This window comes from Poecilia latipinna, unplaced genomic scaffold, assembly GCF_001443285.1.
Source record: "Poecilia latipinna isolate Pla-1442-1.1 unplaced genomic scaffold, P_latipinna-1.0 Scaffold390, whole genome shotgun sequence".
NCBI classification, from domain to species: Eukaryota; Metazoa; Chordata; class Actinopteri; order Cyprinodontiformes; family Poeciliidae; genus Poecilia; species Poecilia latipinna.
The window spans coordinates 316484-367286 of record NW_015113006.1 but is presented as its reverse complement, the minus strand read 5'-3'; the positions used below and the strand labels follow the sequence as shown (position 1 = coordinate 367286).

At 36.3% G+C, this 50803-nt stretch overlaps 3 protein-coding genes across 5 annotated transcripts in view; 2 read left to right on the top strand and 1 right to left on the bottom strand.

Annotated features, from left to right (window-relative positions):
* Positions 1-6374: 6374 nt before the first annotated feature.
* On the bottom strand, positions 6375-17887 carry LOC106950302 (chondroitin sulfate synthase 2-like). The gene is made up of 4 exons (XM_015037063.1): positions 17286-17887; positions 13101-13665; positions 9570-9752; positions 6375-8596 (listed from the first exon to the last, which is right to left on the bottom strand). The coding sequence occupies exons 1-4, from the start codon at positions 17573-17575 to the stop codon at positions 7334-7336; spliced, it is 2301 nt and encodes a 766-aa protein (XP_014892549.1). The 5' UTR covers positions 17576-17887; the 3' UTR covers positions 6375-7333.
* Positions 17888-22524: 4637 nt separating this feature from the next.
* pdxkb (pyridoxal (pyridoxine, vitamin B6) kinase b) lies at positions 22525-33316 on the top strand. Its single transcript, XM_015037062.1, has 11 exons — positions 22525-22779; positions 24337-24391; positions 28875-28979; positions 29844-29927; positions 30011-30045; positions 30167-30252; positions 30336-30381; positions 30973-31084; positions 31787-31923; positions 32014-32080; positions 32239-33316. Exons 1-11 carry the CDS (start codon positions 22699-22701, stop codon positions 32373-32375), a joined length of 945 nt encoding a protein of 314 aa, XP_014892548.1. The 5' UTR covers positions 22525-22698; the 3' UTR covers positions 32376-33316.
* A 4036-nt stretch (positions 33317-37352) lies between these two features.
* Positions 37353-50803, top strand: part of agpat3 (1-acylglycerol-3-phosphate O-acyltransferase 3) — a 22623-nt gene continuing 9172 nt past the window's right edge. The window contains exons 1-2 of one of the 3 annotated variants that reach the window (XM_015037061.1): positions 37353-37604; positions 50578-50635. The gene's annotated coding sequence lies outside the window, so the exon portion shown is untranslated. Of the gene's footprint in view, positions 37605-43019; positions 43468-50577; positions 50636-50803 lie in introns of those variants that run through there. The other 2 variants (XM_015037057.1, XM_015037060.1) reach the window with 2 other exon arrangements.

Sequence of the window (50803 nt, the reverse complement as noted above, 5' to 3'; positions counted from 1 at the left end):
GTTGTGCCAGAATGTGAACGGATAAAACCCGTTCACAAGCTGTTAAAATGTCAACGAATTCTTTAAATGAAATAATGATATTTAACATCTTTTCAGTCCCTCCAGAATTTCATTATTGTTTGTGGGACTAATTTGGGAATATATGCTATATTCGAGTTTGACACATGTGCTCTAGTAAAAGTAAAAGTACGGGTTGAAGTTTTGAAATGTATTTAGTACCAAAACTAAGAGTGACTTTCAATAAATCTAAAATAGTAAAAACGTCCTAGTCGTGCAAAATACTAGCCATAACAAAATGTTTTGTCACAAATGTCATAAAAAATGCTCACAATATGCTCTGTTTGCATAGAAATAAAAATAAACTTATACATTCTAGTTTTTCTTCAAACCACATCTCCATCAGGATCATTTATTTTGCACAAAACAGTGAATTTGTTACTAATCGTTAATTGATCCAACAACATGGAAGGATTTTTTTAAAACAAGGCTGCAGATGGGGAATGTTTTACGTCTGAATGTGTTCCTGTTGTTTGCGATGTTACTCAGGTTAAAGCCTCCATTTTGTTTTTCTTCTTCTTCTGCTTTGCTTTGGCTGGATCCAACTGAATGGTGAATTACCAACACTTTTTGTGTGAGGTGGATTTTTTCCCTCATAATTAAAGTAGAAAGTACAGATGGGGAGTAAAAGTAAAAATTACTCAAAATAAAGTACAGATACCTGAAAAAAAGTACTTTTTTTACTCTATAACTCTGTGCGTATGACAAAAAGACACGTTTGTCGCTTCCCAACAGGCTGCTCTCATTTCTGGGATTCCTCAAACTCTTTATCAGAGATCCTGTCCTTCATTTTTTGGATCTTTTCTCCATGGCATCACGCTTGTATTTGCTTAGTACATTATGAGTAAAACCCAAATATTCCAACTGGCCACAGTTTGAAATATCTGCCTTTTTTTTCTTTTTTGTCAACCAAATATTTCTAAGCTGAAGCCTGAAGGGGAAAAGCGTGTAAGATGGCGGTGATGCAAGCTTCTGTCTGGATTTCAGTGGGAGAAATTTCATCTCGTTTCCGACAGAAATGGAAATGGACCATCCCAGAGAGGGAGCACAGAGAGCATACATGTTGTATATAAGTCTTACGATGATGTGAATATTCCTCTGTTAGAACAGATTTTATAAATGTCAAATATGGTAAATACAAAAACTATTAAAGTTTAGATTAAAAAAAACTAAATGTGTCTCAAAGTCCAGACGTCACTTCAGTTTGTGGTGTCAGTTTTTTTTACTACTTATCCATAAACCTGTGGAAATAAGCAATACATTAATTAATCTGAGATAAATTAAAACAAGATAAATAATTTCCAGTTGCATGATTTATCGTTTTTCTTTCTTTTTACTAAAATTGGATGGGAAAAGTCTTCAGTCTGATGCTTTGGTTTCAACTATCCCTCTTTTGAAGGACAATTTTGTTCATAATTTTATTTGTTGTTTATGATGTTTTATTTATTTAAAATGTTTTCCAGTTCCAGTATTAAATGTTCATTATAATTTAAAGTTTATTTATCTTTAAAAATGTGTTCTTGCATTTTTAACCCAGTACCAATACTGGAAAATGGTTCCAATAATATCCAATGTTCCAATATTATCGTTTATCGCAATAACGTCTGGGACAAGTTATTAAAACCTCTAAAATGTAAAATATGTTCTACAATCTGACCAGTTTTGTTTCAGTGCCATCCAAGTGAACAAAAATAAAATAAAAAACATATATAGAAAGTTTTACAGTGCCAGTCGACTTTGAGACTGCTTGCCCACGAGGTAGGAGAAAGTCCTGGGACTCGGCGTAAAACGAAGTACAAAATAATGACTTACAATTAAAACCTTGCTGCTCTGTAGTTATGTGGTTTTACAGCATGCCTAAGGGTAGTGCACATAGACCCTCGAAATAACTGAAGCTGTAATTAAGGTCGCAACATTTTTTCCCTGTTTTTAACCCAACCCACACATCAGGAGAATGTCAGATCTGACAGAACTGGCCTGCTCAGGACAGAGGATTAGAAAAAATATGACATTTTTATGTCAAATAAAACTGGGGATTCTCAAATGTTGTCCAGTTGCAGTTTTCATCTTTGCAACCAGCAGTCACCGGCGGAGTGCAAACCTGGAGGAAGCACGTACTTGTGCTGACACCTAAAGGACAAAATGAAATCTGTGGGTAGAACGCAAAAAATGAAAATCTACACACATACAGCTCTGGAAAAAATTAAGAGACAACTTAAAATGATCGGTTTCTCTGATTTTACTTTTTATAGGTATATGTTTGAGTAAAATGAATATTGTTATTTTATTCTATGAACTACTGACAACATGTCTCTGATATTGCAAGCAAATATTTAGTATTTATTTGCAGAAAAAGAGAAATGGTCAAAATAACGAAAAAGATGCAGTGCTTTTAGACCTCAAATAATGCAAAGAAAACAATACTAATGTTTTAACTCAGGAAGAGTTCAGAAATCAGTATTTGGTGAAATAGCCATGAGGTTTTCAATGGGGTTCAGTGCAGTGGGCTCTTAATTATTTCCAGAGCAGCAATCCCCCGATTCAAATCCGGGTCACGGCACCAGGTGTAACCCGGCTGTGTTCGTCTCAGGTCCAGTAGGTCGACTTCACGACAGACACATTCAGGTTCTCTGTATTTATTCTAACAAAAGAGGAAATCAAGTTGGTGGTTAACATCAGTCCAGCAGCTTCTGCCCCTCAGTTACAAACAGCAACTGAAAAAAGGGGGAGGAGCCATCAGTTACCGGTTGCTACGGTAACCACCAACTGCCAAGAGCAAACGCCAATAAATGTCTGGAGAAACAACTTGTTGACTAAACAAAATAAATAAAAAAAATACATTTTGATAAACTTCACATTTATAATATTGTTAAAACAAAACCCTATTACATATAAATATATATATATATATATATATATATATAAACTAATATTTTATCTTTATTTTCATGTTTTCTACAGAAATATGTTAAAATAAATCTTTTTCAGAAAAATATGCCATTTTTACAGCTCTTATTTTGAATTTTGACACACAAACACACAAATATTTAAAATTATTTATTTAGAAAAATTACAATGATTCACAGTTTATTGAGAATTACAGCACTCAATTACACGTCATGTGCATTAACCAAAATGTACCGCTTTGGTTTAAAAAGTACCAATGTGTCTGAAAACAGTACAAACCAGTGAATGGGGTGCAAAGGGAAAACTTCAGCTCCTTGTGGAAATAAATGTGGAATGAACTCAACATATTAAAATGACTTTAGGACCACAAAAAACGGTAAAATAAAACATAACTTGCTGTAGAAAGATGTTTAAAAATGGAGTGTACAAAGAATGTCATGAATGCAGAAAATACTGTTATTTAGGTGATGTGACAGATAAATAAATCATTAAAAATACCTAAGGAGCTTTCGTCCAGCCACACAGGACAATTAATCCGACGCCTCACTTGATTCTAGACCAGCGGTGTCAAACTCATTTTCGATTTGGGCCAAATCAAGATTATAAATCCTCTTAAAGGGCCAATTGTGCCAGAATGTATTGACAAAACCCGTTCACGAACTGTTAAAATATCAATAAATTCTTAAAATTAAATAAAATGGAACATCTTTACAGTCCCTCCTGGATTTTACGATTGTTTTGTGATTTTTTGCAATAAAAATCAAAGTGTTTGTGGTACTAATTTGGAAATATTTGCACTTATTTATGACGGTAAATGTGACTTTTTATTACTCACTGTACAGATCACGGACTATAAGCTGACATTAATTAAGACCGAGACAGCTGTTTAGTATAAGTAAGAACGTTTTAGAATAAATTACCACTTAAATATTAGTGCAAAAAAAGTGTGGGGATTTGTTGATTTTGCATGAATTTCCACAATAATTTGCAAAAAACGGAGGGACTGATTGACATAATTTGGCAGTAAACAGATAAAAACTGCATTGACTTGATTGATAAAATAATATTTAAGCACATTTAGCATTTAGTCTAGGATTTACAGGGCCACATAAAAAGCTGTGGTGGATCGGATTTGGCCCCCGGGCCTCGAGTTTGACACTTGTGATCCAGACCTTTCATGCTGACAGAAAGGCAAGAAAACAGCACATTTCAGTAACTTCATATTTTAATCTCAACCTCATTATTTCACAGTGATTTCTCTGGAAGACTCTTCAGGAAAACATTCACACCAAGTTATAAGATGTATATAAAAAAATCAACATAAAAATGAACTTAATGATCTGTGTTCACACTGTGAATAAAACAGAAAAGAAACGCGGCGGACCACCACGGCGGCTGTAGTGTCTCCAACATATATATTAAATCCAATTACAGTTAAATAAAAGGACTCGCCTCGGTTTTATGTATTTCAAAGCAAATGTGATGAAAAAGTGTCTACAGCGAGCAAAATACATTAAAAGGGCCTGTCAGCGAAATTACAGTGTATTTACTCTGCCTCAAACAGAAGGTACGAGTCATGAACAGTACTGTGATATACACACCGCTGCACTTGAAGAAACAAAAATGTCTTTGAAATTTAAAATCCCGTCGCCTAAAAGCTGCCTGTCCAGCTGTGTTATCTGTAATATTGCACATTTTAATGTACTAATAAATAACTGCTGTCCAGCACTAATACATCCATTACTGCTCAGAGACAGAAGAAACCTCCTACTGCATTTCACAACATCTGGAGTTCAAGCACACCATATTTAGCAAAAAATAAAAAATCATCCAAAGCACTTTGGAACAGCTAAACCTTCTCCAATTTTTGCTTCTGTTGATGTAGAAAAATATTTCTAATGTAATTAAAATATATCCCGACATCCAGACAGTAACAACGTCATTATTCGTAGGGCTTGTTTGTTTTGTACCATTAAAAAAAATGTAAGTCAAGTCTTCATAAATCAAACCCAACAGATGCTTTCCAGAGAGCTCCTCCTGGCTTCGAGGCACACGTTACGTTCAGCCTGCAGATGGTCGAGTTCATGGTATGTCCAAGATCGCAATAAAAACTCAACCGAGACCCCACTTCAGTCTCCCAGCTGTGGCAGGCGTTATAAACACACAGAAAGCTCCACTCTCCCAGCCATACGAGTTCAACAAATACCACTTTTTATATATATATACATATATATATAAAACAAGACAGCCAACATATGAAACGTCTTTGTCAAGGCACGTTATACAAACACACTTCTGTGAATACTCAAACCAGTTAAGTATCAAAAGTGCAATAACTGGGGCACACAAGCAGTGGTGCAATGTACCGTTGGAAATAAAATAAAACATTAACTTCCAATTTAATGATACGGATTAAATCAAAGGGCATCCTCAAAAAGCAAACCAGTCACTGCTCATAAGTCAAACCCCTCTGAGAAGCAGCAATGAAATCTTTTAATTACAAACCGCTTATTGTTTTTGGTTAATTGGTTTCCAAACCCAACATACCTACTGCATTAGCTCACTCTATCCAAACGAAAAGCATTTCATTCATCAGAATGTAACACAACCAAGATGCACATTCCAAAAAGCATTATTTCCCCTTGAACGTTTTAATGCAACCACAAACCGTTTTATTTGAGGGATAAAGTAGAGAATAAGTACATGGTTTATAAAATGTAAAAAAATAAAATCTGGTGTTAATAAAACCTTAAAAAATACCAAAATACTAAATACTAAAAGCGAAATGCATTACGGTGGAAGCATCATGCTGTGGGGACACTTTACAGTTAAACCAGGTAGAGGATACAAAATATTTTAAAAATCAACTTTTTTTTAGCTTTTTATTATGTTTTAATGTCGTAACATGATATAGGGGAAGTGTCAGGAAGAGTAAGCGTTTCTTAAAAAGACAGAGACCCAATTTCAAGGTGTAATATTTCATATGCTGCATTTTTAATAACTGAAGGTAACATAATTACTTGATGGTGTTATAAAAATGTGTGGAAAATACGTTTTACCGCCCCTTTAAAACTAACTATTAATGAATCTAGTAAAATGTAGAAGCATCATGCATAACCTTCACAGTTATACAGTACACTCCATGTAATATTCTACAAATCTAAATAAAACATATCAAAGTTTGTAGTTGCAATGTGAGAAAAATGCAAAAAAAAAGTTCAAGGGGTGCTAATACTTTTAAAAGACATGTTTGTTAGCTTTCTCAGCTAATCTAAGCTAATGTTCCCAAAAGGAAACTACCTCCTTCTAATTGTGACCAATTAACATAATTACTCCTAACTAGGCATGGGCCGGTCTTCTCACAGCATCTGAAAAATATTTAAAGGAAAAAAAATATGTAACATTATTGCATTTCTTTAATTCCTACTGAGATAAAATATTATAGTTTGTTGTGAACTGCAATATTGAATTTAACATAAAAATTTAATGAATAAATATTGGGGTAATTTTCAAGTAACCTTGCCACTTATGCCTTTCTGCTCCAGTAGTCAGGTTGAATATTTCACTCTGTCCCAAACACATTTCCATCGAATAAACGACATTGGATTGGGTGTAAACAATGTTAAAATATGGATAAATAGAGTGAAAATATGTCAACACAAACATATCTACTGATACCTAAAGATGGGCAGCAAAGACTTAATTTAAGAATCTGTTTGGGCCAAATTTAGTTGAATAGCCTAAAAAAATTTCTAATTTTAATACATTTTTCAATTCAGTCCTAAAAAGTCAATGTATGTCCAATGTTTGCCGACTAAAGATGGTTGCCAACTGTATTTATGAGTAAGTGTGTTTGGTGGAGATACTTTACTTTCCAAATCTAAATTTGTTCTTATAGGCTCAAGAGAAAAGAAGTGGTCTTCTTTCAGCCACCCGACTGGCAGTGTGCAGCAACTAGTTTTGTTAGATTTCAATGGAAGAAATTTAAACTGGACGTACAGCAGCCGGCCCATGCCTACCCCTGAGTATTCTCAGTCTTTGGTAGCGATTTCCACCTGAATGCTGAGGAGACGACACAAACTCCTCAAAGCTACCGCAAAGCCACGAGTCTCTGGTTTCTATGCCTCCCCTAGTGGTCAAAACTGCTTATTGCAATTTTTATATTTGTCAGCATAGCTAACACGTTTGGTTTCATTATAAACCTCTGTTGCATCCGTTTATCAAAACTAGCTAAAAAAGACAAAGCTGACAAACAGCCTTTAGGGAGAACCGTTGGGTTGGACTTAAAGCTGGTGGAAGACTTGTTGCTTTTTTCAACTGACTCCAACATCTTCAGTCCGTTTTACGAAAATAAAGCAGGTGAAATGCTTCAAGTACTGTTTCCTTGTTCTTGCTCGAAAAGCAGCATGGCGAGTTGCGATCGGGACCCGAGGCCCTCCATGTTGCTCTGAATACACCGGTGGTAGATGTCTTCGCTGAGTTTGGGGTTGCAGGACTGGTAGCGGTACTGCTGGTGCAGCGCTGGCTCAACAGCTCTGAATACGTGCAGACCGGAATACTTCACAAAAATGTCATAAATGTCCAGGCTTTCAAGGATGTCCTCGTTCTCCTGGACGTCCGCCACCATGCGGGATCGCGTCGCCATGTAGTCGGAGTTGTAAAAGCACGCCTCGTCGAATGACCTGCGGTCAAAATGTCCGGCGTCCTTCACCAGGTCGACTGTGGCTGGGGGCGGCTGGTTGTGATAGGAAACATCGGGGTTGTACTCCTGGAAGTGGATGGGGAAGAAGACCTGCCAGTTGTTTATGGAGTTCATGCGGCAGCGGTTGAGAAACTCGGCGTTGATGTTCGTGTTGACGTGCGCCAGGAAGAACAAAGTGTCCACCGGGTGCTTTTTGGAGATGATGTCCATGAACTTAATCTGGGACGGTATCTCCGTCTTGACGCTGATCCAGGGGATTTTCACCGTGGGGTATTTTCGTTCGTAAACATTTATCTGATTCTTCGCGTCGATAAATATGTCGTTGTGGTTCACGTGTTGAGCTTCCTCTGGGTCGTAAATGAACAGAAATGTGAGGATGGCGTTTTCGCTCGTCTCAAAGGCGTTGGAGGCAAAGACTTCCAGGAAATGGTTGATGTAGCTGCGGTCTTCTGCAGTCAGAGGTATAATGATGTGGACCCTGGTCGCTTCGGTGACGTAGGGCATGGGAATGATCTCTATGAGGCTCAGGGGTCGCACCAGGTGGACTCTCTTGGTGATGGAGCGGCTGTGACCCTTCTGATTGACGACCTCCAGCTGAAGGTCTAAGGTGTACTCCATGCCCCTGGTGGGGTCGAAGCGTCTGTATCCGTTAATCAGCTGCTGCTTCTTCAGATGTAAAGTGGGCATGTACTTTTTGTTCAGCTCCTCTATGGCTGTGTCTATGACCTCAGCCACATCCAGTTTATCGATACCCCGCAACTCACACTTAGGAGCGCCGTCGATGCACGAGTAAATCTCCTCCTCTGTGAAGTACTCCCATTTCAGAACTTCAAACCGAGATTTAGCCTCAAAAGGCGGATTGACCCCGACTGGCCACTGGGCGCTTCGGTTGCCTTCAAAAGCGAGAACGCTGACATTTTTTATCTCCGCCTGCGGACACACAAGATAATACCATTGAAAAATATGTCTATTTTAATTATGGCTGAAACGATTAATCGATTATTGAAATAATTGCCATCGAATTTAGAAATTGATTAATTGCTAACTAATTAATGTGCAATTTCTGAAAAAAACAACAAAGCCAAAACTGTGCAAAATGTCACTGCTTCACCTTCTTACAGTCTGTAGTAAGGAAGTAAATTCATGGAAAGTTGATTGGAAAGAAAAAGCAAAAGAAAAATCTGCTCAATGAAGGATTTTGTAAGTTTCAGAGTTACATTTAAAAATATTAAGTTTCTCATAAGTTGAGTTGCAAATAAAGGATTATCAAACATAATAAACAAACGAAACATGATGTTTTGGGTTTTTTTTAAGCAAAACACTTTTTAGTTCTCCTTTCAGATGAAAGTAAAGATTGGGTTTCATTTGGAAATCTAAAAATGAACATGGCATCACAGTGTTTGAAATGAGCACAAAACTATTAAATGGAGCGTCGCTTAAACAAGGTAACATATCAAAAAATAAAAAAGACCTCAGACCTTTTCATCAGGTTCACATTTCTGTATTAATACTATTTTTTGCTTCTCTTATGTAGAATTGTAATTTTTTTGAGAAACTGCATTTTGGGCTGACATTAGTGAAAAGTCATAATCGGGGCTGCAACTAGCAACTACTTCTGTTAATCGATTAATTTATCAATTATTCTGATGACTAGTTGAATAAAAAATGGCACAGTCTAATCACGATTAATCGTTTCAGCCCTAGTCATAAAAAATAAACACTTGAAATGCATCAATCTGTATGCAGTGAATCAGATTCATGTCTGAACTGAAATAAAGGATCTTTTTGCTGATATTCTAGTCAGATCTTCTGTTTTTGCGTTTTGCGGGGGGAATAATGATAAGACGAGATTGAATTTCCGACTGACTCGCAGGTGATTTGTGACTCTTGGCAATCTGCTTACCTGCAGCTTAGCAATCTCATTGTAAGTCTTCTGCAACTCAATCTCGGAGAAGTATCGGTGCAGCCGGTACATTTGTTCGGGGTCAGACACGGGATGAACAGTCAGGGCTCTCTTGAACTTCTCATTCTGCTCTTTATTTGGGTCCGAGTTTTTTCCGAGCTCGTAATGGTGGTACTCGAGTCCCTGCAAAGAAGACAAACAAAGAGCACTCTTCATGAGATGTGATGGCATGACAGAAATACGCCGAAAGCCGTTCCAGGCCTGGTTGTTATGGAGCGTTACTTCCTTTCAAACATTTCGTGCCAACTAGACAGCATATCAGGCTCATCTCCACGGGAAAGTTTGCTCAGTGAGCTGAAGCTTCACAGTGATGCTAAAAAGAAAAACTGACTTTCACTGCGGGGCTAGCAACCATGTTTGCTCTTTGACAAATTCACAGGAACTTCGAAATAAAACAAAAGACGTGGCTGAGGACATAATCAGCTGAAAAACCCCCTGAAAAGAATCTGATGAAGCCATTAAGAGAAGAAAGAACGGAGGAAGCGCTTAGCTAAGCAGCGAGGCCGCTCTATTACCAGTGTTTGCCAACAGCTTACAGCCTGTAGCCCAACACTTAGTGAAGCATTGTCCGTGCCTAATTGGCATCAGCGTTCCCTTTGTACAGGAAAAAAAATGATGTCTGGCTCTGTGTTCAAGCTGTTTTCTCAACTATTCCAGGCCTGTTAACTTCCCCCTGCCTGCTTGTCTCCATTATCTAAAGGGCTAAGTTGAGTGCTGCTGGCTCGGGGCTCTTCTGATAGCCCAGTTACTCCCTCTCAATTGTGCAACAAGATGACTTGCAGCTTGGCCAGCAGCCAAGCAGGAAAAATGGGAATAAAAAGCATTTACATATCAGTTGGGTGAGTCAAAAAAAAACAAATTCACTTAAGTTACAACATGCTCTGGTAAATTATTTGCCTCCTTATAAGCTGCTTTTTTATTCCTACATATTTAAGATCATCAAACAAAACCACAAATACCTTCAAGCATTTGGAATATCTTCCAATTAGTCTTCTCTGCAGATTTTTTAAAATTCCTCCATACTGAAGGGTTTTCACAACATATTCATCTGATTTAGGTACAGACTTTGACTAGACCACTCCAACACTATATATTTTTAATCTTTGAGCCATTCAGAGGTAGATCTGCTGGTTTACGTTTAGATTACTGCCTTTCTGGTCTTCAAGGTCATGAACTAAAGGACATTAGGGCTGCAACCAACTATGATTATAGTAATCAATTATTCTGATGATTAATCGAATAGAAAAAAAGTGGCACATTCTGCAGATTTGTTATTTAACTACTTAAGCATTTTTTGAAAATACATTTAAAAGATGCAAATATTTAAATTACTTTTTCATGTAAAAAAAAAAAAAGAAAATTCCTTTTTTTAAGTGTACACCTGGTCACTTATGGCAAAAGATGTAAAAAACAAAACATTATCTACTAATCTGTGGACTATCTTTGGATTAATAGATGGATACCAAAAGGAGTTTAATAGGAAATGTTTTATTTTAACTTTTTTTTTTTTTGCAGAATTTGAATCAGGTGAAGCTAAAACTGAGTAGTTTTAGATACAAGAAGTTTACAGATAAAGAAGGGTTTTAACTTAGATGCAAAATGTTTTTGTAGAGTTTTGGCTCTGACTGTGTTATGTTTTTCAGCAAAAATAACACATTGTTTGACTTTGTATCGTCCAGTTAACGATTAATCGATTACTAAATTAGTTGATTATTATTTCCGTAATCGATTAATCACATTTAAGTCGATTAATCGTTGGAGCCCTGAAGGATGCTACTCTTCAGGATTTTCTGACTCAGAGCAGAATTTGTGATTAGACCGTTATGAAGCCGTTTTTCATGAATGCTTGAGGAGTCCCAGAGTTTTGGCACCTTAATGGAGAAACTAGCCTACTTCATGCGTTCACACAGGTTCTACTGAAACGATGTGGATGAAAAATGTACACTGAACAAAATAAATGTGTTTAGTCACTTAATTCAAGATTTACCAAGGGATGCAATTACTTTCTGGTTGGTTTCAATAGTCTTTTTCCCAAATAAACTGAATCAATTACAAACTGAACTTTGTATTTACTCAGGTTATCTTTGAAACTAGTGTGACAAAAAAAGCAAAAACTAAAAAATATTTAACTAATTATTTGCAGTGCACTGTATTTGTTTGTAAATAAAACATTAAAACTAGAATAACTGAAGCAAACTGTGCTGAAAGACAAACAAAAAACATCCCTGCAAGCCCTGGGACAAAGCCTGTTTGACCTTAAATGCTAATGACATTATAGGAGCAGAGCATGTTGACCCACAGGGGATTTTCACACCATTGAACCTAAGCTAACCTCTCAGCTGTGTCCCCTGTGCCTGTTTACCTGCCCCGTAATGCCCCAGGTGCAGCGGGGAGTTAAAGGGCACGAGCCCTCTCCTCTGTAATATGAATACCATCTCTTTGCTAGCGCCGTAATTACAGATCTATAGAGCTGTCTGTCAGTGCTAGTGCAAAGTAATGATTTCTGCAGGGACGGTTATGTTTTCCTTGTGAGGAGCAGAACCCCCCGCTGCAGCCAGCTGTCCCAGATGACTCTTCTTTGTTTTTACAGCTTAACATTCGTTTAAACTACAGACTGCTTCCTTTCATCTGCTCTCATGTAAAAAAAAACATCTTTTATACCTTCATGTTCGTGTTGAAAGCAAGGAGTTCGCAAATTTTTCCCCAAAAAGCATTAACCTCTGACCAGGACCCTGTTTTCAAACCAGGGTATATATAAAGAAACAAACATTTTGACGGTTTTTTACTATTCCATAATTATTATATTCATTTAGCATAAATGCTAACCTCATACCTTCTGATTTTAGATGTAGCAGAAAATTTTGCATCTGTTACCTGATAATTAAATTTGTCAACACAATTCCCTCTTTCTTATATTTTATATTAATCACATCAAATTTTAATTTATTCCCACAGAGGGGCTGCTGGAGGCTTCATTTGGTCTTTCTCTTTTTAGAAATTTTAGTTTAGTTTAATATGCTTTATGCATATTTTCTATTATAATACATGTTACATGGCTTTCACGTTTTTCACTGCCTTTCTTTCTTCTTTTTTCAGGATAATTTTCAATGACTTCTTGTCAATCAAGATACTTGAATAAGAAGTTTATATGCTTGTAAAAATGTCCCTGTTTCTACAATTAAGTTCAATTTCTTGCTTGTTATGCTGGCTTGAGGAGAAAAGCATCTTGATTAATTTAAATTTCATTTCAGAATTTACATTTAAAAATCAATCATTTTAACTTTTTACATTTTTTTTAAGTTATCAAAAACAGAAAACCAATATTATGTTGAAGAAACTTATGGGATTTAACTTTCTTTTATTTTTGCATGTTTTTCTCATTTTCTCTCCGACTTTCTAAGGCCCCCACAGCGCCCTCTGGTGGTCCCCCCTTTGAGAAAAGAAAAGAAGAGTGAGTTTAAGTCAACTTGCCTCATATTCACTGACACAGTTGGTGCTGGTGTAATCGATGATGCATCTTCCGAGCCACTCATCTGGCCTGGAGCTCAGGATGTCGTTCCTGCAGTTTTCCAGAAAGGGTTGAAGCCGCAGGAGCAAGCTGCGTGACAGGAGGTACCCAAACCCCCCGTAGCAGTACTTCCCTTCCATCTCCCCTCCGATGAACTCTTCAGGACTGCCCATGTACAGCTCTCGATCCACGCTCAGGTGCTCCACCAGCTCTCTGATCCGGTCGGCTTCGGTGTAGGCGTCGTCTTGAACGAAGTAGAACCAGTCGTACTCGTTGACGTAGTGGTCTAAGACATACCTGATGGTCTGAAACATGTTCCAGATCAGCCTCTCATCTCCGTGGGAGACCACAAACATGCCGTGGGGGACTTTGCGGTTGCGGGAGCCGGTGAAGAAGACCACGATGTCCAGGTGGTGGCTGATGGTGCGGTTCACCGCCACACCGAGGGTGTTGATGGTGTTTTTGGAGGTCAGGACTCCAACGATCAGGCGCTCCCGCATGCCAAGCTCCGTGCTTATGTACTTAGCCCTGAGAAACAAGGCGGAGAACGACTGGATCAATACAGCGGTTTGATAGTTTGACTGATTTTTGTTATTTATTTAGGGAGTCATCACAATACTTCAAAACGCTCCAACATTTTAAACAACTTGACTGAAAATGTTCAGCCAGAAGGTAGCGCTGGACGATATGGCTAAAAAAATACACCACAATATAAATGTTTCATGTAGATAATTATTGATCAGTATTTTGTTTTAAATATATGAAATACTGACAAAATGGTGATACCTTTCCACTTTGATCCACAGTTCTCACTCCACGTCGGTGTGGTTTATTTTTAAAAAGCTACGAGAAACAGTGGGAAAAACCTTTAACTGCTGCTGCGCAAGTTACTCAAGTTGTTGCTAGGTAACCAAAGAATGAGTGAGTTGCTAGGTAACCAAAGAATGAGTGAGTTGCTAGGTAACCAAAGAGGGCGTGAGTTAGTTCATTCCACCAATCTTCCGGCTGTGAAAGGTTTAGCGGTTAAAGTCTTTCTTTTGCCTACATCCCCCAGAATTCTGTGCAGTTCTGAATCAGAGTTCAGAGAATATTTTATATATTGAATATTCTATCAGACATATCGATATAGATATGTCTGATAGGATACATCAGACATATCTATGTCTGATAGAACATTCAATGTATAATTGAATATATTGCAACATATGTTGTTACTGATTTATTGTCGAACCTTAGCAGAAGCACAACACTTATATTTACACCTGACCTATAGATCAAAATAAACTAAACTTCATAAATAATTACAATATAAAACCCAAAACATTTCACTTCTTGTACATAAAAACAATAAACAGAAAAATAAAAGGAAAGAAAATCATCCAAAACTAAAACAGAAAGTAAGGACATTAAAATAATTTTTAAAAAAGAGAGAGGAGTAAAGAAAACGTGGTTTTATTTGCAAACTTTTCTAAAATTATGCCAAATAAACATTGTACCTAACATTATCAAAAAGTGTGATCATAAATATGTTGCACTATTTTAGCAACAATAGGATTAATTGTTGTTTTTTGGATTTAAAAATCAGATAATGCTCTGCATTTTTATTTTAAAATTTCTCATTTACACCTTGAAACTGTGGCATCCTCATACCAGCCGATTCCTAAAGTACCTAAAATACAACAGAAGGCAACAGGACAGCTGGCTGCATGAACTCTTACATTCAGTTTATTAAAACCAGATCAGCGGGATGAGTGTTTTCACAAGCTTCGGCTGAAGCCCTAGACATGTCAATCGTTGTGACACACATGGAAACACTAGCAAAGGAAATTACTGCTTCTTTAGAAATTTAAACTTGTAAGAACTCGCAAAGCGATTCATCATAACCAGCAGCGCAGCCAAACTTTATTTCCTTTTTTAACCCACATGGCATCTTTGAGGACCCAGTTTAGAGTCATGCCCATTTGATGATTCATCTAATAATAGAGCAACATTATCTGCAAATAGTAGCATTTAGAAGAGTTCACAACTTAAATGGAAAACTGGTCTACTTCTACTGCTTGCATGAACAAGCCATTATCCATAATGGCTTTCATCAGATGTATGACAAACACAACTATAAAATAAAATTACTTTAGGTTCGGTTTCCATCTTTTTAAAGTTGTTAGGTAAAGCAACTAAATCATGAGTATTTCTGGACTTTTTCTGGTATAACTTGAGAGCCGTCCATAAAGTTGTAATCACCAGGGCTTGTTTCATTTCAATTTTTAGTAATTTTCAATGTTCAACTCTTGGTCTTCTGAAAGAAAAACTTGGTTTTATGACTCCAATAAACAATATTGATCAGCAGTAGGAAACATTAGAGTTATTCTGGTTTGATCAGGGGCCACAGTTTATCATATTACAGTTGGAATAATATGTGCAATATGAGCCTTTTATAGCCGTTTATTTCCATAATTCACAGTTTTAAAAAAACTAAACTAATCTAAGTAGCTGAACATAAAAGACTTTTCAAGATAGCAATGTTCAGGCATGAAGGGGCATCATTAGATGCCACTACCTATTATTCTGTAAAGAATCAGCCTATAAATTAAAGGAATTTACACAATTACATCTTTAATTTTAGCAAAACCTTCTCCTAAACCTAAAAACTATTTCAAGGGACTGAAATAAAATTCAGCCACTTTTGGGAGTGAGGGTTAACGTTCAAACAAGGTCTCTATCCACAGGTTCATGGAAATGTTTGCCTGCTTATGCAGAAAATGTAAGTTAGACATCCTTCAGTGTGTGGGCATACAGTGGCACCTTGTCAGCCTCAGCTTCAGTCCTCAAGCCTGGCTAGTATTAATAAGCATCTACAAATGTCTGACGGTTTGCTTCATATTTTAATTAGATTTAGGACAGATAACATAAACTGTCTTGTAATAGTTACTACTAGTGGTGGAGGCGAGCAGAAGGAACCTGGTGGTGTGGAAGTGGCCAGTATAATTTAGGAACCGTTTTCAAACACATTTGACACTAGCTGATAAGATAATTGATACCAAAATAAAAAAAGGTTGCACTCTTTATCTTGAGAATTCAACTAGAGGGTTTGCTTTGCAGAAGGATTCGAACAGAAACAACACATTTGTCAGCTTAAAAGTTGAAAATATATTGCTGAAGCGCCGACAAAACTGTGTTTGACATACGTGAAGACCAGCAGATTTTTTTAAAAAGCAACTAAACACATGTTGATTTATTATTCTGCTGTTAATTTGTTTAACTTTTGTAACTTAACTCTGTTGTTTTGTCAGAAAAAAAATGCACGTTGATTATTCTTCTCTTGGGTCAGAATATTTTGTGCTTCTTCTACTTTAAAATATCAGATTCTACAGTAACAATCACCACTATGTAACAAAATAAATAACCTGATATTTATTCCAACTGTGAAAACTGCAGAACAGTCCTCAGATATCATTTGTTGAGCAACTCCTGGCAGCATCACTGTTTTTGAAGTAGCTTTTTTTTAACTTTGTTGGATCACAACCTCTAAAATTTTAATGCTTTTATAACTTTTATAACATTGTAGCTCTCCTGTTTTTACCCTAAACTCAAAACCACAAGAACTAAAGTTGTTTTGTTTCAGTAGTTAAAAATGTTCTTCAACACACCCTCAAAACAACTTTGCACAAAAAATAAGGGATGATCAGAATCCATTTTGTTGTGAATTTTTTTAGCTTACAGGCTCAGAAACATCTCCTCCTATTTTGTCTTTCTAAAATATGAAAAAATGACTTCACTGACACTGCTGTTTAAAGTGGTTAACAATAAAACCTTATTATGAATATTTACTGTGTGGTGAGACCAAGTTAATAATGGCCATTTTAATCCCACTTTTTATGGAAACAAAGTTAAAAATCATCTGTTTTGGCACTGGCATCCATATGGCCACCTCTTCTAAAACTTTCTAGGGTCGCCCCTGGTTATTACTAGCCTGTTGTTACCTTAATTCTCCTATAATTACAGGCCAGACTTGGACACCTGTACATCTGCACCATGTGGGGTCTGACATGATTTATCAACTAGTCCTCGTATTAAGTAAATTACAGCCCACTGTAAAATTACTTGAAGCGTGTATGAAAATCCAGAATGAACTGTGACCCTGAACTGACCTGAAAACTTTCTTTGGAGCACTCGGCTGGACTTGTTTGTATGGGACTATTCTTGGCTCGAAATCCTCTTCGAACTCCACATCGTTGCCAGTGGAAATGGAGCTGGGCTTTCGGGCTCCTTTGAGGAGTCCATCCTGACCCGAAGCCACATCCTCGCCCTCCTTCCCCTCCAGGGGACACGCTTCTTCCGTCCAGCTCACGCTCAACAAACTCAACGTGAAGCCCAATGAAATGCCGATTACCACCGGGCCGAGCGACCGCAGGACAGAAATAAACACTGAAAATCTCATTTTAAACGTCGGCTCTCCCTCCGCTCCTGCCTGCTAGTCCCGCTTCGGTCGCTTCCAGAGGCCGTTCTAACGGGGCTTCTGGGACGGGACAGCTCGGTAGTTCATCAAGTCTGAAGAGACTCAGCTGTATCAAAGTGAGTTTTTTTTTAGAAAAGATGCAGCTTCTTCCTTAAATTCTACGCAGGACTGTTACGTGTCAGTGTCTGCTACCTGGCTCCTCCTCCCCGGCTTGGTGTAAGCATCACGAGGCGGGGCTCCCGGCTGCGCGGGGCGGAGGGATATCACAGTGATGAGCCGGCTGAAGACAGGTAACGGTCAGGAAAATGAAGAAACATCATCCGCTTGGCAGTTGGTTCCCACCAACTGACATGGTTGTCGTTTCCGGTTGGCTGATAGTGACCGAAGTAATTACCTTAATATTTCTTAGTGTTAGCTTTCCAACCAATGCTTAAACAAAGTGTTTTCCCTGTCAAACTCATAAAACACGCAATATCATCTTAAATATGTATAAGTTTTACACATTTTCTCAAGACACTTCTAGGTTTAGTCCGTTTTATGTGACTAGAATATTAAGTAGTGCAGAACTCAAGTAAGAGTAAAAATATATTCGGTTAAAAAAAAGCACTGAGTAATTGATCAAAACATCATTTAATATTTAACATTTTGTTAAATATATTTTACATTTAAAATGTAAAGTGTTGAAATTTGGAGTTTGACCAAAATGAAAATAATGAATGTAAATAACATAATTACAAAATAAGTGCACTTCTTATATGCACTCAGGTCAACAAAAGTGAGTGCATTTCTGAAGAATAATCTCCAAGTGTTGGTGCAGGTTATTTGTTATATTTAGTTATAGACTGAATTGAAGAGTACCTAAATAGTCTTTAATTCAAACCATTCCATTTTATTCATCTTGCTAAAAGTGAGTTTCTGATCTGGTTTTAAGTCTTGCGGACTCTAACAGGTTCCAAAATAACTCTGTATGCAGGTACATCCAACTTTACACAACCTTTTACAGCTTTTTCGATCCTGGTTAAGAAATGTGTTCACACACCATGACGTTGCCACCACTATGTTTCACTACTTGGGGATTCTGAGTTTTGTGTTTCCCCCATGCGTTGCGTTTCGAACAAAAAAGAAACACATTTTTGGTCTTTACTGACCCAATTTATGATATGCTTACTGTGTGTTTCAGATGACTTATGCCTTTCTTTCATATGTGGTTTTTCACTTCCATTAAGTCCAGATTTGTGGAGTGTATGACTAATAATCGTCCTGTTGACAGATTTTCCCATCCCTGCGGGATTTCAACTCCTCTACCATCAGAATCTTTTCTGCTTTTCCTGGAAGTCAAAACTAGAATCATTAGTTGACAAAACATCCAGTAGAATTAAACTACAGTTGCAAGTCAAAAACCAATGAGATTAGCATTGCCAGGCTAAGCATTATTAGCCAAGTATGCTAATAATACTACAACTCAGTATCTCGTGTAGCTTAATACTAAGATAACATTGTGACAACTGATTTCCAGTATTATTTACTCAAGTAATTTAGTGATTTAAATTGCCAAAAGTCCAAATACATAGTGTTTTCTTTCTTTTACACACATGGTATCCAATATTGAATTCTGTCTTACAACATGAAAGTTAGACTGGATGTTGTGTCATTCCTTCATCTTTTAAAATGAATTTGACATGGAATAGTCACTGTAAAAAAAGACATTTTAGCTAACTTAATAATCAAACTGTCATCCAGTTCTTCATGATTACCTTATATTAAGTAATTTAAGATGTTTTTGCAAGTTACAATTAAAAAGGAAAAAAGATAAATATGATTTTACTCTCCATGCATACATAACAACAGATTACAAGGTTGTGGTTGTAACATTGTGTTTACAGATAACAGCCTCCTCTATTTATCAAAAGATTACTTTTTTTTCTTCTACTAAATCTCATTCGTTACAAATTATTTTTATTATATAGTCAAACTTTTTAAAACCTGAATAAATAAAATAGACATTATTGAAGAAATCTTTTGTTACTTTAATTAAATATTCTTATTTTTGCAGTTTAAAAGTCAATATTTTGCCTCATCGAGTGTTGTTTCTATAAAGCAAATTAATACTTTTAATGTCTGTGTTTAAAGTTTAATGTATTTGTGATTTATTTTCCATGTTTTTCTCCTTGTTTTGATTAAATTAATGCGTTTTTGGGTCCCGTTTCCTCTTCTGACCCTCAGTAGAGGATGCTATAACTGCTTAACACTGACAGGGATTATTACTCTGCGCTGTCGTCATAAACCTTAATCCTCCAATCTTCTTGGATTGTGATGCACAGGCCCGTAATAGAATCATTCTGTCTTTCATATTGAAAAAAAAAATCATAATTTATTTCCAAAATGGTTGCAATTTGCAGTTTAATTTAGTTTCTGTTTTACATAAATGTCAGAGATGCATCTAGAATAAGAATAATACACTGACACACAGTAGTTATTGGTTCACAGTGAGGGAAATGTTATTAACAAGCCTCTGTGAAGGTTTTGTGCTGCAGCTGCCCTGCAGGCATGCTGCTGATGATTAGCTTTCAGCTCCTCCACCTGGCTCCCTCTCTGCTCTGTGTGGCCTCTGTGCTCCTCACCCAGGTGTCGGGGGCAGAAAGCTTTGTGTTTGGGTCATTCATGATCACCTGCATGTCTTTAAAGTCTCCCCCATTTCCTACCAAGACCTCCATTCTTTCTCTCACTGATGAGAAACAAACAGAAGTCCAGAACACTCATGATTGACAACTTCCAGGTTTCTTTTACCTTTTTAATATCCCATCTGTTTTTATATACTCTTTCAACAGGTTAAACAACCCCATATGATTCAATGTTATTTTTAAGTGGAGATTGTGAAATCACAGCTATACCCATACAATGGCTAAGTGTTTGAATAAAGGACAAAGACCAAAACACTTTCTTGCTTTGAAAGAGGGTGACTTGTTTAAATAAAACTAGTTTCTTTTCTTCAAATCATGACTAATGTTCCTATTTACAAAGTAATCAACTTGAAATGAACATGCATAAAAAATATTCCAGCGCACTTAGAGCTCTGTGTGAGTTTTAGCTAAATAAAAATTTTTTCATTGAAACGCTCAATGTACCTCGGTTCTCCTGCGCCCTCTAGTGGTGAACAGAAACATAACACAACAGATGTTGAGGCCAAAAGTTGAAGACGCGGTTACTGACATTTTTTGTTGATTACGATCATTTTAAATGCACATCTACTGTCAGATTGATATGTTAGGGTTTAAGAAAAACAATAAGAACTTTTATTATTCAAGGTTAAACAATTTTTTATTTGTTTTTACGATGTGTCCTTGCATAACATCAAAATCCGTGTATGGTTACATGGATTCATCTACAGGATTTAAATGAACATTTTATTTGGTGTACAACTGTATTAAAAAAAATATATGTATATTTTTACAGTGCCTTGCAAAAATGTGAAACTGAAAATGGAAGGAGTATAGCATAACTGTAAGGAATAGCCATTATTCACCTAAAGTGTCAAATTGGGTGAAAAGAGCATTAGTCTATGGAATAATCATGAAAAATCTGTTTACAGGATAACTGTCAGTTGTATCCACATGCATATAAGTCACACAAACCATGTAGGAGTCAGAGAAACATGTGAAAGAAGGATGTAATGATTTAAAGAGTGAACTTTTTGAACTGTGGAGCTACAATGAGACCAAAATCCAACTGAGAATCTTTGGCAAAACTTGAAAACTGATGTTCACAGACTCGTTTCATTCAATGTGACTGATCTTATGCTATTTTACAAAGAAGTACCTGATTTAACATAAGTAAAAAAATACTTTTACAACTCACTGCATGTTTCTGTTTTTTATCCCAGCAAGATGAGTTTTGAATTCTTTGCAGTTACACTGACTGTATGTACTTACACTTTATGATAATTTACAAGTAATAATAAACTCAGTAAGTTGCAGTCAGCATATTTTATTGAACAAGTAATGGCTGTTATGTAACTTCCTGCTATTTCTTCCTAAACAGGAATGCAGCAACCTGCAGAGAAACCTCAGTGTCAAAAACGCAGTTGCTGCTTAGCAAGAAACTTTTGAAAAGCGTACATAAAGAGCAAATAGCTCAAAAGTAACGATAAGTGGTCCTCATGGGACATGTATTAAGGTCTGCCAAGTCCATCTTTCATAAAGCCAAATTATTTGTATACACTGCAAATATGAATTATCTTAAAAAACATACTTTTTTTTTTTTACTATTTTTGCAATCATTTGTGGATGAGACTGACATAAAATCACATTCAGCACATTTTATAACTATGTGAGAGGCATACTTCTTGTCTAAAAACAACTTAATCTATAAAAACATGGTGGAATGATATATGCAAATGTTTTATCTTTGAAAATTATCACATTTGCATGAGTGCTTTTTTTAAACGGAAACTGACAATCATACATGGAAATTTATGGTTGGAGACGGTGCACCGCTAACGATGTACATCTTAAACGCATTTGTGTAAAGCACTTAGAAAAGTAAGGGCATGTATAAACCAATAAAATGTGATGACTTAATATGTTTTAATTATTTTGAGTTTAACAACACTTTACCATGTAAATAATCATTTAATATCCAGTCAAGACAAAGGGACTGTGGTTTGAGATTCACCAAACAGCATTTTATTAACCTTTCGTGAGGTTCGACAGAAGAATTAGCATTCCTCTCAGACTAGTCTTAAGCTTAAGTCTCATAAGCCGTCTAGATTTATGCTAATTAAAAACTCATGTAAGACATTAACCGCTTACTTAGCCTTTAACCACAACTGCGACTCGAAAATCCCCTGAACTACCGCTCGAAGAGCTCTTCTCTGCCTCGAAGCTCTCGTCTCCCACTTTTGTTTCCACTCATTGAACTCCTCACGTTAGGTGTCCGTTCAGCTGCCTGAAGAAAAAAACTGTCACAAGCAGCAGCATTACGGCGGCTTGTGCCCTTCAATGGTGTACTCTTCATTTGCTAACTTTCAGCGTGTCGCTCGGCTTTAAATGCTGGTTTTAGGTTGAAATAAGTCCGCAGCCTCTCTCGGGTGTTTTTAAACCACGGTAATGGAGTGTCGGGTCTTGTCTATCCAGAGTCATGTTGTCAGGGGTTACGTAGGGAACAAGTCGGCAACGTTTCCGTTACAGGTAAGAAGAAATACACCCTGCGCTCAAATATCCGTTTTACAATGAGAAAGTGTTGTGTTAGGAGCCAGAGAAAGCCCTGGAGACTTAATTTGTTAGACACTATCGCAACTAATTTGATTTTAAACACGGAACTAAAGCACTGAACAAATGTACATCACAGGCCGGTTTTATAATTATGACAGGTCCTTTATTCAGAGTGACACCTAAAACGTTAGATTAATTTGTATATTACTACCTGATAAAAGCATTAACCCCACTAAAACTTAATTTTTTTAGATTTCAACTGATAGACCAACACAAAGTAGTGCATTTTGTTCTGTGTTAAGCATTTGTTTTTGCAAATACAACTCTGAAAAGTGTGGAGTGCATGTATTTTTACCCCCTCTGAGTCATTCCTTTTGTTGCCATGGTAGCAGCAAGTATTTCTGGGTACTCTCAACCAGCTTTCCATATCTAGAGAGCTCTACATTTTTTACTTTTTCCACGTAAAACAGATCAAGCTCAGCCACATTAGATTTAGACTGCCTGTCAACAGACAGCTTCAGGTCTTGCTACAGATTCTTGATTAGATTTAGGTGTGGACTTTGACTAGTCCGTTTTAGCACATGAATTTACTCAGCTCTGGATGTTTACGATTGTTGTATTGGTGCAAGCTGAGCCTTCTCCCTAGTTTCAGATTTTTTACAGCCTATAACGTGTTTTTTTTTTTTTCTTTTTTTTTTTTTTTAAATCCAAAAAAAAAAAATCAAAATTTTCAGTCTTCACTGGACAAAATGTGAAAAAAATCAAGGAATACGAGTTCTCTTGCAAATCACTCTGAAGTTATATAGACTTCAGAGTCTGTATAACTATATAAGCCAGAAATTAAAATTTTGGATGCAGCTTTTAGGTGCTGAACCTGACCTTTGAGTTAATAAATGCTAAATTGGACTGAAAATATTTTATTCTTGTTTCTTAAGTAAATTATTTATTTGATTAATTATATTTATTTAACAGGAACATAGACGAACTGAATGAAACGGCTTGCATCATGATGCTTATGAGCTAATTTGCAGCATGTTTCCCTAGATAGCTCTAAAAACTATTAAGAAGTGAAATGGTAATAACAATTTCAAATAACAAAACATAATATTGACAACATATGGAAAATCATACATAAGAAGAAAAAAATATAACATGTATGGTTCTAGAAACATTAAAGTCTTTGAGCTCTTTACTTTCTTGCAGCCCATCACAAATTATTTAGTAATTTGTATTTACTAAATACAGTTTGAAAGGGATGACAGATGGATTCTGTATCACCATGGTGGCTAAAAACTAATATTTTCCCTATGATGTCTAACTTTAAAGAAGTCTAAATCAGCTGGATGCTGTGTGTTGAGTCTTCTCTATTCACTGTCTGTTTCATGTTTGGCCTCTCTGGGAATTACCTCTTCGTAGGAAACATAATTTGATCCTGAGGCTTACTGTTCTCACAGTTCAGTGAAATTAAGACACCGATCCAGGTCAGCCTTATTGTTCTCCACTCTCACCGCTGCATCGTTCCTGTTTTTCCAGGTGCTGGGCTTTGAAGTGGACTCCATCAACTCTGTGCAGTTTTCCAATCACACAGGTTGGTTTTGTCTTCCCTTCACAGAGACGCCTTGCGACTTTCCTTAGGGAATTAATCATTTCTGTTCAAACAAGTTACGCCCTCTTTTTTTACTTTTTGTCTTCATTTTGTGCCAGCATGTCAGTGCAGTTGCTACTGATGACCTTTTTGTTCCAGATTTGGTTTTTCACATATAATTAGAAGGAGAAGTTATCTAAGACGTTAGCTGAGTTCATTCTCCATCCTATGCTGATTAATACTCACCAAATCCTCAGTGCTCATCCTTTACACCATTAAGCATTTGGGAACAAAATTCAGCTGCTTGTCTTTGTTGTTTTGTTTTAGTCCCTTTTATAAAAATAAAAATATATTTAAGATGTCAAAACAGTACATTTGACTGTGTAACTTGAAAACGTATTCATGTTCCTTCAACTTTTCCACATTATGTCACATTACAACTACTAACTTCAATCTGTTTTATTTGGGCATGAACGTAAAGTGGAAAGTATCCACACTTTTTTCAGTGTTTCAGTTTTTTTGAAATCTGAAAAGTGTGGAGTGCTTGTGTATTCCCATTCCCCTAGATTAAATCCAGGACAACAATCTGCCTTCAGATGTCAGCTAATTACCCCGGCTGTGTTTAATTTGTTCTCTATACGTGTTCAGCTCTTGTTGAAAAAAATGACCTACTAAGATGTCAATTGTAACTCTGGAGGAGCTGCAAAGAACAATAGCTAAGGTAGGAGAATCTGCTAGCAAAATGTAAGCTTCTTCCTTCATGCTAAAGAAAATGCAACTCATATTTTTGTTTCCACATTAAACACCAATGAATTAAATACAACTTTCTGTTTTTTGCATGACAACGATGTGAAAAGGTTCCAGAGGTATTCATACTTTTCCAAAGCTGTGCTTTATTTTTTCCTTTACAGGATCTGACATGTTTGCTTAAATACAGTAAAACAAGCAAAAATGTGTTTTGCTTGAAAGTCTAGACGGTCCCACTCAGTTGTTTTTGGCTGCAGCCCACTTGTTTCCCAGAAGCCTGTTGTTGTCTGGGTCAAAATGTGGTTCAGACAACTGAAGAGAGGGACTCCAGCCATCTTAATCATAACTTACTCTCCCAAAAGCACATGTAAAACTCGATTCTCTGCTAAAGTTATGTTTTTGTGGAGTTTCTTAACTTGTCTTTTACTAGTTTGGACTGCTATGCCCATCTTTTCTTTATTCAGGGAGACAAACCAGTTTTCTGGCCAAACCAAAATCTTAATCCTCTCAAAGATTTAAAAAGAAGAAGGATCAATAATGAAGGATGAAAGAAAAAAAATAAAACTTTCCAAGAAAACATAGGTGGTTTCCATTCATATCTTTTCCTAGAAAATACATAAAGAGCTGTAGAAATCTGTCTATGCATTATTTTATTTTAGATTTTAGACAAAATATATGATTAATGTCTGATTCAGAGTTGATCTCTACTGTCTTACTGTCAAAGACGTGTTCGTTTTAAAGAAAGCGATCAGGGTCAGGGGTTAAAGTTAATGGTTATTCTCAGAACCGCCTCCTCCTTACTTTGAAAAATGATAAAACCCCATCAAGATTTGGTCCCATCAAAGAAAAGCATTAAATATCTTAGCGAAAGGATGTTTATTAGGGGGAAAACTTCTCTCAGAACGTAAATGGATTATAGGTGCATACACACTGACGAGGAATTATCTGAAATTGTTGACTGGATTGTCCAAGTTTAGACTTGGGACGTCGGTTCAAAGGTGCAAATTGCCTTGTCACCTGAAGTACATGCTTGAAAGAATCCCTGTAGCTTATTAACTTTTCTATAGCAAATCATTGAAGTTCTTTTATTTTGTCCATATTAATGGTCAAGAACAGAAGCATTTAGTTGGTTCAGCTTTATAATCCACTCTTAGTTCATTTTAACATTTTTTATACTATATAAGAGTTATATACTAGTGGATATTGATCGTTATGTAGTAGGTTTTTTGTTTTAAATATCTGAACTACTGCCAAAACTGGAGCCATGACATTTCCTATTGTATCTCGTTTTCATTCCTCGCTGCTGCTGTTCTTTTATTTTTAAGCAGTTATGATTCATGGTGGCAAAACCTTAAACTGCTGCTGCGCCAGTTATTCAGCAGGTTGTTGCTAGGTAACCAAAGTTAGGGGATGGGGGGAATAGAAGCTTTTTGCTACTCCATAGGTTGTTGCTAGGTAACCGAAATTGTGGGGGGGTGAAGTGACCCAATTCCGATTTTTTTGCCGGGACCGTAAATCGGTAAATGCGACCTGTATTTGTTCGGCAGTGTGAACGGGCAAACTACCTGAAAGTGTCCCGCATGCGCACTAGAGGGCGCAATAGCGTCAGCGTTCTCAGTGCCAACTGCCATAAATAGAAGAAGTGCTCAGTGTTTGCGGAAGTAAACATGGAGGCTAACGGTGGAGCTTAGCTTACATATTTGAAGTTGTTGTCCGACCGGAGAAACATATTAACAATTTAATTCTCATATGGTCTGTCATGGTTGTTTTTCTTTCCACTTGTGCGTATCAGGATGCAGAATAGTGACATTTGTTGAGAATCAGTGACGTTCAGTTCGGATGAATGCGACCTGGACGTTAGGTCGCATTTGAATCGGATACGTATCGGATATGGGTCACATTCGAAAAGAATCCGACCTGTGCTGTTCAGACTGTCATGAAAAGATCGGATACAGGTCGCATTATGTCCAAAAAAAATTGGAATTGGGTCACTTCAGACTGCAGTGTGAATGCACCATATGTTAGCTAGCTGTGAGAGGTTAAGCAGCTAATGCCTTTCCTCTGCCTACATCTCCCAGAATGCTGTGCAGTTCGGGATAGGAGTTCAATGAATATTCAATATTTTTAATATTTGATTAGGTTTATTATCTGATATAATACAACTCATATTAGTAAAGATGACTTAAAGACACCTAGCCAAACAAAAATAATTTCAATAATTCCTTGTGTTGGTTGGAAAGGACAAAAAAAGAAACATCAGCCTGGTTTCAGTTGCTGTTAGCTTGACTGAAATACTAATTCTTTACAATGACCACATAATTGCACAATTTAACATTTTGAAAATGAATTCGCTCAATGAAAGCATGGAAATTTCGAACAAACTCGTTTTTCGATGAAAGGTTTTGGTTTTACGATGAGATGATTTTTGGCTGTATCAAAATGGGTTTATTTCTGATCAACAATGAGATGTTGCCAGTTTTGCAAACCACAAAGAAGAAGACGACAGGAACTAAATGGAGGATCATGGCGCAGCATTGTTCCGTATTAACGTGTGATTCTAATTGCGTTTCTTATTTAATAGAAATTGTGTTTTATATTCTTCTTTGACCTTACTGGAAAATTTACAAAGTTTACACTCATTTGTAATGGAAATGCAGGTACAGATTCTCTAAAACAAGGGTCCCTCTGACTTCCTCTGCAGGTAATATGTTGACTGCTCATAAGTACTTCACACAACCCCACTCAACTCTACTCTTCATCCATCAAACATTTGTGGCTGTTCAGATTAACATTTTTCTTTTGCCTTCATGCCTGAATTAGATTTTTTGAGGTTTCACCTGCGTTTTGAAAACTAGTGTCACCAGCTGAAAAAAAAGGTGGAGTTAAGTTTAGGGAATTTAAAGACAGTTTTAGGAGGAGTTCTTCACATCAAAGGTCAACCATTTTCTTTTCTTTTAACCGGCGCAGCCTCAAGTGGGGAACAATGCGTTGCTCTCCATTTCCCACAGATATCTGGTGCCTTCGGGACCCAGTTTGGCTGGAAAAACGTTGCTCAGAGCCACATGAAGAAAAACAAAAGCCTGGTGAAATGAGAAGGACACATGCAGAGATGATGGGATTATTTTCTGAGCTGCATGTGCTAAAATATGTGGAGAATGTGCTTCCTTCAAAGGATTTAGAGACATTTACATTGGAATTACTTGAAGTAAAATCAACATCGGTTCCTTGGAAAGATGAAGCTCTTATGTTTGAAGCTTTCATGTAAACTAATGAGCTGTGATCTTTGTGTCCAGTTCTTCCTGGTATGTGTAAACATTGTGAAGCACAGCACACGTTTTGCTGTGAGTTTCCTTATAGAGTTGATCTATTGGCTCAGTGTCGAGCTTCGTGTGCAGGATGCCAAGTTCATGTCTTTGTGTGTCTGTTTTGTCCCAGAGCATTTGCAATCAGAACAGCTTCTTCTGGTTTGTTGATGGTTAAGGGTGAACAGGAAACAAAGGAAAAGCAGAACTGGTTTCCAGACAACAATGTTCCCATTCAGTCAGTGCTGAGGCCCTGTTTGACCCTGGAAGACTAAACACGCAGGACATTCAATTAAAATGTTTTCATATGCTTTTACCAAATCCTGTCGGCCTCATTCGGCTAAAAAAACAGAAATAAGTTTGGTTTTGGACATTTTTTCAGCTGTAGGTTGTTTCTTCCTTAAAACAACAATCTGACCTTTGACCTTTCTGCTCAGGCTACGCCCACTGGAAGGGACAGGTGCTGACCGCTGAGGAGCTGAATGTGCTGTACGACGGAATCAAGCTTAATAAAGTGAACCAGTACAATTACATTCTCACAGGTGGGTTTAAAAGAACAATTTGAAGCATAAAATGTGTTTTTATTTATAGCAGCTAATCATTGCAAAGTGGAAGGAACAGTAGAAGGAAAACATCAGTGGAAACAGACTTTTTTTTTTTCCATATTAAAGTTAAAATCTGAGTTTGAGTTGTTTTTGCAGGAAGATGGGTGAGCATAACCAAAACAACCTGCAGCTTTAGCTGTAGATAAATTTGGTTTTAACAAATGCCACATCTGTATTTATTTCCAGCGAGCTCAAAATCTAAATTTAAATGCTTTTGACAGCTACTAATCTGATGTTTGTGGTACATATTTTTGCTTGGATCAGTCTTTTTGTGGTTTCTGAATAAATCTTCTTAGAAACTTAAACCAGATAAAGGCAGTCTGATTATGGAGCTCCATGACATTATCTTGATCTCTGTAGCAAACACTGCTGATATTAACTTGTGTGTTTTTAAGCAAAGTGATTGGCAATTAAACGCCTGATACAGTTCATAAACCTTTGTGTGCATTAGCATGGGAATAGATCTTAAAAACATGATTTTACTCATCAATATCTGTTTCTGACAATAAAATGTGTTTATTTTAGCCATTTTTGAAGTGAACATTGTTGTTTGGCAATTTCAAATTTGTCTAATTTTACTAGTTATTAATTCGTATTTTTTATTTTATTTTTTATTTTATTTTTATTCACCATAAATGTAAAATGGTTGCTCTGTGTCGTTTTTCCTTTCGCCACTGTTTCATCTCACCATGTAGATGACAAACAGCTGAGTTACAGTCTGTATAAATATTAAGCTTTAACATATAAATGCTTAATGCAGTCAGATTGACATAATAAAGTTTTTATGTGTTTTTCCCTCAGGGTACAGCAGAGACACGTCCTTCCTGGAGGTGGTGGTTGATATCATCCAGGAGCTAAAGAAGGCAAATCCCAGCCTGGTGTATGGTGGGCAACATTTTCCAGTTCAAAACAGTAAAACTGATGTTTTATTTTTTATTACCTGATGACAAATATTGGCTTTATTTCAGTTTGTGATCCTGTTATGGGAGACCAGGGTGCTATGGTACGAAGCCTTTACCAATTATCCATGCTCCTTTTTTTTTTCATTGAAATATAAGAAATCTGACAAACTCCGTGAAATGTAATGATGATTGTTAAAAATACTTTCTGTTTGTGTTTGTCAGTACGTCCCAGAGAACCTGCTGCCCGTCTATAAGAACAAAGTAGTGCCTTTGTCGGATATTCTCACCCCGAACCAGTTTGAAGCGGAGTAAGTTAATTTTAATCTGTTACCACAGAGCAAACAGTGACACACGTTTCCTAAGTGAGACGTCTGGTTTTCTGCTCCATCAGATTGTTAACTGGGAGGAAAATAAACACAGAAGACGATGCTGTTCAGGTGAGAATCCTCAGAGTAGCACAACTTCAACAGATCTTTACTCACGTAAAAAGTATCCAGAAATTACTCAATTAAGAGTAAAAACGTATTTGGTAAAAAGTTTACTCAAGTACTGAGCAACTTATCAAATCATATTTAAAAATTACATAAACTGAAGGAACAACATATGAAGTTTAATGGAGATTTTAGCATTTTAAAAACCAAAATGACAATAAGTCATATACGTAACAACATCGGGTAAAAGAAAACCTTTCCAGGGTTTCAGTTTCTTTCAATAAAAAACGTATAAAATTTTAACATGAACTGCAGCTGTGTGTGTCTGAGTCTGGTGAATTTTTGGTTAAAATGCATTTGTTTTTCACTCAATGGGTAGAAAATCCAGAGATTTTACTCAAGTAAGAGTAGAAATACTTCATAATAAAATTACTGAAGTAAAAGTAAAAAGTACAGCGTAGTTAAAAAACAGTCCTTAAAGTAAATTTAAAAAAAGTTACTAAAGTAAATGTAACTGAGTAAATGTAGCTAGTTACTAGCTGACTCTGAGTGTCCTCAGCATTTCCTCTTTGCTGTATTTGTGTTTCTGTCCTGCAGGTGATGGACTTGCTTCATGAAATGGGTCCGGACACGGTCGTCCTCACCAGCACCGATCTGCCCTCTAGACAGGGAGACCAGTTCCTGGTGGCACTGGGGAGCCAGAAAATAAGTAAAGTTTTTAATCAGTTCTGTCTTTCATACAAAACACAACAAGAAAAATGAGTTCTGAACATTTTTGATAACATATATTGATCAATGTTCCACTTACTGCTAACAAAAGTCAAGTCTAAGCATGTGGGGGATTTTAGCCTCGATCTGAAGGAACTCAGTGTTTCGGCTGGTTTGCAGTTTTCTCCCAGCCTGAAAACTGAAGTTATTTTCTTTGGACCTAAATAGGAATGATCCAGAATCAATGCACAGCTTCATTTATTACAACTAAAAACCAGAAATCAGGCCTGAAATCTGGGAGTAGTGATGGACTCTGACCTGAACCTTCAGAGCCACATAAAGGCAGTTACAAAGTCGGCCTTCTACCACCTGACGAACATTAGAGGACTGATGTCTCAGCGAGATCTAGAGAAACTCTTCCATGCGTTTATCTTTAGTCGCATTGATTACCGCAGCAGCGTCTAAATCAATCCTCCAGCTGCAGCCGACTCAAAATGCTGCTGCTGGTGTTCTGACTAAAACCAGGAAGATGGAGCTCATCACCCCAGTTTTAAAGTTTCTACACTGGCTCCCTGCAGCTCAGAGAACAGACTTTAAAATACTGTTGGTTTATAAATGACTGAACGGTTTAGCACCACAATTCATTATAGATCTTGTTCAAGGTTTGTTGTTGTTGCTCATCAGAACCCTGTGTCCTCCTCAGGGAAACCCGATGGGACCAGCACCAACCAAAGGATCTGCCTGGACATCCCTAAAGTCGACGCCGTGTTTGTGGGGACGGGTGACCTGTTTGCTGCCATGCTGCTCGCCTGGACTCACCATCACCCCAACGACCTGAAGGTACTAGTCGTTTTCAGTGAAATACTCCTGAGTCCTGACTGTAAAATAAGTAGCATCTTGGTGTAACACGCATGTGCTTCGACTCTTCAGACTGCCTGTGAAAAAACGGTTTCAGTGATGCACCACGTCATCAAGAGGACCATCACTTACGCCGTTGGTAGGGTTTGTTTTTGTTTCTTCAGGCTTTCTGTTTGTCTCCATTTTGTTTTATTAGATTTCTTAAACTGGGACTTGAGTCTGAATTTTGTACCACAAACATGCAGATGTGAGAATAACAGTCCTTGAGTCCTGACCGTGTGTCCGCCTGTCCTGCAGAGATGGCTGGTCCTGGGAAGAAGCCCAGCCCGGCCCAGCTGGAGCTGCGGATGGTCCAGAGCAAAGCGGACATCGAGAACCCTGCCATCGTCGTAGAAGCGAACGTCTTAGACAAGTCTCCGGACCAAAAGCAGTAGACCACCTACGAAGCATTTCACCAAGTGTCGGTACGATTCCAGTCACTCAGCCGGATGCGCGTCAGACTCGCTCATCTCTGATAGCATTCGTGTCTTTGCCTTACAAAACCTCTGAGAGTTCAGCAGTTCAGATGTGTGGTGTGTAAACACTCTGGTTGCACTGCCGTGAGTTCACTGTTACGGTCCATGTAGATGCCCCTCACTTCTAACAAAAAAACAGAAGACTTGAGTTAAAAAATGTCTTAGAATAGTAAAAGTGAGTCCTTTCTGTAACACTACTCATTCCAGTTCTTCTTAAAAGAAAGCCAGTGTTTGCATGAAAATGCATTTTGTCTGTCTGGACTCATGAGGACAAGTCACAAATACGTAGAAGCACAACAGCCTCCTGTTTGTAACAACATTCAGTAAACTATTATCACATCATGAACTTAGAAAACTGCTCAGATTTGCGATTCAAAAATGTTGAACATCTTATGCAACTAACCCAAACATGGTCTAGTTTTACTAACACTGTTAATTCCACTTTGTTTTATTTTAAACAAAATGTAACTTTAACGATGATCATGTTAATAACTAATATAAACAACGGTTGTTTTTAATCTTTTTTAATTATGCAATGCTTTCTTGAACTAGCAGGTGTGTTAGATTCATGTCCTATCTCAAATTGAGGTATTTGCACAGATAATCTTTAAGATACTCGCAAGTGATCGCTGTTTTTGTTTCTGACTCTGTTGTCACGCCTCATAAAGAGTCGGTACAAGAGACCACACTGTATAACCTTAACAGGGTTAGAGACGAGAAATTAATAATGGTCATGATGAATGTTTTAGCAGAACCTTATGCGTAGTGTTAGAGAGTCAAGTGCCAAACCTTTAATTGTTGCTCATTTGTAGAGCAATTTAATGAACAGAGACAATAAATGATTAATCTTTTACTGAAAAGGTGTCAATTCTGTTCTTATCGATTGTTTTGTGACTTTGCGATGATGTCACAAATTCAGATGCTTTTTTTTCGGTTCGAAAGGTTTGAATAAGTCGCTTTTCCATAAGGTGTTCAAATGATGAAGCAAGTGGTGGTCCGCGGCCGCCCCCTGGTGGTCCTCGAGGTACTGCATGAAATCGACCGTTTATTTGCCGTGACGTCAGCTCAAAGTGCGGCGCTACAGCTAGCTTAGCAAAGGACAGTGTTTAAAAATAATAATGGATAAATGGCTTAAAACCGAGTCACTCCAAAGAAAAACTGAAGATACCAATGGAAAGAAAACAACGGCAGGAATAAATGCAATCAGAGGACTGGCGAGTCGATTCTTTTCAACGGCTTTATGCCGTAAACGAATCTCAGTTGGTGATCTGTTTGTTTTTTTTACGACGTTGTTAGCTAATGCTTTCCTCCCACATCAACAGCTATTATTTTTATTTAATAAAAATTATTTGATCGTCAAATAAATACAATAGATAAATACAATTGATAGAAATGGTGGGTAATTTTTATATTTAATTATACAGAAGTCTATTTTTCTTTTATTATGGTTGTAAATTACAAATAGCCCTAAAATAAAAAATGCACACAACACAACTTATTTTTTTATTTCCACGTTTTTTTCATCATTGGAAAGCATAGAATCAACACATTCAGAATCTGTAAATGACTGAAACGAGTTGACTTGTTCATGGTTTAGTTGTCGCATTTACAAAACAGAACCACACTTCTCCTTCGTCTCATCATTAAGATGTACAAAGACGACAACAGTAAATGAGTTAAGAGACTGATATTTTCATTTCTGGTTGCATATATTAAGATGTGTTACTGCAGGGTAATTTCAAATTAGGTGGTTCATCAGTGTTTAATAGGTTAAGTGGTCCTCGATTCGAAAAAGTTTGCGTAACACTGCTAAGAGTCGTAACTATCACAGCTCTCTTGGTTTATGACTCTACAATCGCCAGTAATTTCAGTTTGACAGACTGAGTTCATATTAGAGACAACACAAGTGGAAGAAATATCTAGTTGTCTATTGCCAAAGAGAAATCCTGCAACCACTAAAATCTCACGCTCCTCTATTTTTTACATTTCGTTAAGAAGGAAGCTTCACTCACTCTTCTTCAGTGGTTCTTGGTGCAGCGCCCTCACGGGCGAGGAGGGGATCTACTGCTTCTTGTTTAGATTTTAACGACAGCTTTCATCAATTAATGTAACGCTACTGCCATCTGAAACAGATTTTTCAAAGGTTTTGACAGCGTGAAAACGAACTGCAGCAGCTGAAAATGTAACAAATGTTTCAACTGTCTCCAATTGAACCGAGGAAACTAATCAATGAGTTTTTGACAAACAGTCTCAGTCCTTCTGATGAGAATAATGATCAAATATCCAGCAAGAATGATACCAGAAGCGATCGACTACAACTTATATTTGGTTTTTGCTAAAAAAAAAAAAAAAAAGGAACCCAAAAATCTGGGGATGATCATAAGTTATTTAGTAAAAGCACAAATTCATACATGTGGATCAAATTCTGGGTTGTTTGTACATTAACAATCCCATACTAAATATATAAACTTCTGACTGCATCTGTATGACCAAAGTATGCTTCTTTTTTTATTATTATTAAGCTTAAACCAGTCTATACGAGGTAAGGAAACCTTAGTTGTCATGCCAGACGGTTTCTTTGTCGTGTGATGAGAGCCAGGTGACACAGTTCTGTTTCGCCAGCACTAATCCACAATAAGACCAGCCAGCATTAGCCCAGATGACCTGGCAGGGCTTTACGTCTGGCCAACTGCAGCACTATACACAGCAGCAAGGCAGAAACTGTTTATTTATTAGGAGTTTGCAAGAAATAAATCTCATCGGTTTAAAGGATAATACATGCAAAAGCATTGCACTAAAGTAACATTTAAAATCAGGTAGGGAGAATACCCAAAAAATGATACTGAGGTTAGAGCAGCACTATTTTTACTCAAGTAAAAGTAAAAAGTAGCCATCCAGGAAATTATTCTAGTTGGAGTAAAAAAGTATTTTGGTAAAAAGTCAACTCAAGTACTGAGTAACTGATGAAATTATCAATCATTTAATATTTAAAACTTACATCATCAGATGAACCAAAATTCAAAGTTAAGTGGAAATGTTGGTATTTTAAGGACAAAAATAATAATTCATATACGTCATAAAAATAAAATCAGGAAAAGTAAAATGTTTATAAATCAGTTCCTTTCAATAAAAAACTTATGAAACTCTAACAAAAACTGCAGGTGTGTCTGTTTGTCTGGCGAATATTTGGTTAAACAATGTTTTGTTTTTCATTCAGTGGGTAGAAAATCCAGAAATTTTACTCAAGTAGGAGTAGAAATACTTCATAATAAAATTACTCAAGTAACTGAAACAAAAAAATCTGTATTTTCTCTTCTTTTTTATGCACTTCTTGTTACTGGGCACTATTTTATTTTTATATTTGTATTTGTATCATGTTTGAATAAAATTTCATTTCATTTCAAAAGTAAAAAATACAATGAGGTAGAAAATACTCCTAGAAGTATTCTTTTAAAAAGTTACTCAAGTAAATGTAATTGAGTAAACGGAAGTAGTTACTACCAAACTCTGGTTAAAATATACTTTGAAAAGTTACATAAACATCTGAGGTGTAGTTCTCTATAATCACCAGCAGGGGGCTGAAGGTGAGAAGGGAAGAAGAATCCAACTTTGAAGAAAACAGAAGAAAAACCCGCTTAGTATCTCATTTCATCTCATTTAAACTACAGGTGTTAGAATATTATGGAACAGTTAATGTGTTTAAGTAATTAACTTTAGAAAATTATGTTTTTTAAGATTAATTTGGACTAGAGCAATGTAAAAAAAAATATATTAATTGAAGATGAACAAAACCAGCATTTAGAATATTAAATAAGACCAATAATGCACAATAATGTCCTTGTATTGTAGATTTAATATTTATTACTTGGTTAATTGGCTCATTTTGCAAGAATTACTGCATCAGTACTGCTTTCAGTCGATCAAACTGTGACTTTGACGCATTAAAGAAGCAAAGTCTTATCCAAGTTATTGAATGGTTTTTGCTTTACAGACCTTTTTAAAGTCTCAGTTTGCACAACACTTTATCCTTCCACTTAACCTTTCGAGAACATATTTTGATACTTTTTAAAAACAGTTTCCCTATCAAAGAGCTTTAGAGTATTACCCTCCTTAAGAAGAAAATGAAGTCAGCAATATTTTTCATAACAGTGTAGAACAAACAAGGCTTTACTACTTATGACTCTAGAGATAAATGTGGATTATTTTTAAATCCACATTAAAAATTATTCTTAACATGGAGAAATAGTCAAAGTTATTGACTGTTTCTGATTAACAACTTTGTCAGTTAAAAATATGTATAATCCAAAAAAAGGGTAGCTTAAATTTAACTCATCTTGTTTGATTTTTCATCATTATTCTTCAAATTATGTGCTTTGAAAAATATTTTTCAAAGAAAATACCCTCCTTCTTTGTTTTAAGATGTTTAAATATGTCTGTGTATAATAATTAATTAGTTTAACTAACTTAAGTAATTAACTTTTCAAATATATTTTAATGCATCAAGATGTATTTTGTTTGGGAAAAGTTGAGCACTCTTTGGGGCCCTGGAGCTTTGTTCGATTATACCTTGGTCCAGCTTAGACTTCTATTAATTAATTAATTAATTTATTTATTTATTTATTTTAGTTTCTAGTGTGCATTCTAATTAGTCTTGTGAATATTATAAAAATATTTGCTTTCTTCTATAATTTCACATTTGAATAAATCAGAAACTATATCGAGTTGAAGCATTATCTGCGCTGAAAGAATGGGGCGTATAGGGGAGTTTTCACCAATAATAACCAAATAAAACCTAACAAAACTCGGCTGATTTCCTTGTAATTGGGCTTGCAGAACCTGCAGAGGTCCGCAGCCGGAGTTTTGTATCGATCTCGGTGGAAATGAATGAGGGGCCGGACCGGATGTTGGACCAGCAGCTACCTTCAACTGGGCTCTGAGGAAATGTGCTGCTGCTGCTGCTTTTACGGACAAACAATAGCGCTCGTCTAAATCCGGTCACTTCAACTCATTTTTGTTGCATATTTTTCCAGGCAGAGGAGAAGCAAGCACGCAGCTTTAATTTACAGATGCAGTTTTCGCCCTCGGAGGGAGCAAAAAGCGGAGGGAAGTGTCGCTAAACCCACCGACTCCAGACTGATTCTTCTGCAGGTAAGAGCAGGGGTCCGTTACTGACTCCGGCTGCTATTGGCAGCAGCTAACTAGCTTAGCTCCAGTTTACAATTAAGACACAATGTAGTCGGTGTGGGAAAAGTTGCTATTTATTATCAGATATTAAATAAATAAAACAACTTCTCCTCCAGTCATTTCAGACATATTTTTGTGGGTTGCGACACAAATGTAGCTAACTTAGCATGCTAGCATGTGCCGCTAGCTTCCTTCTCCTGAGTTGCAGCAATTTTATATCAGAGTTCCGCTGTCAATTTCATTCATTTACATAATGGCGATAATGTGGCATTTCTTCTTCTTCTTGACAAACGAATGTCATGTGTTTTTAAGTCAGTTTGTGAGTTATCTACTCATTTACTCAAACCGCAGTAAGCCGTGTGTGTGTGTGTGTGATAAGATGAGCTTTGTCAGTGCTACCCAGTTTATCAAGGCTGTCGTGGCGCAGCGTTACGTTTAGAGACACATGCTGTAAAGCTGGAGCTGCACACAGTTAGTCATGACAGGCTATATTTACTAGTGACCTATGCTGCAACACTCACCAGCAGAAAGGTTACTGGAGTTCGTTTCATTCTGCATGAGCCAGTGCATTGTTCAGTGCTGGGATGTCATATTTTAAACCTAAGGCATCTTAGTTTGTTTTGTTTTTTTTGCCTAAAAGCAATATTGTGACTTGTAGGAGAATGTTATGATGTACAGTGTTGCGTTACAGTTTTGTTGTAACTTTTTAAAAAAAGATTTTGCACCAGAAACTATAATAATACTACAGTTCAGATGGGGAAGTGTGTTTGTTCCTCTCAGATTTTCTAATTAATTTGCATTTGGAAAGCCAACTAGGCCTGTCACAATAACCAAAGGTCAATTAAACACATGATAAATTTAAACAATCTTGATATTTTTCACTTTTCTCTTTTTCTGACAAACTAGATGATACAATTCTTCAGTCTGGTGAATTGGTCTCAGGTAGACTTGTTTTGAAGGATAATTTTATTTAGGGAGACTTCATAATTCATTTATTTGTTGCTTTGTTTATTTATTTTGGATATTTAAAATGTTTTCCAGATTCTGTGTTAAATATTCCTTTGAGTTTAAAGTTTATTGATCTTTGAGAATGCGTTCTTGCATTATTGTGCTATCACCATTGAAAATGCTCTCAAAAAAACAATATTATCGTTTATCGCAATAACTTATGGAACAATTTATCATCCAGCAAAATGTATTATTGTGACACCCCTACCTAAAGCATAATTACTTTTCTTTAATCTCTTTTGGCTAACGCACATGTAATTTTGGTAAAATTTATGTGGTAATGTGCATAAAGGCTGCAGCATATAGTAGGAAAATGACACTATTAGAAATGGCTTGTTGTTCACAATAGCTTCCTTGTGAGAAGCATTAATTTTATTTCACCTGAGGTTGTGAAATGCTTGGTCTTTGTATGTTCAGTCTTGTTTAATTGAGCTCTTAAACATCCAATAGCCTGTTTTGTGCCATGAACCAAAGTTTGGAAAGTAACTCTTTGTTTTGCTGCTGAGAAAAATATGCACGTTCAAATTAAAGCTTCTGCAAAGCGTGTTTGTGCAAAGTTCACTCCCATGCACACACGTAGTAGTAACCCGTTGATCCTCCTATCAAGTTCAGTGTTGGCCTGTAGGACTTTGAGGTGTATAAACATTGATAAGACCTTATCTTTACTCTTTCATTAATGCAATTTGCTGAAGGATGACAGCGACTTTACCTGTTTGTACTTGTAGCAGTAACTTCACCCTTTTGTCATTAGTTCTCTTACTTTCCCCAAAACAGAAACGAGGCACTTAGGGATCCTCTAGTGTTATCAGTCACTGCACAGCCTATTAGTGAGGCCGCATCCACGCAAAGTGCTGAGGCGGCTTTAAAGAGGTTCTAATCGTGTTTTAGAACTGCAGGGCCATTTAGCTTTGACCATTTGCATGTCTGATGTTATTAAGGAATAACCCAGATTCAAATAGATAGGGTTCTTTTTATCTATTTATTTAATAAGCAATAAAATAGTTTAATAGTTTTGGTATCGGTCAGCTTTATCATGGCTTCGTACTTTTAGCGTTTTTAGAGTTGGTTATTTTCAAACATACAGGGTTTTTTGCATTTGTGAAATGCATTTTGTGAAGGACAAACATTTAGGGTTAATTCCCACCAGCCCTGTTTGGTCCACTTTAATTGGACTCTAGTTCAATAGGAAAATCAGATTAGTTTGGAGAGGTGTGAATGGAAATTATTGAGTTTGTTTATCATTCGATTAGTTGAGTTATTGCTTATTGCAACAGGCCTACCAACAACTAGGTCTGGTGCAGTTTGAGAGCAAATGTGAATGACAATCGGACCAGGAACCACTCCAAAAGCAGGATGCAAACTATAGCACAATGCATTCTGGGTAAATATAACTAAAACAAACTTGACAGCTTAGCTCTCTTTTACAAAAGACAAGAGACATCCTACAACTGCTGAAATCTCACACTACTCCATTTTTTGTGTACCTTTTGTGAAGTAGGAAGTTGTCCTGATTTTGTCATTTCTTTCAGTGGTTCCTTGTGCAGCGCCCCCACAGGTGAGGAGGGGAACAGGTTTTTAAAATGTTTGGATTGTTTCGTAGTGCGGTGAGAAAGCGGGAAACGAACCGGATTAGCTGAAAAATGTGACAGATGTTGAAATTTTGGTTCCTAATCCCAACTATCAGGTGGGAAAACACCCTAAAATATGCTTTATACATGTTGTGTACTTTTGTTTTAAGATTGATTTGTTTTGACATAATTTGTTCTTGCACTGATTTGCCACGTCACATATTAAGTTTAATAGTTTACCCTTCAGTATTTTCATTACAAAACAAAAAGAGGGTCATTTTGTATTGGACTTTGTAGACGAGAGATGCTCAAGTCCAGTCCTAGAAACATGATATTCTGCAACTTTTACACCTGAGTCTAATGCATGACCTGGCTTTGCAAAGTTGAATAACCTGTGGATGTGAGAGTTCAGACATTTGATTCAGATTTAAAAGTTGTGAGATTGTAGCTCTTAATGATTGGAGTTGTACTAGAAACACTTATCAATCCTGATCCACCTGTCCTTCAGCCCACCTGATCCAGATGATTGCATTACCACCTCAGCAAGAGCTTCTGTTAATCACCGTTCATTAGAGTCAGGTGTTCAGTACACGGATAACACAGAAATCATGGTTCTGTGATATGGATGCAAACCTTTATCACGATATTTGGTGGTACTGTTGATAAAATCGACGATAAGGAGCATTTATTACCTCTTTTTTTAGGCTGTTTCTGCACGGTACATTACAGCCCCACAAACAAAATAGTGCTCCTGAAAAATATCTTAATTTGCTTCTTTAGAAAACCGTCGTGTAAAAAATGTGGGATTTATGTTACTAAACTGAGCATAGCACATACATGTAATCATATTTTCAAATGTATTGATTTTTATTGATGCTGTCATTGAACAAACAGTGAAGAAAGTAGTAAAAATATAAATCACAACACTGTGGACAGTTTTAAATAAAAATTCTTATCACGATAAAAAAATCGCGATAATAAACGATACGATAAACTGCTTAAGCTTAAACTGGTTAAAATGCAAAAGAAAACCGTAAAATGTAGTTTTTTTTTATTATTATTTGAGTAAAGGGAACAAAGATATAATCTTTTTTGTCTTTATATCAAAGTATTTATCTTATTCGCAAATTTTCAGAATGTGGTGACAATTAATAAAATTAATTCTAGAAAAATATGTAATTTAGATCTGAAAAAATGCACATGGTTTTAAGTTGACTGTAGCAAAATAAATGTATTCATTTGTGACATTGCATGTATAATTACATCTATAGTCCGTCTTGATTTGTTGCTCTCTGTCTGTCTGCTGCAGCCCTGAAACTAAAAACTCTCTGGCTGATGTTTTTACTCTCCGACGATGGAAACGTTTGGCTGTCGTGTAAGTGCAGCCTTAAAATACATGACGGTATTCCTTGAGGTGGTTTGGGTTCAGGGCGGTGCGCTAATGCAGTGAGACATGAACAGAATTCACTCTCCACTGATCACAATGTATTTTTATCTGCTTCTGGTCGCTGAGCCTCCGGTCAGTTCTGTGACCTAACACTTTCCTGCTGTGACGGTTTTTGTCCGCCGGCTTATAAAAACCAGGAAAAAACATCCAGAGGTTTCTGTCACAAACACGCAAGCATGCCGGCGTGTAAATATTTAGCTTTAATTCACATTGCAGGGATTTTATTTTCTGCAATGTGGGACTTGATTAAAAGTTAATTGCAAGATAACATGTAATTAATTACATTTTAATAAAACAATTATCAACAAAATAAGTGACATTTTCAATTCAAAAACCATTATTGCTGCTAAATTATTAAATAAGTACGCATATGAGCTCGTCAACAAATTTATTTTCAGTTTGTTATTGAGGTTATTTAACCATAAGATGCAAAGTGCTTTAATTCGCATTTTAAAGTCGATATTCTGGAGGGATTTTATTTTTAGTGGTAGGACTTAATTAAAAAATGTCAAGTTTATTGTATTTAATCTTATTTTAATTAAAAATATTGACAAAAACGCAACATTTTCAATTCAAAACCCATTTTTGCTGTTAAATTATTGAATAAATTAACAAATTAATTTTTAATTTATTATTTAGGTTATTCAACCATCCGATTGGTGCAAAGTGATATTATTTTCAGCTCTCAATGCAACTTAAAAATACTTTAGGAGTATGGATTGTGTTTGCTGCCATCAGCATTGGGGATTTCATTGGGCAACATGTTCTGCATTGAGATGTATTTTAGTCTCTTTTTTTTTTTAATTTGCACACGACAATAATCTGAATCGGCAGGTTAGGCTTGTTAATTCATTGAACTAATTGATTGGAAAACGTCAATTGGTGCACTCTGTGATCATAGCTCCACAAATACAAATACTGATTAGACTGACTGACTTATCTGTTTTGTTTCACTTAATGCGCTTTATAGTGCGCTTTATATATGAACAGAGATAGAAAACAGACCATTCATTAGTAATTCAGTGCAGAAAATACGGTGGTTAAATGAACAATCCCAACAATACAGACAGTTTTGTGGGGTTTAAACATCAATAATTGGAGTTTATCATGATAATAATACATGTATCATGATAAATGGTAAACGATACGATAAGCCCTATCAGAAGCTGAAGTTTGTGTAGGGAATCCACATTGAGTGGTTGTTGTACCGTAACAGATCCGATCGGCTTCCTGTAGAGCAGAACTCTGTCTGGTTCTGTTAATGTTAATGCAATGTGACATATTCAGGGTGCACATAGCCTGGTAATCAGCGCTAATCTGATCCACTGGATTAGAGGATGGGAATCCAAGACTCTGCTTACTGTACATGTGTAGCTGCTGCTTCCTTCCTCAAGAAAACCATCCATAACGATCCTCCAAATATTCATCAATTTGGTTTTCACTCCTCTCCATGATGGAAATGGGTTTATTTTGGTGACTTTTCTCCCTGCTGCTGATGGGTAACGCTTTACTTGGCGCCCCCGCTGATCAGGCAGTTCCTCCGTCAGGTCCTGGGATCTGGCTGTATTCTGCTGTCATCATCATAATCTCCCGTTTTTCCTGCTCTGGGATTATCATGGCTATGAAGCAGGCCAGCCTGTGACCATCCGCTGCTCTCCGCAGGCCTCTACTTTCACATTATTTACTTTGGTTTTGAGTTTGGCGGCAAACAAAGAGCCAAAATGCTGAACCAGAGCGCTGTGATGATCTTCACTGGGATCTGTGGGGCGATGGTGTTCATGGCCATGGCCTACTATGTGTACTGGTAAGTTCAGCACAGATGGGTCGATTGGCTTCATGCAGGAAAATGTCATTTATTGCATATTTTTTAAGGCAGTCTGGAACATCTTGTCATTTTTTTCAAATTTTTCTGGACAATAAATGATCTCAAACGTTACCGCGATAAACGATAAAAATGTTGTTTAGAGACCATTTTCAAGTCATGCAGTAGTGATGGCATAATAATAAAAAAACACATTCATTAAACTTTAAATGCTAATGAATATTGAACACTGCAACTGGAAGACGAACTCAAAATAAAAAAACAAAAGCAGTACATAAGATGAATTATGAAATTTGTCTTTCCAAAAAATTGCTAGTTTTTGTTAAAAAGAGGAAAACAATAAATCCTGTAAATGGAAATTATTGAACTCGTTTTTTAAATCAGAGTTTGGTAGTAACTAGCTACATTTACATATATTTAAAGACATTACTTTTAGAAGTATTTTTACTACGCTGTACTTTTTACTTGAGTAATGTCATTATGAAGTATTCATACTCGAGTAAAATGTCTGGATTTTCTTCCCACTGAATGAAAAGCAAACATGTTTTAACCAAAGATTCACCAGACAGACACACCTGCAGGTTTTGTTAAAGTTTCATAAGTTTTTTATTGATAGAAACTGATTAGGGGGGAAAAATCCCTGATTTTGTTACTTTGTCATCTTCGCCCTTAAAATACAAAAAATTCCATTTAACTTTATATTTTGTTCTATCTGATCATGTAATTTTAAAGTATTACATGATAATAACCTCAGTTACTCAGTACTTTAATAAACTTTTTACTAAAATACTTTTTTTACTTGAGTATAATTTTTGGTTACTCTGCCCACCTCTGATTTTAATTTATCATGTGATTAATTTACTTGTTTATTGTGCCAGACCTAATTAAAATTTTAAAAATCAAACGGTTCCACAGTGTCTCACTCTTCCTCTGGTTTGTTGGTAGAAATGCAGGTAATTATTTTTAGTGTTCAGGTGATGCAGAGCAGCTGCCCAGCCTTAAGCAGCTTTAACCCAGTCAGCATTACTTATCTTTCCTCCAGCCTCACAAGTGAGGCCTGTTTTCATTCTGTCCATCCAAGCATATTTTTACCAAACCACCTGTGCCTGTTTTTGTTTTTTTTTACCCATAATTCATGAGCACATCCAGTATCTAGTTTACATACTTTAGATCAACATTAGATTATTTTTCTTCTTTTGCTTTTTCCTTGAGTTTGTTGTTTTGTTTGTATTTCCTTTTAATTCCTGTAAAGCACTTTGTATTGCCTTGTTGCTGAAAATGTGCTCTGTAAATAAAATTACCTTTACCAGGCCTGTCAATAGCTACTGGGCAATAAATTGTCCCAGAAATGATATTATTCTGAGACAGTTTTCAAGTAAAATACTAATAATGGCACAATAATGCAAATTCATCCTCTCAAAATGACCAATAAACACTGGATCTGGAATATTCAAAATAAAACACAACAACCAAAAGCAATAAATAGAATGGAAATGAAAACCACACACAAGCAAAATAATAAATAAAATGGACTATGGAGTCTTGGTAAACAAAATATTAATCATCAGAATGGAAACCATTGAGCCTAATTTATTAATTGCTTATTGCGACAGGTTTAAACATGTCTGTATTTTCAAAACTGCACAGGATGTTGACGTTCGTTATTAAATCTTTTCAGATTCTCATCATTCATTCATTCATTCATTCATTCATTTAGCTTTTTAATTAACTGTCAACTCTGAGATCAAGGTAATAATCAACCCATATAAAGAAAGTAAAGTCAGAATCACATCCAGTTTGTATAAAAAGTTGATCATAAACAAATTTTACACCAAATGCATAAAAGAAAATCGGGAATCAGAATTTAATATAAAAACAGCAGATAAAACTTTTTATTCAAAAGTAAAAATGTACCTCCTTGGTGAGATTGTGGAAAATTACAGGCATGTCTTGCCCACATCTTTTGGAAATGTGATGCAATAACACCAATTTGGTGTTAAATAATTCACTACTGAAAATACTTGGCCGTAAGATTCATAGAAACATTACATCTGTGTAATTTATCTGAAGGAAATGTACAAAACAGGGACAGATATTTGGTTAAAATACTACTAGCAGCTGGTAAAATGGACATTATAATGAAATATGGAGGAAAAGACCCCTACTGTGAACCAATTCATGCAGATTAGAACAAATTAAAATTATGGGAAAATTGCCAAAATGAAAATCTTAACATTCCTAATCAAGTAAAAGGAAAAAAACGTCACTAACTTTTTGTTTGTTTGGATTGCTGCTCCAAACTGCTGGCATTTATCTAATATGTATGACTGCTGTATTTACAGCAGTTGTTCTGATTATAAGCAGATAAGTATAATTACCCACACAGCTGCAGATAGCTGGGGACTGTTTTCATGATGTGAGGTCTTCCTCGACGAGACTATCTGGTTGTTTTTGTGAAAAAAACCCACAACATTGGAGATATTCTGCAGAACGAGAAGTGAAGAAGTTTCCGTTATGGTAAAGGAGTGGAGCAGGCTGATATGATAAGCTCTTGTTTACAAATGAACCAGTTTTACTCCGTTCTGTTGACCGATTACAAAGGACAGCTGCACTGCAGAGCTGTTTAATGTGTATAAATGACATTATTAAGCTTGAAATACATTCTGGTTTTAGTAGAGTAGTTATTTAAGCCGTCTGTGAAGAGGTTTGTAGGTGCTGTGTGTGGCATCACACTGATAGGAGCAGAAGGGAGTGTCTGTAGAAAGAGGAATGAGAGCAAAGTTCATGATTTATTTGGAAATGCCTCATTCTGCAGCGCGGCATGTCCCAGCACCAAACAGTTTCTGTACAGATGAAACGCAGCGACTGACTGTGGACGGTGAGCAACGACGACGTAGAAATTTTACTCCTGATTGTAAAAATCTGATAAACCTGGATGTTATTTATTAGTTTAAAGTTTTAATTTATGTTTTTGACAAATGTGAGAGAGGCTGGAAAAGGAATCTGGGATTTTCTGATGGTCTTCCAAGCAATGGATAGAAGTGAGAGTTGGTTCACATGAAGTTAACTTTGGTGTGGTTTCAGTTTTTCTGGGACCAATCAGAGAAAAAGGGAACACATTTACAAGGTTTGTGTAAAGTTTTAAAACATTTTGGATTCATTCATCTCAGTTTTAAGTATTAAAAACTTTTTATTGTAACGCAAAATCATCTAGTAGTGAAATGATTAATCGAATTAGTCACGATTAATCGATTACTGAAATAATTGTTGATTCGTCGTTAGCTGCTATTTGCAGTAAAGTCAAGACGTGTGTGTATATATATATATATATATATATATATATATATATATATATATATATATATATAGCATTTGAGATGAAAAATTGTTCTTTGTAAATGTCACCTTTTCCTTCGTCTTGGTTCAAAATTTGTAATAAAATAAATCTCTTATTAGGAACTTTTTGATATTCACGTTCACTAAAGGAATTCTGTTATTGCATTTGAGGAAATAACATTGTTTTCTTATTCTATAAAGTAATTATTTGCTAATTTGCATCTTTTAATGCATCTCTAATACTGTAAGTGATTAAATGGAAAATCTACAATTCTGACAGTCCAATTAATCATCAGAATATTTGATTTCTAAAATAATCGTTAGTTTTATCCCTCAGACGATATAGTTAGTATTGTTAGTTTTGTTTTTATTTTGCTACAATGTATCTGGTGTACTAATTTGGTCTAACTGATTAGTTTTATCACACAATATTTGTTTTTACGAGTCTCTGACTTTATGGTTTTTATTGTCACTTTTATTATCATTGATCATTTTACAATAAGGTGATGGATGTTAATGATGAAGAAGGATCTCCAATAGCAATCAGTCTCGCAACAGGTCTTAAAACGCCTCTGACTGAAAGCTCTGCATCCATGAATCATTGTTTTCAGTTCGGACTTCAGATATTATTTGAGCTTTTGAGATGCTAATCATCTGCTCCCAATCGCAAAAACACCTTGTTGCCATGACTACACACTATAGCAACTGTGGTCTTGAGTACAGTACTTTAGAAAGCACTGAAACTGGCCTATTTAGATAATCAAATCCAACGTTGGTTCTGATAGTTGTGATGACCAGAGTGTTGATCTGTAATGAGGCTCATCTTGAAAATATGAATTTCAAAAGTCTGTTTAAGATAAGTTGGCTTAAACTGTTTGCATAGTCAATATGAAGTCTGTTGGAGCTAGCAAGAAACACAGATTTAATAAAATGATGTGTAACTTTCTTAAATTATCAAGCAAGTTTAATAAAAGTTATGACCTGCATAATTTTAGACTTATGCAGGTCTAAAAGTCATGCGGGTCTGAAAATTGTGTAATTTTGGTCTGTAGAAAGTTCTGGATTTCATTAAATTGGTGAAACTTACAGAAACCAGTGACTTTTCCCGTGAATAATGTGTTTGAACTGTCGTCTTTTAAGGTTGCTTGGCATTCTAGGAATTGATTTGTCCTCCTCATTCCTCGTTCTGGTTGTAGTAAATTATTTCCTCACCTTCCTTATGTTCGTATACGTCTATTAAACACCAGCTTGGTTTTTGAGATGAAATGTTTTGTAATATAACCGTCATTGTCACAAAGGTCACGTTTGTAGGATCATGCTGAGATATTTATGCTCGATTAAACTGATGATGAGCTCTCAGTGCAGGAACCAACACAATGCTGCGTGCGTGCGTGCGTGCGTGCGTGCGTGCGTGCGTGCGTGCGTGCGTGTGTGTGTGTGATGGATTGATTGCGCTGGAAAATACCTCTCCCCTACCTGGAACAGTCTGGCTTCATAACATCCGTTTGGCCTAAATTCAAGCTGCCTTTGTTCCAGGGCTGCGACTAACACTTAATTTAGTAAACGATTAATCTGTCGATTGTTTTGATGGTTTATTGATTAATGGGATTAAAAGAACATTCTACAGGTTTTTCATTAAAACACTTGGGCCTTTTTTATGCACTGTTAGAAATAAATTAAAATATGCAAATAAACGCATTTAATTCCTTTTTAAAATAAGAAAATAAACATTTTATTTTCTAAAATGCAATAACACAACTTTCCTTTAGTAAATCTGAACCGGGTGAAGCTAAAATATATTTATATTTTAAATGCATAATATATATATACATTGTAAAGTTTCCGGAATATGTTTTTATTTTTGTTTTGAGACTACGTCCGCCAGTTGATTACTAAATTAGTTGACGATTAATCACGATTAATCGTTTTTTTCTCTGGTCTGTTCACAGCACCTGTAAATGTAAAATAAGTCTACTTAAGTGTTTAAAAGTTGCTGCTGCTTTCCTTTGTTATAATTGAATTAATAGACAATATTTTACTTTTACCTTACTTTGTCCTCAAACTAAATAAATGCAACTCTAGCAAAATGTTATTTAAAGAATAGACACCAGTTAAAAAAAGAGAGCTGAAAACTTGTAGTATTTGCGTAACACTTCAGACTGCAACCAAACAGTTGCTGGTTGATTTTCACGCATTTGAGGAAGTTGTGACTTGTTGCTCACAATGTGGACAGGCCTTTATTGTGTGACTTGTTAAACACTCAAAAAATTCAGCATTTGTTTTAAATATGTCTGATTTATTGCGAGCGGCTCAGGTGTAGCTGGTATTAAATTTAACTCATGGCAGTGACTGATTTACATCCAAAAAGGCCTGCAGTGGGTTTCTAAGCACTTTGAAACCTTTTTTGTAATCTATGTAGGATATGAGAAGAGGATCTCCTGTAAATAGTGTTGGGATTTAATTTTCTTTCCATTTTAAGCTGCGGTGGAATAACAGAATATTGGAGCGTCCCTGAGGAACTGTGGGTTTCTACAGATAACAGATTAGAAATGTTGGTCGGAACCGCATTAAAACGGGCTTAACCTACACTTTAATGGGCTTTGCTGCAGATGTGGGAACAGTCCATTCAGGATTGTGTGTTGTGTAGTCGCCTCAGTGCACACACTGTAATTGTACATTTGACCTACATTGCTTCCTAAAAAAGAATAAATAAAAATCTTCCCTTGCCGTTATTGTGTGTTGCCTGCTTTTCTAAACACACGTTTCAGCTTTTTAAATCATATTCTTTTACTGAATTGATCGAATATTTATGGTGCAAGTCACTTAACACTGCAGCTGGACATTATTTGCTCATAAAATCAGTCTTTATTTCTGCCGTAATGTCTTATTCTTCATCACCATAACCCAGAATCCATATCATCAATTAATTGGTTTCTAAAATATGGATGTTTTGGGTTTGAGGTGCTATAATGATCAGAAAATTTTAAAATTTTGCATAAAACCAAATTTTCCTCCAGATAAGAATTGGAGAAGCTCAAATTTCTTCACCTCAGAACCCAAACAGCTTAAATACAAAAATAAATAACCTCTGCTTTTATTTTATTCCTGCAAGTCCCAATGCTATATTATGCAATTCTCATAGCATAATCCCCAGTAAAACTATCATGTTTTCACAATATTAATAAAAACTTTTAAACAACTGATAAGTGCGTCCCGTTATGTATTAGCTCTTGTGTGAAACAGCTTGTAGCAAGCTAACTGTGGCTTTAAAGCAACAGCATCTTGGTGCAGTTCTTTCTAAACGTTTTGAACTATGGAACAAAATTGTCAGTTTAAACGTCATCAGGAGCTGTAATTTTATTGGAAGTCCTTTCATTTAACCTGCATACAATATTTTATTGAAACAAAGTAGAAAAGGAGGAAAAATCTTGCAAGTGTGTAACTGTTGTTGTAATAATGGCTACATTGTTACGGGAAACACAAATGGGGATCCAAGTACACAGACTTCTACTATCTTTTTATATTTGTCTGTATATTTAATACTTTTTTTTTCATATGAACCCATTTGTGTCTTTAATAAGGTTTATAATGATGAAACAAACCTACTTGCTACTCACTCTTCAAGTCCTTTTGTCTTGTAGCCCGTGCTGGAAAAGAGAAACTATTTTATGCTTTTGTTGTTTTAAATAAGTTGTCATAAATATCACTGTTGCCTTAATGTGTCCCTTCATTCTCTGATCTGCTGTCTGTTCACAGGTCCGTGGTTTTGGCTGACGGGCCGTGCAAACGCGGCTTGTAAGGGAACTCCACCGTGGTAAGAACATCGTCTTTCTGAAAATTGTTACATTTGCCTGAAGTTAATCAAAGCAACATCTTTAAGTTGACACTATTTTATCAAAGTTTAAACTGAGGATGAAATGATTAATTGGCTTAATCGTGATTAATCAGTTTACTTGATTAACCATCAACTAGTTTAGTAATC

Coding starts and splice junctions, on each gene's coding strand:
- pdxkb (XM_015037062.1), top strand. CDS start 22,699: ATGGAGTGTCGGGTCTTGTCTATCCAGAGTCATGTTGTCAGGGGTTAC. Junction 24,392..28,874: donor GCAGTTTTCCAATCACACAG/GTTGGTTTTGTC, acceptor CTTTCTGCTCAG/GCTACGCCCACTGGAAGGGA. Junction 31,924..32,013: donor ATCACCCCAACGACCTGAAG/GTACTAGTCGTT, acceptor TCGACTCTTCAG/ACTGCCTGTGAAAAAACGGT.
- LOC106950302 (XM_015037063.1), bottom strand. CDS start 17,575: ATGAGATTTTCAGTGTTTATTTCTGTCCTGCGGTCGCTCGGCCCGGTG. Junction 13,666..17,285: donor GCTCCAAAGAAAGTTTTCAG/GTCAGTTCAGGG, acceptor CTTGTTTCTCAG/GGCTAAGTACATAAGCACGG. Junction 9,753..13,100: donor ACTGTGTCAGTGAATATGAG/GCAAGTTGACTT, acceptor TCTTCTTTGCAG/GGACTCGAGTACCACCATTA.